The sequence below is a fragment of the Urtica dioica genome, chromosome 8, assembly GCF_054948205.1.
Source record: "Urtica dioica subsp. dioica isolate 48M chromosome 8, U.dioica_male_clone48M_v1_H2, whole genome shotgun sequence".
Lineage (NCBI taxonomy): Eukaryota > Viridiplantae > Streptophyta > Magnoliopsida > Rosales > Urticaceae > Urtica > Urtica dioica.
The window spans coordinates 33,061,609-33,131,803 of NC_142763.1; the positions used below are offsets into that span (position 1 = coordinate 33,061,609).

Below are 70,195 nucleotides of genomic sequence, written 5' to 3' on the forward strand. Positions count from 1 at the left end.
GGAGGAAGACGATGAGGAGGAGACCGAAGAGGTGCAACCACATCATCCTCCAATCCAAATACCACAACCAAGACAACAAGAGCAAAGGCCCCGAAAGAAAAGAAAGGCTCGATCCCACGTGTGGTAATTTTTCGAGCAAATGGGCGAAGGCTCTACCCGTCGAGGAAAATGTCTAGCATGTGGAAATGTCATCAAAGCTCAAAATGACATGCAAGGAACTTCTTGTCTAAAACACCACTACAAGAAGTGTTCCTTGATTGGTTCTTCAAGTAATGTAAGTACTCACGATCCCTTAGAACATAGGACACATTTAGTTGAGTACATCATTTCCACGAACCAATCGTTTAGTCAAGTTGAGGATGAAGGTTTTATTAAATATGTTAGTTATTTGGTACCTGGTATTCAAATTATTTCTAGATCAACATTGAGGCGTGACGTACTCAAATATTTTTTGGAAGAAAAGGAAAAAATGAAAGCCATTTTATCTTCTGGAACGTTTAGTGTAGCCTTGACCTCTGATATATGGACGGGTAAATCTAGGATGGATTTTATGAGTGTGGTGGTTCATAACATAGACGAACAATGGAACCTTAACAAAATGATTATAGCCTTTAGGAGAATAGAAGGAAAGCACACCGCGAATAACATATTAGAGATTATATTAGGTGTTATTCAAGAGTGGGAACTTAGTGCTAGAATTATTTCCGTGACCCTAGATAATGCCACTAGCAATGATTCCATGATTAGAGGATTACAAACCAAAATACTTTGTGAGGAAAACCTTATGCACCAAAGATGTGCCACACACATCATTAACCTTATAGTTCAAAGTGGGGCACGAGCTTTTCATTCTGGGATTAAGAGAATTAGACATGCTATAAGTTGGATCAATAGTTCAACCCCTAGGGTAGATGAACTTAAGAGGAGATTTTTACTTCATGGACTACGTGAAAGAACCTTTCATGTAGACAATAAAATTTGTTGGAACTCCACATACTTGATGTTAACAAATTTCTTATCCGAGAGTTATTATGAGGTTATTGTAGCTTTTTACAATTCAAGTTTGAGTGAAGGTGAATGTGCACTAAGCGAGGAAGATATTAACATGGCTAAAGTTTTAGTTACTTTTTTCAAACTTTTTTATGACCAAACTTGTTGTTTATCTGCTGTTTATAAACCTACTTCTCATTTAGCAATTCATAGTCTTTGTGCAATTGCTCAACATTTTAAAACCAATATGGACTATGTAATTTTTCAAGATTGTATTTCCTCTATGAGAGACAAATTTTTAAAATATTAGGGTAAAGGCAAAATTCCTTACTTGTATGGGTATGCTTGTATTTTAGACCCTCGTATTCAACTGGATGGTTTTAAAATGTTTTTAAATTTTTTACAAGATATGTTCATCGGGGAAGATTATATTACACATGATCACAATAGGATCGTGGCGGGTTTTTATGATCTTTTCAGGGTCTATCAAGAACGAGTTGTACCGCCCTCCGAACCTAGCCCACCACGAAATGCAAGGCAAGAAGAAGAGTATATGTTCTTGTCTGTTCACCGACACTTTCGTGGAGTTGATGGATCTCCACAATCGTCTCCAAGAGGGAGAGGAGGGAGATGATCTCCACAACCGTCTCGACCGATATACGATGAAATATCAAGATACACTACTCATCTTCACGTTGAGTACTCGAACACTAAACTTGACCTCTTGGATTGGTGGAGGCAACACGAAGGAATGCTTCCCATTTTAGCAAGTATGGCTCGTGATATTCTGACGATTCCTGTTCCAACCGTTTCCTCTGAATCCGCATTTAGTTCTTCGGGGCGTATTATTGATGATAGGCGTTGTAGTTTATCACCCGAGATGGTCGAGGCTTTAACGGTGGGCAAATATTGGATTATACATAGCCGACGAGCACAAGAGACATTTCGCGAAATTGAAATCATTGATGGTTTTGATACTCGATTCTCAAACATAAACCTTACCAACCCTTAGTATTTTATTTGTAATTTCCTTTTAATTTTGCTTTGCATTTTGTTTGTTTGTTTTTTTTTTTTTTTTTTGCTTTGTAATATCTTGTGTAACCACGGTTTTCCTCCGCCATAAGCGAGTGTTATTAATAAAAATACCACGTTTCCCTTAAAAAAATATTTACATACAAATAAATAGAACAACACATTTAGTCATGAAATAATTACACACACATAAAAAATATCTTTGCTTTTTAGTCCCTTCAATTAAAAACACTACAAATAAAATACCATTAAATTTAAATCAAAAATATATTTTAGGAGAAGGGAATTCTCTTTTAAGAGAATATAATTTCTCTTCCCTTTTAGTAGAGAATTCCCTAAAATAAGGGAAGAGAATTTCTCTTTCCTTATTTTAGGGAATTCTCTAACAAATGAGAAGAGAAGTTGTGTTCCTTCCTTTTGGCACCGTTTAATTGGTTATTTTTTTTTAAATTTTCAAAACGTGGGCTAAAACCCAAACTTTGAGTTTAAGGTAACCTAATTAGTTACAAAATTCTAGATTTTTAGGTACATCAAAAATATAATAAAGTAGTGTTTATAGATTAAAAAAATAAACTAAATTTTTTGATGAAATCATACCAATATTTGTTAAGAGAATTAAAAAATAATTGTGATTAAAAATATAAAAAGAAAAAAAAGGAACGAGAAAATGTAAAAAAAAAAAAAAAAAAAAAGCTACTAATAAAACTTCAAATCTCTTGCTTTTAGCGTTTAAGTGTAAAATAAAAAAAATAAAAAAAAAAACTTTTCAACTTTTACAATATGTTTTATAAAACAGTTCAAAACAATTAAAATTATTAAAAAAAAAGCTTAAAGAACCATCTAAAAGAAATCGCAAACGCACCCATTATTAGTTAAAACCAAGGTTTAAAATATCGATACCGATACTCATACCGAAGTTCTGATTTTACGGATATATCGAGTATCGACGGATATATCGACGGATATTCTATAACAATTTCAATACCGACTACCGATGATATCGGTGATATATCGATGATATATCGATTACCGACGGATATATCGACATAAATCCTATAACAAGTAGATATTTTTAAATAACCAAATATATATATATATATATATTTATATATATATATATTTATATATATATATATATATATATATATATATCATGGAATCCAAATTATGAAAATACAAAATCAAATACTACAAAGTTCATGACAATTCCAATTTATCTATCCTAATTTCAATATCACATATTCCCGTCCACAATCATAAATTCCAATTCACACGTTGGAATATCATAATTTCTACACTAACCTTTATAAAGATTCTGAAAATTTTCAACTCGCCGGAAAATTCTCCGGCCGCCGTCAAAATGGGTGGCGGGTCGTCGGAAAATTGAAAAACTCGTCGGAAATTTAAAAAAAGTTGGGGATCTAAAAAATAATCAAGTACTAATCTCAAATATGCAAAAAAATTTCAACAAAACTAGAGTTAAATCGATATAAAAATGAAAAAAAAAATTCAACAATATCCGAACTTTATACTCATACCAGAGATATATCGGCTGATATCGGCGATATGGCATAACAATCCTTCATCGTCCGGTGATTTTTCACGGATATATAGGGATATACCGATATATCACCGATATTTTATGGATATTTTATAAAACGATAACGATTATTGATGATTTTTTACCGAGACTTCAAAAAAACCTATATATCGGCGATATATCCCTATATATCGCCGATATTTAAAACCTTGGTTAAAACTTGCTTAAATGTGAAAATAAAAAGGTCTCTTTTAAATTTTGGCGGGGAGATGAGAGCCAGAGATTTTCTATCCAAATAACAACAAATAAACACGACCCTCCCGTTCATCATTAATTTTGATTTTAATTTGATTTGATTTTGTTCGAAATCTTATTTCTGACAATGGCAGTTCTTTCTCACCAATTCAATTTCCGACCACCAACTCCAATTCATTCTACGTTGTCAAAGACTCTCAAGAGAACCAAAAAGCCTTTGCAATTTTGTTGCAGAGCCTCTGGCAATGACGATGAAGTAATTTTTGTTTTTGTTATTTTGTTTTCTTTATTCAAACTTCTCATCGATCGATCAATAAAAGGTCAGGGCTTAATATGAATTTTATGTTTTATTTTTCGTGACAGAATTACCTGATTGATGCTCCGGTTTCAGTTGGCGATGGATTTTCTTTCGGCGGAGGTAAACCTGATCACCTGAGTTATTATGAGTTATATTTTTCGTTTTTGAAAAACTTGACGTGAGATTTGTTAGGGTTTGGATGTGACAGGAAAGTATTCCGATGAACCAAGCCCTTCTGATGAATGGTTTAAACAAGGGAAGATAGTGAGTCAAATACAATTGAGATTTTCCAATTTATATATTGCAATATCTAGGGGAAAAAAATCAATTTTTTTAATTTTTAATTTTTAATTTTTTTAACATCAGGTGAAAGCTCATTCAGTTCTCGGGTCCGGAGAGAAGGCAAAAGACCCAATCTTCGGGCTCGCAATGGGTTCTACTTCTCAGGTCGCGCCTGATGTTTTCAGGTAAATTTAAAATTTAAAGTAAAAACTGTATACTCTTATACTGTTGTGTTTGGAAATGAGTGAGATAAAGTTATTGCAGTGGTTTAGAGATCACAGGGATTGAATTATTTGCAGGGCGTGATTGAAATATGCTCTCTGTATGTATGATTTTGTGCAATAGATGGTTTTGCGTTGAATCTGGAAGCGCTGATAAACCTTCGGTTGTGTTGGTTCATGGTTTCCCTTCACAGGTCAGTTATCGTCGTCTATATTTTCTTATTGCACAATGCAAAAATGAGAACTCTCAACAATTTACATTCCTATAATCCATATAGTTCCTCACCATGATTATGACCTGAACTTAACTATATATTAATATATGAATACGATTTGATGTTATACACAGGCATACTCTTACCGCAAAGTTCTTCCTGTACTTTCTAAAGATTTCCATTCAATTGCTTTTGATTGGTTTGGTAAGATCGTTGCTTCTCTTTATCCAAGAATAAAAGAAAAAAAAATATATCAATACTAGTGAAACGAAGAAAAAAAAATATCAATACTAGTGAAACGACCGATGTTTTCCACGCTGCATCATGGATTTTATATGCACATATTTGACTCTTTTAAGATTCTTTTATTGCTTAAACGTATACAGATTCAGGCTCTGTTGAGAGCTTGGGACTTGGTATTTATACATTTTTTTTTCACCATCCTTGCATTTCTGTTACAGGTTTTGGATTTTCAGATAAGCCTCAACCAGGATACGGCTTTAACTACACTCTGGATGGTAATTTCTTAACTTTTACGGATAATAGTTGATAATTCTTAGAAATGATATATTTTAATATTTCTTTTCCCAACAAAGAATTCGAAAGGAAAAAAAAAATCAATTACTGACATTCTCTCATTGTAACACAAACAGATGTAATAGTCTCTTTTTACTTTTATTGCGAACGCAATATCCCATACTGCAGAATATGTATCGTCCTTCGAGTCTTTGATCAATGAAGTTGCTGGTGATAAGGTGACCCTTGTCGTGCAGGTACATTTCTATTTTCTCTCTCTAATAATATACTTGGCAACGTGATTAAATATCACTTAGCAAAAGTATTGACTTGTGAAGAAAACATCGCTATCTTTCATGTTGTTTTCAGGGATACTTCGCCCCCGTGGTTGTCAAATATGCTAGCCTTAACCAGGAAAAGATCAATGGCATAGTACTCATCAATCCTCCGGTACAGCGTCTCAACAATTCGGCCTTAATTGTTTTCGATACATTTTAATCTTAGATGGTATTTGTCTTGTGTTTATTAAGATAACAGAGAAGCATTCCAACCTCCCATCAACATTGTCAATCTTCAGCAACTTTTTGTTAGGCGAAATATTTTCTCAGGTATTGAGTTTCTTTGCTTGTTATTTGTACGTCAACAAGATGAGTCTTCTCCAAGCAAAAAGAAACAAGATGAGTCTTCTTATTCTTTTCCTGAGAAGTTGGTTTATTCAACTAGGATCCTATACGGGCTAGTGACAAAGTCATGACAAGCTGTGGTCCTTATAAAATCAACGAGGATGATCTAATGGTGTATAGAAGACCTTACCTCACATCTGGTTCCTCGGGATTTGCATTAAACGCAATTAGTCGGCGTATGAAGAAGGATCTCAAGGTAAAATGGCTTTGTTAAGTGTTACTTTTAGTCTCGGAACTATAGTGTTTTTCCGTCTTCCCAGTAGAAATATTAGAAATAAATTTGTTTATGAATTTTACATTACAGGTTTGAACCTAAGGGGGATAAACCTCCAATAAGAAAGTGTTCCGTGTCAAAGTGTGAGACAGAGAACAATGAGGGATATATTTAATCATGCCATACTTTGTTTTATAATTCATTTATTTTATTCTGATCTCTCGTCGTAATTGTCTACATGGAAGAAATACGTGGAAGAAATGAGGACAACACTACTTGATCAGAGTTGGAATGTTCCGACGACCATATGCTGGGGTGAGAGAGATCGATGGTTGACCTTCGATGGAGTTGAAGCCTTTTGCAAAGACTCGAAGAAAAAGCTTATCACAATTCCTAACGTACAGTTTTTGCTTTGTGTACATACAATGTGTATAAACATCTCAGGAGTCGGAACTAATTGATGATAATGAGCGAGAGGAAGCACGTGAGTTGACTTGGTTGAAACTCAAGCGGACTAATTTTACCGGTTGTTTTGCAGGCCGGGCATCATGTACAAGAAGATTGTGGTGAGCAACTTGGGAAAATCATTTCCGGGATTATAAGCAAAAAGCGCTCAACCCTATGATTAAAAAACTGATTTCCCTGATGGTGAGTAAATTTACTTTCTTTCTCTGATATATATATTTTTTTAAGAAGAAAAACGGATATATAACTACTACTATTCCTTGTAGCAGCTCTTTAACCCCTTATTTGACAATAAACAGATATTATAGAATCTCAGTAAGCCGTATGAAAGCCAAAAATAAAAAAAATAAAAAAAAAAAGACAATTTTATAATAGAGGCTGGAAATAAACAGAAGCAATTTTGTTACGAAGAACAAAATTTCCTATTAAAGTAGTTACAAGAATATGCAGCTTGTATAATTATATCAGAGCACCTCGGTAGGAGTAGAAGCTAAAATGTGTTCCATTCGACAAGTCGAGAGCCCATTGGGGTAAAAGAATCAATTTTCTTTTTCACATCCATTAGCTTCTTAAACCAGGAGAAGCGAAAGCTCTGCTATCGATCCACTGTCAAGTGTTGGTTTCTGGTTTCTTCAACTGCCTTTTTCTCCACCCGTTGTTCTCTGAATCACTCAAGAAGAACAGCTTTCTCACCCGTCCAAACTATAATGATGTATCGAACAATAAGCCAGAATAATCATTAGCCAACTTAAGTTTACTTGAAAGAAGACCAGATCATAGACAAAGCTTGTGTGCATATTTTCTTTTTGGAAGAAACTTTTCTGTGTCCAAAACTCGTGTGTTTACTGAAACCTCAGATCCATAACTCCGATTTTTTTTGTTTTTGTTTCGATCACCCTGTGAAATAGTAATTCGAGATATCCATTTCTTTTGAATGTTCAGGTCAACTACCTTTAAAGAAAGAACTAATCAGAAAGAAGAGTTAAACCATAGGAACCTTAGCTGTTTACAGTAACGGAGCTGGAAAATAACGTTTCCTAAACTGTTCGTATTTTTAGCATATTTACCTTAACACTATCCGAAGTCTTTTATCACTCAAAGGCTGATTGAGAAATAGAAGAGTCATCATTTTCCCACCTGTTGCATTTGCCGTAAATTCTTATTATAGGTAATATAAATAACTGATAATGCCCGCAAATTGTTGCTAATGCAGGGTCGGGTCAACCAGCTCTCATGACGGTACTGTCTTTCGTTTTTCTTTCTTCCATTTTATGATCACGTGAAAAAGAAACACGTGCAAGTTTGCATACCTTATGCACAGAGGTTGGTCTCATGCTGTTTTCGCTGCACTGGTCTACCAATCATTCCTTGTGTATATTTATGTTTCAAGCAGTAGAACATTGCAAAGCAACTTTCTTTTTCTTTTTTTTTTTCTATTTTTTTTTAATTAATGACACCATGCTTATTTACAAAATACTTGGGAAATTTTTGTTTATGGATTAGTTGGGGGTTCCGAGGTATATATCTCCTCCCTGTTGTTTTGTTATTTGAACAAAGAAATTGATACCGAGAAGGAAATAAATAAAACCACTTAGTAATAAAATGCGAAACGTGTGGTAGCTAGTTTGGTCTAGTGGTAATCCCACACATACCTCGACGGAGAGGTCACGGGTTCAAACCCCATGGGATGCAGAAATGCATGCCCCTTAGGATTTATTCTTAACTATGTAATCTTGACCAATAGTGTCACTTATTATGTAATCTTGACCAATATGGTCACATGCGCTTTGCACTGCTAATATATCTTGTAATCCTGGCCGATAGTGCCCCTGCTAAAAAAATAATAATAAAATGCGAAACGTAAAAAAAAAATGACAAATCACACTTTAATTTATATAATATAGAAGGGATAACATGGTTCTGAGTCCGACTAATACATACACTTTGAGAAATTTAAAAATTATGTCGCGATCAAGCCGCTTTTTGAATACTAAACAAACTTTTAAGCACAAAAGTCGGAGATGCTCGGTGTTCCATGAATTCTTTTCAATTTTCCTGTTCAACGATTGTAGTCGGTACACCCTGTTTTTGAAGTCTTCCTAGATGGCGTAGGGTATTTCCCACTTATTTTTTATTATTTTATTTTAAGGTCCATCACTATAAAAATTTGGAATGGAAGACGGAGAAATCGAGTGATGGCTGTGATATTTGAAATTGTTCTTCTTTATAATTTAAAGATATATATAATTCAAAGAACATAGCATAAGATGATATACAATGTATTTCAACAATCTTGTTCATGAATTTCATCTACGATAACTCATAACCCCAACATTATTAGGTAATTTCATCAAATGTCTAATTAGAAGTTCTTAATGAAGAACTTTGATCATTGGCTCATCAAATAAAGATGATTAGCCGTAAGCGATAGCGTCTTATCTTAGGATTTGGGTAAGTTTGAGTGTATTCATACATAGCAACTTTAAAATTTTAAGTTGTGCACTAATCATATTCAACATCTTCATATAATATCTAAGAAGAACTATAAAATCTCCAACTCTCTATGTTTCATATAGGAGTTCTCCTAATAATCATCTATTGGAATCAATTGTGCATTTGTTCCTAAGATTGTGAATATTACTTTTTAAGCAACTATTAGAAGAGATGTTATGCAAATCTGAATTTGACTCGTCACATGCTGTGCGCTGTTTCAGTACAAGACTATTAAATAAATCATAACATATACTTAATGAGAATGAATGTTTCATTTTATTGATTTAATTCAACTTTACATCAAGTTGTCTGTGAATCGACTTACTACATTGAAGTAAATTCATCAATTACATCTACATGTGGCCATTAAACCCAATACCGAGATGAGGACGCCCGATCAAGAGAAAAAGAACGTGAAAAGAAGAACACGCCCAAGCAAAAGAAATGAGCTTTGTGATCTAGACTAGGAATAGCCCTCCCGAGCTAATAAAAGGCATATTTGTAATATTGTGGAATAGGAGCATGTTCCCACTAAGTTTTAAAACCTATGATTGGCTATGTGAAATTAAGAATCCGATCAATATCACACAACGCATCACAATTTATTATTCTATTTTCTTAATTATAAATAGGTAATTAGAGAATGCGAGTCGAGTACATGTTTTTGTTACAAACAATATCCTCTTTTTTAAAACATTGCTAGAGCATTTCATTAGAATTTGGGTAACACCCACTGATAAAACATCTCAAAATAAGGCGACTTACATACTTAGATCGGATCGAATCTAACACTAAATACATGTGATCCCGCATCATGTGCACACTTCCAACGAAAAGATGAACAATAGACACTACAATTCAAGCACTTATCTAGCTCTTTCAACATACTCGCATTGATTGATGGAGAAATCCAAACAACCACTGTTCGATGATTATGAAAAAAATTGTACATCCGGCTTTCAAGCTGCATAGCCTAACAATACTCTCAAATCGGGATAGTGGATGACAACTATTTTGTATTTAATCCAAAACAAAACAAACAATCTACAACTACGAAATAAAATGATGCTTAACATAAAAAAATTCGAAAAATCATAACATAATAGGACTTTAGACACCAGTAAGACTACATTGTACCAAGAGAGAGAAAGGCAAATGCTAAATGTCAAAGATTCACAGACCAATTACGGTGAGAGACGCCATGATCGATGACCCACGGCGGATGTTGCACCGTCATCGACGACCTACATAAAAAATCGTGGATGGTGACAAAAGCCATAGACTCACGACCGACCACCATTGAACGATGTCTTTCTACACCGAAAAACCACCAACGTAGGGAGGCGTAGAGACCCATGACTGATCACCACCAATGACGTTGCCATACCTCCCACTCTGTAGACTCTCTGTTGCACCGCCATTTTCCTTCCCCCGCTCACGCAGATCCGAGCATACCCGCACTCGTCCTCGAGACGAAGGCACGGAGAGGAAGAGACTTGGGGGCTGATGTTTTTTTTTTTTCTTTTTCAGAAAGCCCTAAATTTTTAGTTGAGGTCTGGGCTTTTCGGTAGACCAACTAGTTTAAAACCTCGGTTAGGTAGTATATACAAATAAATGAACTGACAGACAGTTCTTTAATTAATAGTACGGAGATTCGTTTTGATAAAGTGAGTCTACATAAAATCACTTCTCGACTGAGGCAAAGAGTTAAGTAACATGAAAGAAGCTCCTCTTGCAGTTTCAAGTTTTTTTTTTTTTTTTTTTTGAGCTAATTTCAAGTTCAACTTTAAGTGGTATTTTTATTACGATTCGTAGTACAAAGACTTGTAGTACAAAGACCAGTGGTAAACTATAACAGAACTAATGACAATTGAAAAAGTTAAAAATTTACACCAGGCCCTGACCCTCATTTACTGACAATATCCTTTGGCTCTAGTAAATACAGAACTTAAATTAGCAGGCAAAAAATGATAACTTAACTACGAAGAAACAATGTGCTCTACACCCGCCTGTGAACGACTTTACTCGAATCATTTTGATGTCTTTGATGGCATCGTAGACGAAGGTGGTTTCAAATCTGGGTACTGTAAAAGAAAAATGAAGATGTTGATATCAGAAAGAAAAAAAAAATCCCAATATATCTATATTCAAATGCATGAGTGATAAAAGTTTTGTGTACATTTGGGTACGGAGACGATGATATTGCACTAGCTTTTTGATCTACCTTTGACTCCATCTCCGTCGTATCAGCTTTGTCTCCATTGTTGATCTCTTGACTCTCTCCAATGCCTGAGTTTTCATAACTGGCTTGAGTTACTCCTCCATTGTCCTTCCCAAGTTTTTGGGACTTTTTAGCTTTCTTCCTCGGGCGAATATGCAAAGAAGGCGGCAAAAGTTTTTCCTGTATTTGCTGAAAAAAAAATACGTATGAATTTTAATGATAAAAATACCACCAGCATCATTTGATGTTGCTATGATCACTTATTATCTGCTACCAAAGAGCTTTGGCCTTTTTTTCTCTCTTTTTCTTCTTCTGTCTAGACAGTTCTTCATTTAGCTTTTCATGCTACACGTAACGGTCTATGTATCTATATGTGTGTGTGAAAAGGGAGTGATTTGTAGACGTACCAACCAGCCCTTATTGCCAGCAACACCGCCTTTGATTGCATAAGCTTCTTTGAAGCCTTTCTTGAACAATAACTCGGCCGCACTCATTGAATTACCGTCAATACTAAACTTGCACAACACAATCCACTCATATGATTTCAGACTTAAAACAATATCAGTATAGAATGCCTACATCGATTCAAACACAAATAAACAATATCGAGTATTGCTTGCAGGGAATTGTATTAATATATTATATCGTGTCTATTGCTCATGGGTCCCTTCTTATGAACCCGCCTAGCAATTACTGGTGTTTCCAATTCCACAAATTTATATGGAATTTTTGTGTAACAATATTTGATTTGACACAATAAATTATTTTCTATTAGATTCCTGCAAATATTGCCTTACCATCCATATTTTGTTAAACTCATTAATGCAAGGCAATCATAGCAACGTTTCGAGATAGTTATTAATAAAACATTATAATGTCTGGTTGTCAATTAGAAACTATTAATAAAATTCACGAGTTCATGAGAGAATTGCATTACTATGAACAATTGGCGAAAACATTTAAGAGTCTATATGTACAACTAGTTAAGGTTCGTTTCCTGTAAGCGTCTAGTTAGAATTAGGAACACTAAGCAAGGGCAAGACTGTAATTTTACCTGTCCAGAATACATATAACAGTGTTTTCCGGGTCAGTGAAGTTTTCCAGGACTTTCCTCACGAACCCATCTGCGTCATCTTCAGAGTATTGGACCTGAACCACGCTCTTGCCCAGAAGCTTCAGATTCGGGGACTTGAGATACTTCACAGACTTGGCGTCCCTGATATCCAAGAGCTGAGCATTTGGGTCGTCTCTGAGCTTTTTGAAGACATCGATCGAGTATATGTACTTGCATTTGCTTAGATAGTACTGGGCTATAGGTATGACAATTAGCCAAACGAAAGTACACCCAGCCACGAAAAATGGGTATCTCCCGAAAAAATTGTCGATCGAGACCAGTATGGCTTCCAAGTTTATTTTGTCTGAAGCGACTTGCTCGGCCGATGAGGACGCGGCGTCAAAGGCAAAGCAGGGAAGAGTGTTGAAAGCTGTTGAAGCGGCTATGGCGGTGAGGGTTATCGTTCTGGCTGAGGTTGGGGAGAGAGAGAGTGGCTCTGACTCTGAGTGGGATTTTGTTGGTGGGAGATGGGAATTCGATGAGGAAATGAGTTGGGTCACGTGAGTTCTGAGAGGTAAATATGTGAGAACGGGATTTGGGTGAACAGAGATTGGATTGGAGCTTGGATTGAATGGTTTCTGGGTCATGTACTGGTGTTTGATGGGTGGAGAGCCAAAGTACACTGTGGAGAAAGACTCCATGATTAGCAAATAGGCGAGCTTGGGAAGAGAGAGAGGATAAAGCCATTAACGGACAAAAATACGCCAATGGGCTGGGCTGGATTTGTTAGGAAATGGACAAAACTAACATGGATTAATATGGATAAGTTTGGGAAGTTTCGAGGACCTCTTTAGAATTTTTTTAGTTTTTAGCGTTTTGGTGAATTATTTGTAGTTATATTTTAGAGGAAAACTAATTGTGTCATATCGGGTGATGTAACTAAATAACCAAATTAAAATTATAAATTTGTAAAATAGTCAAAGTTTGTCTTAATTTAATGAAATAGCCAAAATGTGCGGCAATATGGTTTCAAAATTTTTTTGACCCCAAGATTAATTTTTTTGAAAGTGATAAATTGCTTATAATAATCGTCAAAAATTTTAATCTTGACGTCAAAAAAATTTTGAAAACGTAAATTTGGTTACTTTGCTGAAAAGTTGAAACTTTGATTATTTTGCTAATCAATAAGTTTCAAATGACTATTTTGTACAATTTTTCCAAAAAAAAAAAATAGATTTTTTGAATTCTTGAAGTTTTGCATTTAATTTTCGAAGTTTTACACTAGATATTCGAGAAATATAATTATCTTTTCGACTTTTTTGAAGTTTATAAAAAAAATGCCCAAAATATTAATGATGCCAAGACTTTTTTTTCTTCACCTAGTGATATCATCATCATTCCCTCCAGGTTGAGAAGGATTTGTCCTCGAATCAAATTGTCTTTTTTTTTATTACCTCACTTTCTTGACACATCTTTTGTTGGTCTTTGAAAACTTCTTTATGAGAAAGTGATGACAAAGTGACATCACGGTTGTTGTAGCGAAAAGTGTACTTGTTGGTGAAATCGTTGTGGGATATCTTCCGGTCGAATTTCCATGGCCGTCCAAGTAGTAAATGACAAGCCTCCATCGGAACCACGTCGCAAAGAACTTCGTGTCATACATTCCGATTTTAAAACGACAACTTGTTGAACAACTTTCACACCTCCATTATCGTTGAGCCAATGGAGCTTGTATGGTCGTGGGTGGTTGGTCGTCGGAAAATTGAGCTTGTCGACCAAGGTAGTACTAGCCACGTTGGTACAACTACCACTATCAATGATCAAACTACATATCTTGTCCTTGATGAAGCACCATTTTTAAAGATTGTTTTTCGTTGAGCGTCGTCATCCTCTTTAGCGAGTACACTTAAGGACCGACGATTCACAAGTGTGAGACTTTTGAGGATGTCATCGGTTGGGTCTTCTTCATTTTCTTCTTGTTCTTCCGCCTACTCTTCATCGGTAGCGTACTCTCAATTTTCTGCCAAGATCATGGAGCACTTATTTGGACATTGGCTTGCGATGTGCCCTCGACCTTGGCATTTGAAGTACCTTATATCACTATTTCTTGACGAATCGATGCCATTCTTGGTTTGAACATCATGAGTGAGGCGTGGATGGCGATGAAACACTATTTTGGAGGACTTTAATCCTTTATCTTCTTGTTGTTGGTAGGGCGTCTTCCAAGGGGTCTTTTCGGCGGTCTTGAAGGATCGGTTGCTTCCTCTTCTTAATTGTTTCTCGATGGTAATTGCCATGTGGGACATTTTTTCAAGCTCTATATAGTGGTGGAACTCTACTTTGTTGGCGATTTTTATATTAAACCCGACTAGAAATCGAGTCATTGTTTGCTCTCGGTCCTCCTCAATGTCGGCGCGTCTCATCAACATTTTCATCTCTTGGTAGTATTCTTCCATACTCTGGCTTTCTTGGTTGAGTCGTTGAATTTTGGTACAAATTCCTCGATGGTAATGTCTTGACGGAAATCATTTTCTCATGATTTACTGCATTTGCTCCGATGTGTCGATGCCGGGCTCTAAATTCTTCCTTCTATTTAAGACTATTTAATCCCACTAAACCAAAAAATATTCATAAAACTCAAGGGACATGAGTTCGACTTTGCTTACCTAGGAATAACGTCGGTCGTCAAAAAACATATTGACTTTTCTCTCCCAATCAAGGTAAGCTTCGGGATCATTCTTCCCATAGAAAGGAGGGACCTTCACTCAGACGTGGGCTAGTTCGTCTCAATTTTGATTTCGATATCGACCGTAGCTTCTTTTTGACCCCCGTTCATCATCTTGGTTGTAATTTGGGTGTGGCAATTGTCATCCTAATGTGCTCGATGTTGATAGTCTTGTCGATGGTGTCTGTATTTTCCTTGGTCGTCGTTCCCGAACTTGTCGGAATATTGGCGGAGCGCATATGTTAGTTGTCTTCACGCGGCCGGTGGGATAGGAGTTCGCGGTGGTGGAAGTATGGTGATGGGGGAGGTCGTAGAATGGCTTCTTCGAAGATGGTGAATCTCATATTCATATATTGAATCAAGTTTTGGAGCAAGTCAGAATTTCTCAACCCTTCGTTGCTATTTTCTTCTTGAGACATTTTTTTTTTCTTAAAGTATTCCGGAGAAAGACAAAAACAAAAAATTTCTAGAGGAATAGTATTCTAGAGGAAAAGTAGTCTAGAGAAAAAAGTTTTCCAGAGAGATTTCTTTTTCCTCTTTTTTTGTTTTTTTTTTCTTCTCTTTTATTTTTTCTTGAATTTCTTGATACAAAAGAAGAAGAACAAAAAAAAATACAATCTAGAATAAACGAAATAGAACAAAAAAATAAACTTTGATAAAAATAAGCTCAGATACCACTTGATGTGAACTCGTCGGAGGAATTCGTAGGAGTTCTAATTTAAGCGGACCGTCTATCGGAAGGTTCGATATAGAAAAAAATTTCATGCTCGAAATATTTGAATTAGGATGGATCGAATGATGTCACGATGGGTGCGAAATTCTCTTCGATAAATTGGACGAACGCAACAAGAACTCGAGCAAAAATTCTTGATAAGTTTTAAAATTAAGAGAATCCTCTCTAAACACACGCTTTTTAATTTTTATATCTTTTTTTCCACCCCCAAACGAGAGCTTACAAACCTCTATGTATAGAAGAAGTTACATTTTTCTCTAATGACATCTAAAAAAAAAAAAAAAAACTGAAGTACTACCCAAATTTAAATAACACCTCTAATTAAATAACCATAACCCACAATGAAACAAAACACCTAATTAAATGGAAAGCAAATGGGTAGGGATTACAACTTTAATGTGCGTAAAAAAATTGAATAATAATAAGAATCAAATGTCCAAAATATTAATTATGCTAAGATTTTTCTTCTTCACCTAGTAATGTCCTCATCAGTATGTTTTTTGAAGTTTGCGACATGCAATGGCAACAACGACTCCAAAACAGCTGTTGCCCTTGTTGTCCTAAATATAAACTATTTTTATAAGTGAACTGTTTGGAGACTTCACATTAGGTTGGAGTAATAATGAGCTATTAAAAAAAACATGTTTGTGAATACATATATAGTTGAATAGGTAATAATTAATAAATCAATCCAAAATTATGATAAAAATATCATAATTATACTCATTTTTTTAAAATTTATTTTAAGATGGAACTTCATAAAGTAAAGTGCAAGCGGATATCCGATCAAATCTTTGAAATTCGACCCAAAATGAGTGACAGCAAGACTTACCATCTTGAGAGGTAAAAGCCCGACCTTTTTTTTTTCAAGCCCAAAAGAAGCTTGGGTCCGGGCTCGATCCTAAACCTTTTATTCGAGGGCCGGACCGGGCCGGGCATAAGGAATAAGACTTTAGACTCAATTTAGGACCAAGCCCTTGACCCTTGGAGTCGAGAGCCGGGCCCATGTTCGAAGTTGAAAATGACCTAATTAGACCTCAAAAAACTTTGCAATATAATATTAAAAATAACAACAAATCGCGCCTGCCGCAAGAGCGGCATCCCGGTGGATGTAGGATTTTGACGCAGATCTCCTCAATCAGGCTCTGGCCATTGGAAGGAAAAATGTAATATTTGTATTACTTTTCCAATAATCTCTAATAATTAAATTAAATTTGACACTAGAAAAAAAAAAATTAGTGGTGTTTAGAGACAATGTTTCAAAATATTAGAGTATCGACTATAAGATTAGAGAAATAGAAATGTTATTTGTGGATGAGAAAACTTTGCATTTGCTTGATAAATTTACATCATATCCCTATTTATAGTGTTAAATAGAAATCCCTATTTGATAATTATTAGTTTTTTTTACAGGTTCATGGGTGGTTTTGTCTGTGGGTGCTGATGTCACTTCTTGTCATCGCATCCAGTGACAAGAATGTGGCGACGTCAACATCGACGATCTATCCAAAAGGCAGCCTAGCCACGAACAAAGAAATCATGGTGGCAATTATTATTGGCGGTATTTTAATTGCTATATTAGGTGTATTAGGTATAATATGGTTTTATTATCATTCAAATTTTATTTATGTGTGAAAAGTATTTTTCATACATAAAAAACATAAATTTTAAACAAAAATATTATATTTATTTAATTTTAAAAAGAGTTGGGCTCAAACCGGACCTAATAATAGCCTGGTCCTGGCCAAACTTGAGGGCCTATACCTTAGGTCCAGCCCAAACCTTTCAACAAAACCAGTTTGGCCTGACCCTTTTCCGAAAAGGGCTAGACCTGCCCAAAACCTCTAAAAAAGAGGGCTGAACTTGTTAGACCTGCCCAATTTATTTTTTCAATATCTAGCCATTCTCATTTTATTAAAAAAAAAAATTATTTGATGAATTCACTAATCTAGTCTTTGTGATTTAATTTTTTCAGTAGTTTTTTTTTTTTTTTTTTTTTTTTTTTACTGTTTGGACGCAGATTTTGTTAATAGGTTTAAAAGTGTTTACTTTCCTATTTTGAAAAGCAAAATCTTGACAATATTTTTTTCTTTACCATTATTTATGGTGGCATAATTATTTTGGAAGCAGTTTTTTTTTTTTTTTTTTTTTTTTTTTTTCAATTACTACAAAGCATACTATCAACTACAACTACTATAAGAGAGATCACATACAAATTATGTTTGTATATGAAAACTGAAATACTTTGTTTAACTTTGACTTCCACTCTCTATCTACCTATCTTTGGAATGACTTGATGTGTGGCATGTACAAGTCTCACATTTCTAATGTTTAAGTAGTTTTAGACAAGGTTTAAAATGTCGTTTTCGATACAGTTTCGAGCCTCCTGATTTATAAAAATTCGACGGAAAATCTAACGGAAAAAAATGTGGAAAATGGAAAATGAAATGCCGTTTTCAAATGCCGTTTTGGATGAAAAACTGATACGCCGATGGAAAACCGAACAAAAATAATGTTGCAGAACGTACACAACTGTATCACTTATAAGTGGACATCCTGGTACACATGTTGTAACGTGCTCGGCACCGAATCAATCTACGTGTACACCGAATGTACTATCTTGCGGATTAACTTATGGGTGTGGCATTCCTATTAGACTAGGATAATGGTAGGAAAGAAAAATATAAGAAATGTCACTATGTGTGTTTGATATAGTGAATGACATAATGTCGAACTTAGACATCAAGTGATCGGCCCATTGTCGCTCAGATTTCTCATTATTGCAGCTACAAAAAACAAAACATCAAAAACTTGCGTAACCGCCGTAAGATGCTCGGGTAGTACTATCACGATCTCCGGATTATATTGAAACTTTGGATTTAGGTAGTAAGGTACGATTAAAACATTCAAAGATACCGATTAGAAATTATACAAAGACATTTGCAACGAATAAGTGAAAGGACTTTTACCTGCTTGGTGTAACAGATGGGAAAATTATCTCGTCCATCTTTCAATTGCAATATCCACTGCCCACTGTTTGTTTGGAATGTTTTCCAACTTCATTTTCATCAACTCAAAGACGAAATAAAAGCAAGCTCATAGTCGGAACTACTTCAATATCAACCAGACGCGAAACATAGTACATAGACTCGAACACCTTGCACACACCATCAATATGTAGTCAGAAGTTGTTCAACACTTTTGATTCCATAAATTGCCCAGCTGCAATTGGACGAGAGGAAGACCGGTCCCACCAATGTGAACATCTTCTTCAACCCAGATCGATTGCTCCGCAGACTTGTTAAAGCTAAGTAGTTTGTGGCGAATCTAGCAGGACCTGGACGAATTAGCTCCCCTTGACCTTTTTCTCTCATCTTCGATAGGACTATACTGTGGTTGTAGATGAACTTCATGACTTCTCTACAATTCTTAACCACTTCGGCAACAATTGTTCTTTTGGCCACCTCCTCGAGCATCAAGTCAATACAATGCGCGACACATAGAGTCCAATAAAGATGGTATCGCCTCACAAGTTTCAATCCAGCTTTCTTGTATGCCAAATCTACGTTTGAAATAGGGTGCGATAAATTGTTACGAAACATTGGTTTCCACTCAACAGGCTTGTTACGCAAAACATCCTCAGAAAAGCTTATGGCTTTCTTTTGCACTTTAAGATTGTTCGCCAAGTAACTTGAAACCAGTGATTCCTACAAAAACAAACAGATAATGCTCTTAATCTGATCTCTCTTACAGTTTTTGTTTCCTTGAATCACAACATCTTTATTTCCTTAGGTTCTTATATCACAACACATATAGACAATCATTTTTTCTCAATTATTTAAGATGAAAAACTTCATTTGATATTGATCAAAGAGCAGGAAAATAAACTGACAGTCAAAGCAGTAATATAAGAAGAAAACGAAGCAATTTTAAAGTGATTGTGTCAAGAACCAAATAGAAGAAACGAGATAAAGGAAAATGAAACTACCTACTAACCACGGCCATCACAAGAGAGGTTCCGGAACTTCTTTCAACAAACGTCTAAACCTAAGAGGTTTCTCCTCTGAACTCTCTCTCGCCATTCCTATGGTCGACGTTTTCTTGATCACCAGAATAAACCTTCACGCTTTGTTCGTACAAGAACTCGGGACTTTTTCCTGAAAAACCGCGAGCAGTGGCTGGACTGGCGAGTCGAAGCTCGGTGAGTACGGCACGTCGGTGAAACTTGAAGGCGAGGTCAGAGAGACGCGACGGCGCGGCGGAATTGCGGAGGAGAAGCGAGGGCTTCTGAGAAGGGAGAATTTGGAGAGTCACGGTCGACATTGACACAGTTTTCGACCGAGGATGTGCGTCGAAGGAGAGATCGACCGAGGACGAGTCGGAGAAGTGGGGGAGCGAGTCGAGGAGATCGGCGAGATGGTCGGTCTGAGAGCAGGCTATCTAAATCGAATTCAAAAGTGCGTTATAGAAAAGAATTGCCAAAGAAGGGTAATTTAGTCCTAAAAATTATCAATCCGTTGTTTGTGTAAGGATTTAAAATGGGAAAATAACTCATATACATTATATATTGTAGTGAAATGTCGAGTTTAACTTTTGATTTTAAAAAATATCGAGTTCATATCATCTGTTTAACTAAAATGATGAAATTATACCATGAAATGGATAACAGTGTCACAAATCTCTCTTTCATTGATATTAACTCTTATATAATAAAAAACCGAATTAAATTCAAACCAATACCCTTACTTTCAAATTCTCAATTTTGAAATAAAAATAACCTTAAATTGAAATTAAATAATAAAATTCATATCTCCCAAGAGATGACTTCATTCCATGTTCGAATTGCAACTCTGAGTCCTAAATTCTCTGTTCGAATATGTAATTTTGATAACTATCAATTGTCGATTTTTAACCATTTGCATTTTTATGTGTTCTTCACTATTAAGAGACTTGTTTATTTTTAGTTTTAAATAAATTACATATATATAGCGTGAATAAATAAAGATAATTGGTGTTTACGTATAAATATTATTGATAACGTCAATGAAAAGTCAATAAAAATTCAATGAAAATAAAATTTATGGCACTCTTGCCTATTTCGGGGTATAATTTCGTCATTTTAATTAAACATCTGGTATGAACTCGATATTTTTAAAAACCAAAAGTTAAACTCGATATTTCAGTAAAACATAAGATATATATATATATATATATATATATATATATATATATATATATATATATGTGTGTCATTTTTCCATTTAAATTCACGCTAATTTCGTGATGTTGTGTCTGAAAACCGCTACATGTTTAACCTATTAAAAATCAATGAGAACACACAAATCAGGTCATGTCATCTTTACATTTATAAACACAATTCTAAACATAAACTAACAACTTGAAATAAAAAAAACTCATATTGATATGTTTGCATTTATATTTTCTCAAGTCGGTGCAGGTTGAAGCCGCAGTTTGATCAATCGAATGAACACAAACAAATACAGCTTGAAACAACACCGTATATTTTTGGATGGTTTAATAACTTTTGTATTCTAAGGCTAGCACTTCGGTTACGGGCATATTTGTGCTGGCTATTGGGTAGGTACATGTAATTAGAGTACAGGATCAGCAAAGTCAAAGCTAAACCATGAGGAACTTCAAAAAAAATACTAAACTAAGGAGCAAAGGATCAGAATTTGGTCATACTACAGATTGAGGCATGTTTTGCGCTTTCACACCAATATCTTGCGCGCCAAGTTCCTTGTCAAAGCAAGCAACGAAATCCTCCATGGACGTCTTGTAACCTTCCATCCCCGGCACACGCGTCGCCAGTTCCAACCCGAGACTCATCCATTTCTTGGCCACGTCGATTCGGCCGAGCCTCACCGGCGACGCGGCTCTGTTCCAAGCCGTCGTGGCCAGCCATTTTCCCTCCTCCGCCGGAAACTCTCCCTCCTTCAGACCCACCATTATCCGATAAGCCCGCCTGTAAATACCGTACACCCCGTCGTCGTCGTCGTCGGAGTCGCCTCTGCGGACGTTTGCCACGGCGGCGAGTTTTCGAATGACGAGAGCCACGGTTTGGTAGTCGGGCGATTCGGAGGCGAGGAGAGCCGAGAGACACTCGCTGAGCGCGAACGCCGCGGCCTCGTGGTTGGAGCGCCGGCCCTTTGAGGCGTCGAGGCCGATTTGAAGGAGGCAAGTGGAGCTACAAGCCTTTGAGCAAGCGAAGCTCTTCAAGAGGCGTAGCTGCGCGGCCGAGTCGTTCAGTCTGCCTTGTACATCGAACGCGCAGATTGTGTAGACGAAGTACAGATCGGCCTCGAAGCTGTTGGCTTGATCATCGGCGTCCATCTGATTCCCAGCTAAGATTGACTTTAGTAGCTGCAAACAAACGCACATACAATATCAACGTTGAAAATGATATTCATTCTTCTTCTTATCTGTAATTTGCTATAGGATAAATTGTTCGCTGAAGTACTGTGCTTGTTTTATTTTGCCACATTGTTTTTGAAAAATCATCTAAAGTGAATATCATATAGAGCTTAAGGTTTCAAGATGGAATTCAAAACCGAGTTTATGATCTCGTGATTTGAATGAAAATATCCCTCACCGAATATATTTAAATGTTTTGGAATATAGATAATTTTAGTCCATTTAATTTTTTTTCTTTTTAAATGAACATAAAGGCTCAACTGATGCGATTAGTAACTTATAACGACCATTTTGGATGACTTTACGCTTAGTCATTACCTTCCCAGCTCTATCGAGAAGCTCGGCAGTTTGCTTCACTTCCGTGTCCGACAGCGCAGTCGTAGCCTTGTTCTCGGACGCTATTGCAGCCGATGCAGCAAGTATCAACGATTTGCATACCATGACACTGTTCTCTTCTTCTTGGCCATCAACTGGAAGGGAATAAAATTCCGATGCCAATCTCAAGAACTCGGAGCATAATTGAAAGTTTGTCTCTTTCCCGTTTTTTATCCCGAAGTTCCACGCACTCGAAGCGAACCAATTCCACTCCCGTTTTCCGATCTCTCCTTTTCCGAAGAAGCAATCAGGTCCAAGCTCGGATACACGGGTTTGAGCCAGTTTTACAAACTTGAGGACTTCGTGCTCATTCCCCGGCTCTTGGCTTAGGATTGTTACTAGTGTGCGGAGAACTACGACTTCCGTTGTTGGCATGGATTTTCCATTGGCATAGAGCTTTAGAAGGCTCGACAGAGCAGCAACGGCCACGGGAAGGACGTGGCAAGCGATGGCTTCGTGGGCCGAGAGGGAGAGAAAGTCGGGACTGAAATCAAGGCAGGTTGTCATTGCCTGAATTTGATTTACCGCACCGTTCTGGTCGTTCTTCTGCAGATAGATTTTGAACTGCGTACGGTTGAAGAGATGTTAAAACAAATCGATTAGTTGCAGTAACTGCAACAAAGCTCAGAAGAAAATGCAACATAGAAGAGATTGAGACTGAGAAACACCTTTAAGAAAGCAGACGCTATGGCGGGTTCAAGCTGCAAAAAGATGCAAAAGGAATCACAAGTTATATTTTCCCTAAAATTTCGATGATATGCAAACAAGACATAAGGAAAAAAAAGGCAGATTGAAGTTCAACTTCAAAGTACCTTCTCAGCCTCGTTGATGTATTCAAGAGCTTGGTCGAGCCTAGAGAGACCGAGGTGACAGAGACACAAAACTCTAAAGCCCTTGGCTCGAAGTGTTCTGTTCTCTACATCATATGGAATGTACAGCATTGCTTTCTCAAACATTTCTGCACTTGTTTCGTAGTCTTTGGACCGAAAATGATCTGCAGCGCTGTAATACAAAAAAAAAATGATGGACAATCGCATCAGCCATCTGCTCCGAAAGCGTATATCTTATCTGCAACTATACCCCTCTTATCGCTCCGAGATTCGAAGCAAAAGCTTAGATGGTGATTTTTTTCTATTCCCAGAATTAAAACCGAAATTCCCACCAATCTAGCAAATTAATCGACCAAAACTAGGCAAAAAAAAAAAAAAAAAAAAAAAACACACTACTTCATGTATCACCTAGAAACAAGTGTAACATAGAAATCACGCCAATTATCAACAAGGACTATAAAAAGAGAAATAAAAGCAATTTTTTTTTTCTTTTTTCATTCTTAACACAGGCAAACAAAAAGAGCTCCGTCAGATGAAAATCCCAGACTTACCAATTCCACAGCACAGCATGCATTGCCTTTCTCTGCTTCGAGGCGGCCTCGTCGGAGAAGAGCGCCGCGACCCTCTGATCCGACACGAGCTCCGCCACGACCTTCACCCTCACCTCCGACCCCTCACCGACGGCGCTCCCGAGGACTCTGTGGGCCACCCTGACGGCCGCGCCAGCACTGACGTGGCACCGCCCCAACAGCCCCAGGAAGACCTCCTTGGCGGTCTCCGCTCCAGCCGTTCCCGCCGCCTGAAAGTAGTCCTCCACGGCCGACACCCAAACGCCCTCCGGGACCCCCTTATTTACGACCATGCCCCTCAGCTCCTTCTCGGCCTCGGCGTACCTCCGAAGCCCCAGCCACGCCTTCATCGCCAGCACCGGAAGGCTCGGGTGCCGGTCCTCACTCTCGCCTTCTCTCAGCACCTTCACGCACTTGATCACGCCCTCGAACTCTCCCATCTGGAGATGGACGGCCGAGATGAACCGCAGAGTCTTCGACTTGAGCTCCCTAAGCTCCACCATGTCCTCCCGCGTCCTCGCTGCACGGGATCCTTTCTCGTACAGATCCAGCGCCTCGTTCATGAGCTTCAGAGCCTCGCCGAGGCCGGGGCTCTCGCTCTTCTTCGACAGCAATCGCTTGCCAAACGCCAGGAACTGATTGGCGACCGCTTTGTAGTGCTCTGCGGAGCCAAACAGAAGGCTCTTCGCGCGGCTCAGCAGCGCCACGGCCAAGCTCTGGTCCGACGCCGATTCCCAGGCGGTCCGAGCCCTCGCGAGGCTCAGATCCAGAAGGAGCTTCTTCTCTCCGGCGTCGGTGACCGAGCCAGCGTTGATCTTCGAAACCAAATCCGCCGCCCTCTCGAAGCACGTTGAAGCTAGCTCGAAGCGGCGGAGATCGTGCCAGATCACGCCAGTCTTGTGGTAGAACTGCGCGGACTTGAGCTCCGGCGACGGAACTCCGTCGACTACCCCGGCGACGTGGAGGATATCCGCCGCCACGTGGCGGAGCCTAGCGTGGTCTTCGTCGGAGACTGAGTCCTCGGAATTCGAAGATGAAGAAGTTGGAGAGCGGGAACGGATCGAAGCGGAGTTGGAGAGGTCGACGCAGGCGTTCCAAAGGCGGTAGCTGAGCTTCCATAGGAGGAGTTTGACGGAGTCGGCGAGGGGAGAGAGCTGGGCGAGCTTGTTTAGAAATTTCCGGAGATCCTCTGAAATCGTCGTCGGCAAGGGTTTCCCCGGCGGTGGATTCTCGGCTTGCTTGATCGATGACTCGATTTTGGAGAGAAGAAGGTCGTGTTGGTTCTGTGGCAGCTGTGATTCGTGGTGGCTCTGCCGTAGATCTTGGCTTGATATTTCGTCGATTCTCATGGCGGTTTTTTTGGGGAGAGAGAGAGAGAGGGAGTGTGAAATTGGAGGTTAGAGAAGTTGGATTTAGTGGTTTATTTCTTGGAGGGAAAGAGAGCTGAAGATAACCATTTCAGACATTTTAGCGAGGAAGCGAGATTGCTGGTGTTTATACGACGTCGTTTGGCTACTTTTTTTTTTTTTTTTTTTTTTTTTTTTTTTTTTTACTTGGGCTTGTTTGAGTTGGCCTTAACAGGGGTACGCTTGGAAAGAAGAGAAATATCAATTCGAATATTCTAGAGGGTCTGTATGTACATAGTATACTGTATATTAGAGAAAATGTCACGTGCGATGCACCTTTTACATTTTCTTTTGGGTATTATAGCTAAATAGCCTCCTATAAATATACAGTTTTGGATATGGCCAACATTCTGTTAATTTTGGGTAAATGGCCAGCCCAATTTATTTACACGTACAAAAATACCAAAATGTCCTCATAACCGTTCCCGCCCATACAGCCTCAAAATAAATTAATTAAATCAAAATTTCGGCTAATAACTACAGCGGTTATCAAGGCCATAATTACGCTCTTCCTTAATTAATACCAAAGATACACAAATATTCTCTCTCATTCAACCACAAATTCAAACGAAATCCCAAAAAAAAAAAAAAAGAGCAGAACCAGAGACTCTACTCCAGACCTATGGCCGGGCCGTCAAGGCGTCGTCGATCACCGTCACAGTCCCGAACCCCAAGCCCAGACCGTCGGAGCCACGGTGGGACCGGAAGAACGACGTCGTCCTGAGCCGCCGCGGTGTCCCTCTCTCCTTCGCCTCCAACGACGGCGATGATGACATCGACGACGATAACTCAGAGGCCTTTGGGGACGAAGACGACCCTTCCGGAAGGTTCCACGAGCGCGGGGCGAGCCTCGGCGATGATTTCAGCGTCGAGCTCGTCGAGCCGGCGGCGGTGGAGAAGCTTCGAGAGATCACGGAGAGGATGAACCGGTCGAATTACGAGAAAGAGTGCGTCCACGCGTACGGATCGGTGCGGCGGGAATCGATCGACGATTGCCTCGCGTTCCTCGGCGTCGAGCGGCTCGGGATCGAGGAGGTTCAGATGATCGCGGCCGCCATTTTTGGACTCCAAACAAACTGTCACTAACCTCACCGGTGTGGTGTGGTGAAGAATATTTTCATTTTCATTTTTAATTTTTTTTTTCTTTAGATGTAAATTGATGTTAATGGACAATAAATATAAAATTTATTTACAGGTTATTTGTATTGTAAATAATCTGACAAATCAATTAACGTGAAAATTTCCATTTACACGTCCAGAATTTCAGGAATCATTACCATTAATGCCGATATACACAAACCAAAACACACGTCCAACATAACTAAAATGCAATAACTACAGTCCAAAAAAAGTTTATTCCGAAAATAAAAACCATTTCAGTACATTTCAAATTTCAAATTAAAACTGCCTCAATTTAAAAATGGATGCGCAATTAATAAGGGCAATTCAGTAACAAAAAAGCAGTTAATTTCCTGCCACGTAGGCGCAATGGCCATTTACAAAAAATTAACCAAACGTTGGCTAAAACACAATTGCCACAGCTTTTAAGGCTTATCTGGCCAATTTTTTGTTTTCTTTTTTGTGTTGGTATAAAATTCTGTTCCAGTATCTAAAAGGTTATACCTTATACCTGATTTTAAATTAGAAAAACTATTTTATTTTTATCAAAGATGATATTAAAACTATATTTTATAGTATTTAAATTCTACATTTTTGTAAGTAAGCCTAACTATTTTTGTATTAATTTATTTTAACGATGACCTACTGAATTTTTATTCCTTGATTAATGATAGAAAAATATATCACATTCTATTTTCCGGATCAACTTAATTGTTTAAAAGAAAATGACTTAGCAGAAATATTTAAGAATTATAAATACATCTATATATTGCTTTACAAAAATATAGTTATATGTGTTGCTTAACCTTGAGGATTTTATCAATTTGTGCGTTGTCTTGTCTTTTAGCATATGCATGTAACACTAACATGCTTGTTTTTACAATTTGTATTATCACCAACATATTTTAGCGGCAACTTTATCTGTACTACTGCTTCGCTATAAACCTCACTAAAAATCAAGCCATTACAACCAACAACCTATTTTAATGGAAATTTTTTTGTAATTAATTATGTCAATAGATTCTCAGGAATTAAACACAAAAATAGAGCATGAGATACAAACTAGCGTAAAACTCGACGAGAGCGGCCCGATCTTGGCCAACTCGACTGAGAAGGTTGAGCTTGTATATGTTCAATTAGAAGGTCTGGATCAATTTGAAGGTTGAGCTTGTATTTATTCGTACGCGCAAGAACTCGATGAGATTCGGAAAAAGTCTAGATCAAATTGGTGAAGATAAAGATTTGTTTGGAAATATTAGAGTAAAAAAAAGAAGAGAGAATAGAGAATGCTATCGAGCGAATATAATGATGGGATTACATATATAATAAAGGAGGGAAGATATACAGTACTACATTAGCTTTCTAATATTATTGTAGAGCGATTTAAGCCACAATGGAATCTGAGGACCCAAATTCCAATCACTCAAGTCAAGATTGGAAAGATTAAAGGGATGAATCCAATTTGGAGTTACGCTCAGAGTCAATGAATCTCCCCTCGCATCAAAGTCTCGCAAATTTGTGAGATTACAAAAAGGGAAAATAACACATTTATACCCTGTGTTTTAGTGAAATGTCGAGTTTAACCTTCGGTTTTCAAAAATGTCGAGTTCATACCCTCTGTTTAACTAAAATGACGAAATTATACCCCATGTTTAACTAAAATGACGAAATTATACCCTGAAATAGACAACAGTGTCACGAATATTCTTTTTATTGACTTTTCATTGACGTTGACTATAATATGTATATATAAACACCAATTATCTTTATTCATTCGCGCTATATATGCAATTTATTTAAAAACTAAAAAATAAACAACAGTCTCTTAATTGTGAAGAACACAGAAAGAGGCAAATGGGTAAACATCGATAGTTGATAGTCATCAAAATCGCATATTCGAACAGAGAATTCAGAATTTAGAGTTACAATTCGAACACGGAATGAAGTCATTTCTTAGGAGGTATGAGTTTTATTATTTAATTTCAATTTAAGGCTATTTTTATTTCAAAATTGAGAATTTGGAAGTTAGGGCACTGATTTAGATTTGATTTGGTTTTTCTTATATAAGAGTTAATATCAATGAAAGGGAGATTTGTGACGCTGTTATTCATTTCAGGGTATAATTACGTCATTTTAGTTAAACATAGGGTATGAACTCGACATTTTTGAAAACCGAGGGTTAAACTCGACATTTCACTAAAACACAGGGTATAAATGTGATATTTTCCCTTACAAAAATGACCTTCGAAAACTACACCTTGTAGATGGTTTGAAAAAATTTCTAAGGAGTTCAATTTTGAGAGAGACCCGAGTTACAATAAAATGGGACCAGAAAGACTATTATTTTGTAGAGAAAAATATGAGGCAGTTAAGAAGGTGAGGCAATGCGAAAGGCCGATAAACTTTGATAAGCATCTGAAAGTTTTTTTTTTTTTTTTTTTTCTGTACTCATTACTTGACAGATCAAGACACCCCATATTGCAAAGATTACCCAGAGATGAGGGTATTTTGACTTTTAGAGAATTGTATGATAAAACAAGAGTAAGTAGAGAGGTCAACTTGCCAACGACAATTGGAATACCTTGCAACCTGGTGCGACGAAGTGTCAAAAGCTTTAACACTGGGAAATGTACTGGCACAGCTAAGTGTGGTATGACCAATATTGTCGTTATAAGATTGATCAAGAGATTGAAGATGAGTCATTGTTTTTTGAACATCGCATGATATCGGGCCTTCAAGGTTGTCGAGATCCAACTCAAGTACCTTAATGGATGTGAGTTTGAGATGATGCGATGGTCAATGAATATCATGACTGAGAGTGAAGTCATTGTATTTATTGACAAAATCTAATCATTGGATGCTTCACTGAGGTTAACTTGTCCCATCTCTGAAAGCTCTAGCGAAGAAAGACGAGAACCAAGGAAACTCGGAATCTGGAAATAATTATACAAGCTCAAGTTCAAGTGAGTAAGATGTCTAAGATTGAGCAAGGAAGGAGTGATATGTTGTCTAATAACCATGCCTGATCGAGCTGGAGGTGCGTGCCATGGCCTTGCTTCGAGCTGAACCCTCTCTGAGTTGAAGCAGACAGAGGACTCACTGATCAACATAATTAATGGAGAGACCAAAAGCACTAGGACGTAAAGAAGAGAGGCACATATTTACACATGGTGATTTTATTTTATTTGGGGTACAATTCTATTGCTGTTGCTGGTGCTATCAAATGATGTGCTATGATTTTCTAACTTCATTCTTATACCCATTCATTCAAGTGTCATAATACAATGAAGACTGATTTTGGTGCCGAGTATAAATTTCACGGTCCACTGGACGATGACATGTCACCTTATTTGGGACAGTCAGGGTAACCGTACTTTCCATTCCACTCGATCACTCAAGTCGTCTTTTGTATGTAATATCAACTCTATATGTATCACTCGGTGTTTTGAGCATGCGATCTCCAATTTTGAAGTCGACATATATTTATATTAGGGGTGAAACTGGATCGGTTCGGTTCGGTTTTTGATAATTTTAGTATCCGAATCCGAATTTTCGGTTTTTAAAAACTCGGTCCAGTATCCGGTCCAATTTAGTCTAAAACCGAAATTCGGTTATCCGGTTTCTTAAATCCAGTATCCAGTCCAGTATCCAATTTTTAAAATTCGGTTATCCAGTTTGTAAAATTTCAGATCCAGTTTAATATCCAGTTTTATAAAATGGATATCCAGTTTCTAAAATCCAAATCCGGTTTGTAAAAATTCAAAAAACGAGTACAAACGACTCTTATAAAGCTCCAAAATGACAATACATAATCTAAAACTGAGTAAAAAAATAAAATTCAAAAGGACACTCGTCTCCAACTACCTGTACATGTAAATATCATAATATAAAATTAAAATTACTACCCTAATGATCATAATAAACCATACAACAATTGAATTTGTGTGTTACCTTTATAGATCACATAATCAAGTTATAGTAGCAGTATGAGTTGATATATGAGAAGTTTGTTCTTCTATGACAACTTGACCATCATGTGTTAATAATAGTAACATAAATTTGTTTTAATATATATATTTATTTTTAATAAAAAAAAATCGGTTAAATATCCGATATCCAGATTTTCTCAAAATCAAATCCGATATCCGGTCCAGTTTTGTAAACCGGATCGGTTATCCGAATCCGAATTTTGATTAGCTGACGTGGCTCCGAATTTCGGTTTCGGTTCGGTTTGGATATCGGTTTTATCCAATTTTCGGTTCGGTTTTGTACAGCCCTAATTTATATGATTCCCAGTTTCATGACAAGTTGTTATCACTCCATTAAGAACAAGGCATATGAAGATGAACAGAGCTTTAGTCTTTTAGTCTGTAGTGAATAAAAATAACTTATTTGAAACACAACAATTTTTATGTTTTGACTAGTTTGCCAAGAGTATGCATATAAAAAATAAAAACTCTTTAATATTATATGTTACGTTCGAGGCTTTGGATGGCGTGGCGGCTCTTTTCTACAGCAGCGAGGAAGATGATAACTCTTTCGTCCTAGATTCCGAGTCTCGAAAGTCTGATGGGATAGAGCAAGGCGTCGTAGATCGGGTGGTATATGCTCTCGTTAAGCGAATAGACAAGGTTGAGAAGGTCTTTTCTGCTCAGAGAAAGGTTGAGAAGATCGATTTGGATAAAAGAGATCTTCGAAAAATGGCCTATTTAATCAGAGTTCGGAAACCAAAGTTCATGAGGATTCGTTCTGGATTTTTATGAAGTATTCTCATGGTTTGAGAGGAGTTTTGGAGGATGTCTATGGTTTTCGTGGATCTCGTTTTGGGGTTTTTGTTTCTTATCGGAGCAGTCAGCGGGTTTAGAGTTTTTGCGTCTCTAGGAAGTTCTTCTCAGATAGGCTCATAGGTGTTTCAGTGTTTAAGTCGAGAAATGTCTCTTTGTGTCTATTTACTTTTTTGGGGTTTTTATCGGGTTTTTCCCGAACAACCACTCTTGTAATTGGCATTTGCAAGATCTTAATATAAAGGTGTTCTCGTTTAAAAAAAATATGATTGTGAAATTAATTTTCTACAGTATTGGGTAAATCACAAGAAGCTGTTGTTTTACACATATACAAACACTTAACATTGAGTGATATCTACAAGATAAGAAAAGTAAAACAAAAATCACTTGTAATATAATGCCAATACATATACTAAAATGAATGGAATTATTAATCCCCGAGTGTGTGTGTGTGATTAATGGAATGCGGTTGAGGTGAGCAAAAGGCTCGGGTGTGGCTTTGGGAGCGGGCTTAGCGACTTCAGGCACGCCAAACACGTTCCAGAACTGCAGCGTTTCATTCGCTGCCGAAGCCACCGTGCACCAATCTTGGCTCTGAAACCAATTAACCAAACACACACTCCACTTAGAAATTCTCTCTTTCTTCTTTACAGACAAGCATGGAACTCTGCCATCTTGACCATGGAGAGGTACTTCCAGAGAGTGAGCTGAGAAGCTCTCTCTCGTTCCTATTCCACAACAGAGCGCAGACCTGAGACCCGATAACTAGTTGAGACGAGCCCCGGTGTGTGTGAGTGTTCCACATCTTGATACACCGGTCTCCCCCGCCCCCAAGCCAGAGCCTTTATCACAGAAGTGTGTTCCGACAGCCTGTGAAGCCACTGAGCCGACGTGGACTGGTCCCAGATGTGGAGGAGATTGTCGTTGCCGCCGTTCGCCAGCTGTCCCCCCCGAGGCTGACCACTTGTCTAACTTACAAAATTAGAACCGGTTCAGTCTGGTCTAAACCGCAGTCTAAAATTTTCGAACTAGACCAGATAGTTTTAGACTTGTCTAAAAAATCGGATTGGGCCGGATTAAGCAAAATTTGTTTTAAACAGAAACGGCGGTTTAAAAGCCCGGTGATCCGGTTCGGTTATGATTTTTTTAAGGATAATAAATCTTCATACAAAATAAGATAACGACATAAAGATAGATTAAACAACAGTCCGATTTCCTTTAAAAGAGATTAGCTAACACAAGAATCCAATGAGAGTACATATTATATAATTCCGTTTTTCCTATATATATATAGCATTAAAATAATGAGAAATTTCTTCTGATGTAAGTATATATATAGCGTTAAAATAATGAGAAATTTCTTCTGATGTAAGTATATATATAGCGTTAAAATCATGAGAAATTTCTTCTGATGTGTAAGTATCTTGTGCACGAAAACCGGGTCCTGAGCGTTGTGCTGTGGCGGCGGGACCAGGAACTGAGGCTGTCCCATTGCCACCTAGACGGAGGCCAAGGGGCATTTATGTCCTTTGAGATGGAAGTCGCGACGTGATACTAAAATGTTGCACTTTAAAAAAAAAACAAAAAACAAAAAAGTTTTATTAACGATGGCAAAGCAGGGAGAAAAAAAGTTGCTAAAGAGAAATTTCATACAGTGCGCATAATAATTAACAAAATAGCATGTTTACAGCCGCTAATTTAAAAATATTTAAAATTGGATTTTTATCACAAAAGTGGACAAATATACCCTTTAGACCAAATAATCATTAGTTTTCTTTTTCTTTTTCTTTTCTCTCATTTTCAATCCCCCTCCTTCTCACTCATCTAATTTCATGAAGATTTTTTACTGATTTGACGTGGAGTTTGATGTTCTCGCGTGTATTTGATCTCGTCCCCCGTAAAATGACAAAAAAAAAAAAAGTTATGAATTTCTTGTTTATTTCGTATTCCATTGCTTATAGATGATTTGGACTGAATTTGGTGGAGTGGGGTTTTGAATTTTAGGAAAATTACGATAAATACGATAATGTACGATAAAATTCATACAATTTACGATAATGTATGTTTGTGTACAATGGTATACGATAGCGTACGATGATATTCAAAGGCTAAGATTTTTTTAATTTTTTTTTAAAGATGATGGTGTACGATGCTATACGATGGTGTACAATGATATATGATAGTGTATGATAATATTTGAAGGCTGAAAAAAAAATATAATTGCAATAGTGTACAATGGTGTACGGTGGTATATGATGGTGTACGATGAAATATGAAGGATAAATAGGTTAAAAAGTGTATTTTTTCTGTTCTTTTTTTTTTTTTGTCAAAGTCCAATTATAAATATTTTGCAACTATGACGTCTAGCTTTGATATTTTTCTACTTTTGATGCCCAAAAAATGGAATTTCTAATTACAAAACACTATTCTTGTAATTTTCACTTGTTGGAATGAGTTTGAAAAAAATTTATCGGCTTTTCCCCTTCCTCGGGGCCATTGAAACAAGAATGGAAAATAAAATACTAAACCTTGTCGTGAAAAGGCATCAAAATTACACAGAAAATTTCAGATTAAAAATACAAAAAATTAGAAAAATAGCCAATTTAAACGTTTGATATTGCTAAATAACCAAGGTTTGTTAAATATTAGGTAAATAGCCATAAATGATGACGTGGCTTAATATGACAGTGACTATTTACTTGATATTTACGTTTGTAAATATAGAAAATTGGCTATTTACCTAATATTTACAAAACCTTGGTTATTTAACAATTTTCAACGTTTAAGTTGGCTATTTTGCTAAATTACCCTTAAAAATATACAAAAAAATGTGAGAATCTCATTACTCGAGAATTTTCAAGTGATGTCATCAATCCCATAACTAGTTCGTTTTGATTCTTTATTTATTCAACTATAAAGAGTTTGTTTTGATTTCGCAACAGGCATACATACATACCCTTTTCGTGGTTGATCTTGCATCCTTTAAAAAAAAATAGTGGTTGACCTTGGGTTATTAAGTTATATAGCCACACGTTATAGTGAATTGAGATATAGTTCACCTTTCATTAATTTCTTGTAAATAGCCAAGTAAACTTATTAACAGATTAATAAAATACTTATTTAATCCAACCAAACATGTAAAAAAAAGTAATTAATAGGCTACCACGTATGCAAGTTGGCTATTTACAAAGTATTTACCAAATGTTGGCTAATTTACAATTTCTATAGTTTAGGTGGCTTACGTAGCCAATTTTTTGTATATATATTGTAATAGACGAGCACGTATGAACAAACATGGCAAGGCCTTTTTAAAAATGGTTTTAGGAAGACAGTCATATTCTATCACAAAATCCTACAATACCATCAAGATAATAAGACTGAAAAAAAAAACGGAAGAAAAATATACAAAAGGGAAAAACATAAGTGCATATATATTAGAGGATCAACATACATTCTCGTACAACAACTAAGAAATTAACACCAGTTTTGTTTTGATTTTTTTTTTTTCCGTGGTCGGGTCATTTTCTTAAGTACTAAATTCACCATCCATGTATCCATTCATTCATTCCTTACATCAAATAACTGCAGGGTTAAAACTAAACGTTAAAAATGAGAGCGATTCATCGTCGTAGTTACCTTTTCGGACCCTAGTGAAGATAAGCAGTCTGGTACTGGTACCCATTCGGGAAGTAATTTCCGGGCGGCGGGCCCGGCGAGAGCCCGTAAGCGGCAGGCGAGCCCATGATCGCCGGGCAGTGGCCCTCTGTGGGCCCCGCGTAGATGTAGGGCCGCTCGTACACGTACTGTGGATACCTGTTATCGGCAACTCGGGGATAAAAGGCCTTGTCTGTGGCGGTGGCGGCGGCGGCGGGGATGATGCGGGGCCCGGGCCCACCAGCCCGGGGACGCTTGGACTGAGGCTTCGTGGTCTCGGTCACCCTTTTCTTCTCCGCTTTCACCTTCTCCATCTGGACGATGCGCTTCTGGAGCGGGTCCACCGAGAACCGTCCCTCAAGCTTGTGCTCCTCGATGCACTTCACCACGGCCTTGAGAGCGGTCAGCTCTCGTTCGTTCACCTCGTTCTGAAACAATAACATGGGTTGGGTTTCTTTTTCTTTTCTTTTTTATCAGCAGTCTACTTTCGATTCAGCCACCGTTTTGACTATGTACCTGAACTGTAGGAGACTGATTTCCGGGTTTGGACGGTGAAGAGGTCTTTCTAGCTTCCTTCAGGTAGGATTTCAGCAGAGCGATGGGTGAGAATTGCTCGGTGAGGTCAAAGGCAAAAGCCAAGTTGACTGCGTCAATTTGCCTTCCACTGTTGATAAGGACTTCTATAACACCTGTGGAATCCAAAAATAACAACAAAAAACACTTTTTTAAATTGGAATCAGGAAATCTCTTCCAGGTTTGTTTGTTCCTTTTTTTTTCTTTTTTTTTTTTTGAGGCAAACCAGAGACAATAATATTAGGGACCAAGCCATCTACCAATGAGGAGGAGGCTTTCGAGACATTACCGGGAAAAAGGCAGGCTATTATTATTTAAAAAAAAAACGTGTCCAAAAGGCAGGCTATTATTAAAGCACTAAAATTGTGAGGATGTTTTGATGATTTGGTGCTTATATGGACCAGTGAACTAGAACAGCTAGGTTTAAGATTCCCATAGCTGAAACAAGGAAAGGGTTCTCGTTGAACACAAACCTGGCATTTTCTCAGTCAACCCAAGGGAACGGCACAGATCAGCTGTCTGGCGACGACGAGAGACCATTGGGATGAGCCTGGACAGTTCTTCCTCATCAAAATCAGAGGCGATGCTAAAAGTGGCCAGAAGTTGCAGAAACGCATGAGCCTCCAAAGAATTCCCGTTGCTATCATCAAGATCAAGAGCATCCAACTTTGGTTTCCATTCTTCAGCAATTTCCTTCGCCTGCTCTTTTACATCTTCCGTGATGATCTCCAAAGCAGACGCCACATCCATGTTTTCCAAAAGCGTGCTCAGACATTCCATCAACATAATACATGTTCGGCGGATTCCAATAAGGTATGAATCCTTCTTCCCATCCACATTGGATGCTTCGACGCGGTAGAAATCGTCCAATGAGTCTAACACGAAGAACGCAGGACTTTCAGCAGCTTTCAGTGCAAATGGAATTTCATTCCTTATGGCAGCAAGATTCTTCCTGTTGTCTGAAATAAACTTGTGAAGCCCTTCTGTGTCCATATCCTCACAGAGCTTCACTAACTGGGGACAAGAAGATGTCACCTCTTCTTCATTATCAATTTCAGGACTGCTTATCTCTTCTGAGCTATAGTCAGAAGTGATTACACTTTGAAGCGTCTCTTCAGAAGTTGAATCCGTGCCATGGCTGTCAACACTAACAGCCACCGGCTCCTGAGGTTTAACCTTTCTGTACTTCTCTCGAGCGCTGGTAATGGTGAATACAGCAGCGTCTCTCTTCTCTTGAAGCCTCTCTAGTGAAGCCTCTTCTTTGGCCACTACAGCTGCCTGCTTTTTTTCCAGCATTACCAGAGTTTCCACTGTTTTGCTTTCAAACTCCTTTTCTTGGTCTTCCAGTTCATGAAAACGCCTCTTCAAGGACTTCTCGAGCCCATGAAAGTGGGCTTCGAGTTCTTTCCATTTCAAGTTCAGGGTAACTGCTCGGTGACTTTCAAGTTCAGCAAATGCTCTCTGAAGCTGTTGTATCTTAGAGGTCGTAGAGTCTATCAGTGTAGCAACTGACTGCGTATCTTCCATGATGGAATCTGCTGGTAACAAAAGAGACGAGAAGAACGAGGGACGTTAAAATCAAGTACAGTTTAATTACATCACCAGAACAGACCAACAAGAATAAGAACAAGCTTAATCAGCTGAAAATCTACCAAGAAAAATGATAATACAGCAAGATTAACCAGATATAAACTAACTAAAGACCTCTTCGGTACTTTTTAAGCCTGTCACAACTTTCAACCATTTAGACAACCATGTTACTACTGATCGCAACTTATCAATATGCTGCACCCACTAACAGGATCAAGAAGGGTCTGGATCACATATACATAGAGATGCATAATTCAATTAACTAACAGTAAATCAAAACCCACATTATGTTGCATCCAATGCCTACGGAAGTGACAAAATGCTTGTAATTTTTCTCCTTCGTTTTCAACAATAATGGATGGACTTTAGTTACCGATTTCGTTTACTTTATGTCAAAAAATGCCTCTCTCATAAAATTTGTTATTACACATACAGTATTTCAGTTCTTTCTTACATATTCAACATGCACTAAACATTTAAAAGTATCAAATAAAGCATTTGGCACAGCTCTCAGGGCATTGGTTCGGTGACAGGTAAAAAAGCCTATGAATCTGAATGAAGTAGAAATCACTGGTCTGAATAGTAGGAGTTGCAACACAATAAAATAAAAAATCATAATTGTGTCCTAAAAAATTGGTGTTGGATCAAGTGGGGTTAAAAACCAGAAAGTAACAATTGGTATCACCATAAAGGGTTGATAAAAAAACATCTTCAGAATCACCCAAGATAGGTAAGACATTTTGAGTATAACATCTTCAGAACCACCCAAGATAAGTCAGACATCTTCAGAACTACAAATAGTAGGCTAGATAACATCTTAGCGTCTCATAAGTATACTAGTAAGTTAAACTTCTACACAGTTGAGCATACGATACAAATTATACCCATGTCAGTACTAGTCTTGTGAACTTCCATTCTAACTAGTGACTCTAGAACCAGAAACTTGAAGATTTTCACCAGTTTCTAGAGTCCTATACCACTTCTTATAATCACATCCGAGACACTTTTTATAAAATTTTCTTAATATAAAACACAATCACGCTTTAAAACTGGAAATCAGTAAACTTGACCCTAAAAATTTAAAATCTTACATAGTTATAGCATAAATACAAGTATAATCAACTTAAATTTGAAAAAAAGCAAGACCAACTAACTCACCGGGATATTGCAAGCTAGAGTTTACACAAAGAAAATTCCCTACCAAGAGATCGTCGGAATTAAAACGCAATCAAAACCCTAACCAACAAAAACGAAGTCACAAAAATTCCAAAGTAGAAAGAACACCATCGAAAGCGGGTAAATAAAACAACCACATTTCTTCAAATAACTCCACAAAAACTCAAATTCGAACCTCTGAAAGCAATAATCCAAGGAAATTTCCACAAAAATCAAACCAACTTTCCTCGGAAACAAATAGCCCCGATCTGGACGAAAAAGCAACGAAAATGAAACGCGGAAAAAAGCAAGGGAATCAGAAAGAGTAAAGCGAGAGAATTACCAGAGGGAATTGAAGGAGGATGGAGAGGAAGAACCCTAGCGATCAATCCATGCGAGAGGCTGCGAACTCTGCAAATCCCTACACAGACACTATCACACACACAACACGAAAACGACAAAGAGCGAAAGAGGAAAGTTATAGACAAGTGTGAGAGGATGTTTTATCGCAGCCTTCTTTTTCTTTTCTTTTCCTGTTTTATTTTTAAATATCTCTCTGTTTAGCTTTTTCACTTTTTTCCTGGGCACTCTCTTTATTTTTTTATTTTTTCGCTACTTGCCAGCTAAGTTGTCGGATTGAATTTATTCTTATTAATCTTTTTTCTTATTTTTGGGGTTGAAATACTACGGCACTGATGGGTTATTCTAGGATTATTATAGTGGATAATTTCCAAATATATAAGCCTTGAGAGCTGAATTTTACAATTCTTGTAATGGTCTCCAAACAATCAAAAGGCCCGTAAATAATAAACAGGCCCAGCTCATTCTCGTAATGGCAAGAGAATGTCTTCATAGGGTTGCTTATACTCTAGACTTTAATCCTTACGGTTGACTAAAAGAATAGAGAAAAAATTTCGGATAGATAGAAGAAAAACAATTACTGTTATACTTAACAAAGTCTAATTGATAATACACCACTTCCAAAGTGAAAATTATGGAAGAGAACGATAATAACAAAAACTCTAAGCAACAATAAAAAAAAATTGAACAACCAAATGTAACTAGGAAACTAAGTTATCTTCGAGCGACTTGTCCCACTTCACATAGATAAAATTCTGAATTGTTATCAATATTACAATTAATATTGATAGAAATTAAAGACAAAAGCAAGCAAAATAAAATTTAGAACATGAACCGGAAATGAAAAAGAAAAGGAAGAGGTCGGCAAGGAAAGTGTCGAGGCCCGTTGGACGGTTTCCTTGAAGCTTTTTATCGCCCTCTCACGGGTGCTGGATTTCGTGAGCGAAAGCTTCTCAAAATACAACTAACAAGACGAGCAATGCACCACAAGACTCGACTTCGGCGAACTAGAACTCTAGCGTTAGAAACTACCACCGGACTACAAGTAAACAAATAAAGGAATCCAATTTCTGAGAAAGAGTTGGTGTTTGTTGTGTTCTGAATGATAGCTGGAGGCCTCTATTATTTATAGGGCAAGGTCTCAGAGAGGTTACAACATTGAGCCTCACAAAACCGTCCAGCCATTATGGCAATTACTCATTAACTCATACTAATGACAAACGTTTTTGCTCAGCCTTCCGTTTGAAATCTTTCAGATATCAAAACCACCCAACTCAATGCATGCAAAATCGTCTAGCATTGTGCATGGTACAACATTAATTCTCATCATAACAAACAAGTTATTTGTGGAATTAAAAAAATTTATGAAGTGACAATTGGAATAAAAAGATAAGGATTGGCCCAAGGCCCAAGTCCGAGACATTCCCAAAACCCGAGCCCGGCTCGGTACAGCCGCAGCGGCGGCGCTCGCGCGTGTGTGATGGGCTAGCATTCCTTTGTCCAATTACTATATTGAACACTCATAAACTCTAATGGTATATAAACCATACCAATATGTTCATTCCCAAGAAATGCGGGACTCTTGCATTTCACTTCACTTACATATCCATAATGTGTTTTTTAAGTATACTTTGAGCATCAGTTTCTCATTCATTATAGTAATGAGTTTGGCAAATAAATAATCAATCTTATACCCGTCGCAACGAGGAAGAAGAATACGCAAGAATTAACCAATTCCGATAAATGGACCCCACTCAAATATTAGCCACAAATCTCTCATACACTTGTTAATAAATACTATTTATTTAATAATTCATCCAACATGAACTACATCACCAAAAGATTGAAAAGTTAGTGGAATCGAACTATCAGCATCAACAAAACATGTAAGGGCACCCAAACAAAGTAGTCTTACGACTCAATCCGTATTGGACCTCGATCATGTCGTCCTCAGATTAAATGCTTCAGAAGCAGTTGAACTCGATCATACCCATCATGATGATGTAGTGATCTCATTGATGACCGCTAATTTTCCAATCAAAATAATTTTCATCGATAATGGGAGTTCTATGTTTGTGCCTTTCATCTCCAGCTTACTGGATGGTGTTGTGGATAGTTTTTTTCAGTCATTGTCAACTTATCATTGAAAGGACTCTCTTATCCTTCGTTCTATATTTTTTTTTCTAAATTGACAACTCGTTCTCTTGATGCTCGCAGCAATTCACTTGTCTCCATTAGAACTCATTATAAGTGTCGTTAGTTCTATCGTTTGTTGTCTTTTGTTTTAGATAGTTTGTTTTAGTCATATACATATTTCTTGTAATTCAACTATAATATGTTGTTTCTTGTACAATTACTTTTAGATTGGAATAAACATTTTCACTCTCAATCATTCAAGATGAGAGTTAGTTTTTCCCAAATTCTCAAATCTAACTTCTATCTATCCTAACCTAGAAATGTAATATGCATCATAGCAAAATTCCGCATTCGATTTTCTAGGTTAGAGAAATCCACTTCATCATCCCCGATTCCTCGACGATCGGAATAGATCTCCGACGAAAAGCTCGGTGGAATTTCACGAAGGTCAATTTCCTTTTTACCTCCGAATATTTCGAATATTGAGCGTCTTTTCTTCTCGATTTCAAGTTCTTCTCTCAATCGCTTCATTGATGGAGACGCATCGGAAATTCGGAGCAATTTTTTATCAAGATTCATCACCGGCGATTTCAAGCCGTGTCATTCATCAAGAATCTTCTTCCAACGAGTCCCGCCGTGTCGACATTCAAGAGGCTTCTCCGGCGAGACTTGCCGTGTCAAAGCTTCAAGTTCTTCTTCCGGCGATTTCCCGCCGTGTCAAGGCTTCAAGATCTCTGATTTCTGATCTCCGATTCCTTCCCCATAACGATTTCAAGCTTCCTTCTTGTTGCTATGATGTCGGACAATGAAGCTTCATCAACGGAGATGGTTCATATGGTTACATTTCCCCCCCAAATCCAAGATTCGTTTCTTCTTCATTGTCCGTTTCAAGACGCTTCAAGAAACCTCGACGGAAAGTGGATCGGCAACGTTGCTATGCCTAATACCGATTCAAGGTATATGTTCCTCTCTTTTCTCGATTGGACATTCCAATTCTTTTTCCGTGCGTCTATGGCAGAATCCGGAGATCCATCGACGGAGAGCTCAATTTTATGATCCGGTGAAGATTTAAGACGACGTTCATTTCTCTTGATCCAATGAAGGAACGAGACGGCGTTCGATCTTGAAGTTAAAGATGGATTATTTTATTAGATACCTAACCAAATCAGTGTTCTTTCTTCCTCTACATGCCCATACAACAATGGCGTCCTCAGACCCGGAGGAAGAAAGGTCGCTCCAAGACGAGCTCTCAGTACCGATCCTACTCGCCGACCGAGTCATCAAGTTTGCGCAGGAAGCCGAGTCATCAAGTTCGCGCACATCGAAGTCGGAGTGCTCCGAGCTTGCTCGTAGCGTCGATTGCCTCTCGTAGATGCTCTACTCCAAGCGAATATGTTCCGCCTCCTCCGCCGGATCGACCCTCCTTAAATTTGCCGCCATTAAGCAGGTCGTTCAGATCAAGTCTCTCTCCACCGACCTCATCGCCATTCCGCCTCAGCTCTCCACCACATTTCCTTTTCCCACTCCGTCGTCGGATGTTTCGTCTCCAGATGTGCTTCTCAAATTCGGAATCACCGATGATCTCGTTGACCACCGATGATCTCGTTGACTTCGTCAGAGGACTCACCTCCACTACGTTCAAGAGTTGTCATGTTCAAGATTAATTGGAAAATTCAACCACGACGTCGAATGTGAGGAAAGATCTGACAGAATGGCAGACAGCTATGTTTGAGTGTGATGAAGAAAAAAGGTTGAAAGCTATGTTCTGCAATGGGCGTTCAGGAGTCTATTTAGAATATGCACTCAAGGTGTTCGATAAAATGCCTCCGAGAAATTTTTTTTTCTCAAAACGAGATCGGTTCTTCACTCGTTGTATGTTTCATATTTTTTTTTTCAGTTCAAGATGACCTTTTTTGCCCAAGTTCATCTTGCGGGAGTGTACTAGAACTCATTATAAGTGTCGTTAGTTCTATTTTTTTTTTGTCTTTTGTTTTAGATAGTTTTATTTTAGTCATTTACATATTTCTTGTAATTCAACTATAAATATGTTGTTTCTTGTACAATTACTTTTAGATTTGAATAAACATTTTCACTCTCAATCATTTAAGATGAGAGTTAGTTTTTCCCCAACTCTCAAATCCAATTTCTATCTAGAAACGTAATAGTCTCCACGTCTCTTTCCACATTCTTATTTTCTTTGTTGCGTCGTTGCTCTTCTTGTCATTCTCTGCGAATTTTGTGTATCATCACTCAATCGAGCATCCTATTCTTTAGCTCTATCATTTCTCTTCACATATTCCTCGCCTCTTTGATTGTAGTTCTCCTATGACTTACTTCCGCTTGCCTAATCTAAAGGTTCTGTGCACTTGCCATTCGTGTAACATTCAGGCTAGTTTGCTTTCCTTAGCATTTGTGTTTTGCTTAAAATGAGTGTGTTTTAAACAATGCTGTTTTCAATACATGACACTGATCTGTTTGAGAAATTTTTGTTAGGAAGACAACAAACAAACAATATGGAACTATTTATTTTCTCAAATGTATCTCAAATTTTTAAACATATACAGAGAGAAATGTGGGTTACAAATTCGGTAGAAATTGTATAACGAATCAATGATCTCCATTTCTATATATCTTAACAGGGTGAGAACTTTGTCCCACTAATCTAATTACACGTTTATCCTTCTAACTTTGTTATATACTGTAAGAGGTTGATCTTATTCTACAACTCTCGGAGCCAATACTGACCATTGGATCAAGCCTAAATGAAGAAGCTTCTAATCTCAGTCGTCAGATGAAGTTTAAAGTTTCTTGTGGTTTAATTATCCTTTTGTGTGATGATGAAGGAACTCCCTATTGCTAAGTTTGAGCATTGCTGGAGCTCAGTTGTGGTGAGACTTGGCCTTTACGATTTTTGAATTTTCTCATACCCAAGTCAAGCACTCTAAACCGGGACGAAGAAATAATAAATAAAAGGGAAAGTACATTTTCTGCTGACCAAGTATAGTCTATAAAGTCTTTGCTAAGCTTTGACAATAAACAATGGCCGACCTTCTTTGACCCGTTTAAAAACGTAGAAGACTCTCTCAATAGTCGTTGCTTTTTCATATTTTATTTCTTTCGGTACATAATCAGACGCATTTGAGCTTCAATTTTTTTTTTTTTTTTTTTCAGAATCAAAATGCTCCCTTTAGGTAACCGATTTTATTTTTTATTTTTTTTATTTTATTAATTTTTATTTTTTGGTGCGGTTATGGCTTCGAGACTTGTAAGTGGACTTGCTATTCTGTGACACCCATGGAGTAAATAAAATCTCTCTCAGAGCAACAAAAACACCCGACTTTCGATTCTCAGGTAGTTTTTTCTTCTTCTTCTTCTTCTTTCAATTACAAGCCAAGCTTTGTGCGAGTCAACTCAATTTTAGGTCAACCGAAGTTCAAGACTTTATGCGCGTTTGTTGTTTGCGTTTGTATCGACTACACGATACTGAACCACCCATGATTATGTGACCTTATTAGCGACATCTTGATTCGATGCGGAGTTGCGGAATTCTGGGCCTCGTGCCATGGAGTATCTTCATCTTCTTCTTCATCTTCTCAGGCCTCAGCCGTGGGCTCGAGAGCGACGTGAATTGCCTGAAGAACATAAAGGCGTCGCTGGAAGACCCTTTCGGGTACCTGAAATCCTCGTGGAGGTTCGACAACAACACCGAGGGTTTCATCTGCAAATTCACCGGCGTCGAGTGCTGGCACCCGGACGAGAGCAAGGTCCTGAACCTCCGGCTCTCCGACATGGGCCTGAGAGGCCCGTTCCCGAGGGCCGTGAAAGGCTGCGAGAGCCTCACGGGCTTGGACCTCTCCTACAACAACCTCTCGGGCCCCATCCCCGAGGACATCTCGAGCCTCGTCGGGTTCGCCACGTGGCTGGACCTCTCGTCCAACGACCTCTCGGGCCCCATCCCGAGCCAGCTCGCCAACTGCTCCTACCTCAACGTCCTGAGGCTGGACCGGAACCGCCTCTCGGGCCCGATACCGCCCGAGCTGGCGTTCCTGGGCCGGCTCAAGACGTTCAGCGTGACCCGCAACGGGCTCTCGGGCCCGGTCCCGAACTTCAACAAGAGCGCGGTCGTGGTTACGGCCGAGAGCTACGCCGACAACCCGGGGCTGTGCGGGGGCCCGCTGGCAGCGTGCCGGGGCGCGCCGAGGAAGTCTCGGGCGGTGGTGATCGTGGCCTCGGCCGCGGGCGGGGTCACGTTCGCCGCGCTCGCCACCGGGTTGATCTTGGCCTTCGTCTTCAAGAGCGTGGTTGCGAGGAAGAAGAGAGAGGAAGACCCCTACGGGAACAAGTGGGCCCGCAGCCTCAAAGGCACCAAAGCCATCAAGGTGAAGCTTTTTTTCTTTATTTTTTTTTATTATCGGGTATAGGAAATATTGTTTCTTGCACTTGTTTTTTAATAGCAGATGATTGCAGAGCTAACCGAAAGTAGTTAATCTGCATCTTGTTATGGAATTTTAAGAGCGTGTTTCTAAAGGCACGACCGTTGGTTCTTGATAAGCCGAACGGATCGCGTAATGCTTTCGAAATTGTGCTTTTAGATTCTGCAATTAGGAAAATGGACGTTTGTATTGATAGAAACGGAATACAAAAGCCTTTCGAGATGACCAGTGCTCTCCAAGGGAAAATCCCACACCTCACTAATTCACCGAATACCCTCCTAATCCCTCATTCTTTCCTTTTATGGCTATTGTCGAAGGAAAGTAACCCATGGCCTAACAATTTAACCCTACAGTAAATGCCTAAGGTCTAAGGATAATAAGGTCGTATCTTATATGCAATCGAGAAAAGATTGTGTTTTAAGGCACTTCTGAGAAGCAGCCGTGACTTGTATTTTAGAAACAAAAAATAAGATGAAATTTTTATTCTGATGAAAAACACGTTCCAACTACCCAACTGTGTATTTTCTATTCCCTGAAAAATCATGCCAGTATCAAGCTCGATTATAAGCAGTAATTTACAGTAATCTGCTTTAAAAGCGGATGTTTGTGTTGCTGTTCTAACAAAAAAATTATACAAACGTGGTCCAGGTTTCTATGTTTGAAAAATCGATAAATAAAATGAGGCTGAGCGATCTGATGAAGGCGACGAACAGCTTCAGCAAAGACGAGGTGATCGGAACGGGCAGAACCGGGACGCTCTTCAGAGCGACCCTCGACGACGGGAGCTTCCTGATGGTGAAGAGGCTGCAACAATCGCAGCACTCCGAGAAGGAGTTCTTGTCGGAGATGGCCACTCTCGGGACGGTCCGGCACCGCAACTTGGTCCCTCTCATGGGCTTCTGCGTGGCCAAGCGCGAGCGCCTTCTCGTCTACAGCCACATGCCCGAGGGAAACCTGAATTCCCGGCTCCACGCCGACCCCGAGTCGGGCTTGGAGTGGGAGGCCCGGCTGAGGGTCGGGGTCGGGGCCGCCCGGGGGTTCGCGTGGCTCCACCACTCGTGCAACCCGCGGATCATCCACCGGAACGTCAGCTCGAGCTGCGTCCTCCTCGACTCGGGCTTCGAGCCGCGGATCTCGGACTTCGGGCTCGCGAGGCTCATGAACCCGGTCGACACCCACTTGAGCACCTTCGTGAACGGGGAGTTCGGGGACTTGGGCTACGTGGCGCCCGAGTACGCGCGGACCCTCGTCGCGACCCCGAAGGGCGACGTGTACAGCTTCGGCGTGGTCCTCCTCGAGCTGGCCACGGGAGAGCGGCCGACCCGAGTCGCCCGGGCCGGGGACGGCTTCAAGGGGAGCCTCGTCGAGTGGATCGCCGAGCTCGGAGACAAGTCCGAGCTCCGGAGCGCCATCGACCCGTCCTTGCTCGGCAAGGGCGTGGACGGAGAGGTTTTCCAGTTCCTCAAGGTCGCTTGTAGATGCGTGGGTCCCGCTCCGAAGGAGAGGCCCACCATGTTCGAGGTGTACCAGCTTCTGAGGGCAGTCGGCGAGAGGTACGATTTCACGGCCGACGACGATCTGGTTTTGCCGCAGATGGGCGAGATTGACGCTCTAGAAGAACTCATCGTTGGCAGGGAAAAATAATCATATGTAGAAAAGAAAACTGATTTCTAAGTGAATGAAACAGGTTTGTAAGTAATTAATTTAGATATTTATCAATTCTAAGAAGATTTGATGTTTCTTTATGGGTCTCAATTTCTTATTTGTTTGTCGTCATTACTCGTTAAATATAGTTTCTTTGTGATCACCGAACAGACATTCCTTGCTGTCATGCAACAAAAATCCCGCAACTCACCATCAATATATACTATAGTGGCTGTTGGGGGGATACCATTCATCTATTTTTATCCATGTTTCGTCATACGTTAGAAATTCTGAAGAGAGAAGGATGAATATCTCGTCTACGTTTGTTGTTTTGTGGAAATGTATCAAATGGGCGATCTAGACTGTTGAAAGTTCAGCTCCAGGGTTACCTTGCGCGACACATCATCAAGAGGTGCAGCGTCTACAGCGTCCAGGTGCATCTCCAGGCTGAAGACCAAGTTCAAGTGACGTGCTGACGTGGTCCTTTGAGTGGCCAGGATGGAAAGATCATCAACGGCTGAGGTTCACTCTAGTAGATCTAGGCGGTTATTTCTGTTATGATGTATCTACCCGGGTTTGTGTACTCGTGGTTTGTTATAAATAGAGATAGCTTGAGAGTGAACATTTAATTGATTGAAAATTCATTGTAAGAAAAAGGCATTTGAGTGACTCTCTGAAAAAGCCAAATTCTTGAGTGATTGTGAGTTTTCTTCGACAGAGCTCTTGGTGAAGAGTTGTAATTGGATTGGTTGTATTCGCTTGAAGATTAGTGCAAATCGAACGTCCTTGATCTGAAGGAGTTCGCGGGGATGTAGGCTTGTTAACGCCGAACCTCGATAACAATCCGGTGTTCTTCGTTCTTTTCTTTTTCGTTTTTCTTTTTCTGGTTTTTGTTTGTGTTGTGTGGTTGCGTGTGATTCAAGGTATCTGTTTTTGAGGTTGAGTTGTGGTGAATCCTTGTAACATAGACATCTTAAATTGCTACTTCAACGTTTCAAGAAGGTTATTCAGCTACAATATCCTTGATGATATTATGTATCCCACACAAAATTGATTTCATATGCCTCTTATATAAGAAAATTACCACTATTAAAAAATATATTGAAGTGTCAAAAAAATTAGGGACACTTATACTTGCACTTTAAAAAAAATAGCTATTTTATTAATTTTAAGTTATTAACAACTATTTGTAAACTCACTTGTTTCATTTGACTCTTTAAGAAGTAACACTCATTTCAATTCAACGGTTCAAGACTCCGACAAAAGAAGAGAAATTGACACATCTACTATCAGTTGATAATCCATTTCTACTAGTAAATCTTGGAGAGAATATTTTTTTATCCAATTTTATCTTCTTTTTTTTTTCTAATTTTTTTTTCTTTAAGTCTCGCATATGTCAAGAAATTTGATTTTTTTTAATATAAAAATCTGAGTTGTTTGACGATTTGTTGATATATATATATATATATATATATATATATCAACAAATCAGACGATTTGTTGACATAATTGTCAACAATTCCTGAAATATGAAACAAAATATTCACTTAAGCTAAAGAAAAAAATGACACAATTTGTTTACATATATATGGCAACAAATGACAACACTGAAAAGTTGGCAACAAATGACAACACTAAAAGATTTGTTGACATAAATGTCAACAAATGATATGATTTGTTGACATAGACGTCAACAAATGACACGATTTGTAGATATAGACGTCAACAAATGACATGATATGAGAATAATTACAACGACTAATTGAGAATTCGAACTCGAAATCGTTTTTAAAAAAGAGTGTAAAACAAAAAAGCCAGGTTTTCGACTAATTAACCATTCACAAAAAAACTCAAAGCTCAAAGCAACGCAAGGCATAAAGCCTTAAATAAATAAGTAAAAAAGAAATTGCCACAAGTACTACCATTTTATAACATTTATTTCATTTTGCACAAAAACTATAATTTGGACAAAATACTAGTAAAAAGAAGAGAAATATTTTTAAGCCTTATTTACCCTCTTCTATTTTGTTCTTTACTTTTTTTTTCTCTTGAGTCTAGCAAAAAAATTGTTTTTATTTTTTTTTTAAATAAAGCCATTTCATTTTCTTCTGACTTCTGAGGTTTGAGATTTTGATGTTAGGATCAATGGTGATTGAGGGAGAGATAGCATATATTAGAAAATAACAGGCTAAGGGCAAAAGAGTATTTGAATACATGACTAGTAGATTTGTCCAAATTATAATTTTGGTGAAAAATAGAAAAAAAAATGTTATCAAATCGTAGTACATATGACAATTTCTCTAAGTAAAAATACAGACACTATAATCTTCGAAATTGCCTTAACTACCACCATTTGATAAGTTTTTTCAAATTTTCAACCAAAAGTTTAATTTTGCCAAAAATACTAGTAAACCACTTGTACAAATACAATTTTACACTCAACATGATGCCAACAATTGACATCTCTATTTCAATAATTGATATCTCTGAGTTTTGAGTTCTCTGTTTGTTGACATAAATGTCAACAATCGACATCTATTATTGACATCAATATCAACAATTGACATCAATTGTTGATGGTAAAATTGTATTTGTACAAGTAATTTAGTAGTATTTTTGGCCAAATTAAGCTTTTGGTGGAAAATTGAAAAAAACTTATCCAACGGTGATAGTTGAGGCAATTACCATAATAGAGGACATAGTCATACATATATAATATCAGTTAAGCGTAGTTCATAAAGGGTTATCAAATGGGAGTAAACGTGTCAATTTCTCATTGAATTCCATAATTTAAAAAAGAATTAAACTGGGTTGGGCTAGTTCTAAATATCAGAAACCATAATGGGTTATAGAGTAAAAAATAATGGGATTATTCTTAAAGTATGATCTTCCCATTAATTTTCGACCAAAATCCATTAAGTCAAAATTAATCCAAATCTATGACCCCATAAATTGGGCAATTACATTTTTAACCATTTTTTCTCTCTTTACCCAAATCAACGAAAAAAAAACCCAAATCAATAGAGGAATACCACCTCCAGGAAGAGCGTCGTTCTGTGACTCATCGGTGTCGGATCCAAGCATCTCAATCCACGACCCAATCGTCCTCTCCGCCGCTCTGAAGATCCTCCGACGCTAGAGAATTTCGAAACCACCTTCATTACTCGCCGGAGACTTCCCTCTCGGCCGTGCTGCATCGCCGGAATTCAGACGACGCAGAGAGTTCCGGCGGAAGACCTCAACGCCGAGGCCAATGTCAATAAATCTTCAAAGGAATTTTCCAGAATCATTGAAGATTTATTGATATTAATGTCAATAAAAATGCATATTTATTGACATCAATGTCAATAAATCTTCAACGAAAACCCATATATTTATCAAGAAACTGTTTCTGAAAATTTCTGGGTTTTCGTTGAAGATTTATTGACATTGATGTCAATAAAAATGCATATTTATTGACAACAATGTCAATAAATCTTCAACGAAAACCCAGATATTTATCAAGAAACTGTTTCTGAAAATTTTTGGGTTTTCGTTGAAGATTTATTGACATTGATGTCAATAAATATGCATTTTTATTGACATTAATGTCAATAAATCTTCAATAATTCTGGAAAATTCCTTTGAAGATTTATTGACATTGGCCTCGGCGTTGAGGTCTTCTGCCGGAACTCTCAGCGTCGTCTGAACTCCGGCGATGCAGCGTGGCCGAGAGGGAAGTCTCCGGCGAGTAATGAAGGTGGTTTTCAAAATTCTCGAGCGTCGGGGGATCTTCAGAGCGGTGGAGAGGATGATTGGATCGTGGATTGAGATGCTTGGATCCGACGCCGATGAGTCACAGAACGACGCTCTTCCTGGAGGTGGTATTCCTATGTTGATTTGGTTTTTTTTTTTTTTTTTTTTTTTGGTAAAGAGAGAAAGATGTATAAAAATATAATTACCCAATTTATGGGGTCACAGATTTAGATTAATTTGGACTTGATGGAGATCCAAAATTAATGGGGAGATCATACTTTAGGAATAATCTAAAAAATAATTCAATTGAGGCTATAGTAAAACGACAAAAATGTCCTCCCGACTTTTCACTGTTTGAAAAAAAAGACAAAAACGTTTTGACATTATCAGATACGAGTGGGGATGGTGTGGTTTTCCGTAATAGTTTCATGGCTTTAGTGGGGCTGAAACCTAAATGTGATTTTGACATTATCAGATATGTTTGATTTTGTTAGTAGATTCTAAATGTGATTTTCCGATTTCCTTACCATTAAGGATTGTTCATTCATATAAATATTCTTCAATTTTAAAAATATGAAAAAAGATCTAAGAATTTTGTGGAAAAATTAAGAATATAGTTGTTTTTTTTTTTTTTTTTTTTTTTTTTTTTTTTTTTTGTTAAGACAAGTCTTGTGGCGTTCATTTCAACTTATCAATCAAAAACTCGTGTTTCTCGTAGCTTTGAATATCAAATGTTTGTTTACGAAAGAATCAACAATATTGGTTTAGCACCCCCATCATAATGTTGGTGTAGTTCGCGTGATAGTTGTTTCTAATTACTAACCGATTATTCATTTTTAAACAAATGTGATCTAAGTTAAGATAAATAAATGAGCCCAAAATCAATCATCTCGTACAAGGAGATAGGCATGCTAACAACATCACATTAATATTAGAAGAGTGTACAACTTAATTTGTTACGAGACGAACAACAACAAAGTAAAAAAAAAAAAATTGTGACGTATGTTTCCTGTCGTGCTTGAAGATGCAAATTGTAGTAATATTATCTTAAGCTCTGGTTCAAACTTGAAATAAAGTCGTCGATGTTTCTGTCGGAGCTACTACCTTCACTCACTGCCCCTTTAACCAATTCCCTCCACTTCATAGCATTTTCTCTAATCTCTTCCCTTCTCTCGCCATCCATTATTTCCTTCACGCACTTCTCCAACGCCTCTCGTCTCACAATCCCACTCCCATCTCTCTCCCCCCTTACTCCAACTTTCCAAACATCCGCAATATGTTTGGCGTTAGTGAATTGGTCAGTCCATTGAGGCAAACCCACCATTGGAACCCCTAAGCTCAGAGCTTCCAAAGTGGAGTTCCAGCCGCAATGTGTCACGAAACTGTTGGGGTTTTTTACATCGTCACTCGTCCAGTCGAGCTCGTCACTTCGTCAGTCGAGCTCTTCTCTTCGTCAGTCGACCTGGAATGAGTTCGCACTTCGTCCAAACGTCTTTGGATTCAGTTCGTTAGTTCGCCCAAGCGTGTTGGGTTAACTCTGTCAAAACCTCTCTCTCTCTCGAAATAGAAAAACGAAAATAAAAGAAGGAACACAAGATTTATAGTGGTTCATTTCAAAGAGAAAGCTACGTCCACTTTGCCGCTGCAATACTATAAACCCAATTGGGAAAGTTTACAAGTACAAGTGTTTCTATTTTGGGTACAAAGGAATACAACAAATAGTATCCTTTATATACACTAAGGAAATGTACAAAGTTACTATCCCTAACAGATGTGGGACTTTTTCCAATTCCTTAGATTAGGCTCCATCACTTGACATCCACCATCAACAATCTCTCACTTGGAGACTAATCTCATCACGCATCTCCATCTTGCAGCGGCGACTCAACTCATCAGACGAGGAGTCCAACTGAGGTCGAGCACAACCTCAGTTTGTCATACGGCACAGACTTCGTAAACATGTCGGCGGGATTCTGACTCCCTGAGATCTTCTCAAGCACCAGTACACCATCTTCTAATGCCGACCTGATGAAGTGATATCTCAGCTGTATATGCTTAGTCCTCGCATGATACACTGGATTCTTTGTCAACTGAATGGCGCTCTGGCTGTCACTGTACAGCACACTCCCTTCATGGTCTTGACCCAGCTCGCCCAGAAAAGTCTGTAGCCATATCATCTCCTTCGTGGCCTCGGTAATGGCCACATACTCCGCCTCACAGCTCGACAAGGCAACAATCTTCTGCAACCTCGACACCCAACTGATAGCCGTCCCTCCGAATGTGTAGACATAGCCGAACGTGCTCTTTCTGCTGTCGACGTCGCCCTCATTGTCAGCATCGACATAACCTTGGAGTCCAAGTTCGGACTTCCTGAATACCAGCGCCGAGGTCGAGCTGCCTCTCAGATATCGGAGGATCCACTTCACAGCCTCCCAGTGCTCTCTCCCCGGGTTACTCATAAATCTGCTCACAACTCCCACTGCATGAGCAATCTCCGGCCTCGTGCACACCATTGCGTACATCAAGCTTCCGATGGCCGAAGCATAAGGGATCTTGTCCATGTACGCCAGCTCGTCCTCTGTCACTGGCGACTGTTGCTTGGACAATTTGAAGTGGCTGGCCAGCGGCGAGCTGACCGACCTCGCATCCTCCATGTTGAAGCGTTGGAGCACCTTCTTCACGTACTCCTCCTGTGAGAGCTCGATGCTCTCTCTCATCCTCTTGATCCTCATCCCGAGAATCTGCTTCGCGGCTCCTAGATCCTTCATCGCGAACTCTTCGGACAATCTCTTCTTCAGCTCGTCGATCTCGTGTAGGTTAGCACCTGCGATCAGCATGTCGTCGACGTAGAGCAGAAGAATCACATAGGAGTCTTCAAGTCTCTTGAAGTAACAACAGTGGTCGGCCTCACACCTGCCGAACTCAGCTCGCTTCATGAAGTTGTCGAACTTCTTGTACCACTGCCGTGGGGCTTGCTTCAGCCCGTAGAGACTCTTCTGGAGCTTGCACACGAGCTCCTCTCTTCCTTTCACCTCGAAGCCTTCGGCCTGCCTCATGTAGATCTCTTCGTCGAGATCACCGTGAAGGAACGCCGTCTTCACATCCATCTGCTGTAGATGCAGATTTTCCTTGGCAACCAATCCCAGCACGGTTCTGATCGTCACGAGCTTGACGACCGGAGAGAAGATTTCTGTGAAATCGATTCCCTCCTTCTGCTGAAAACCTTTCACCACCAGCCTCGCCTTGAACCGTTGGCTTCCATTGCTCTCCTCCTTTATCCGGTACGCCCACTTGTTGTGCAGTGCTTTCTTCCCAGCTGGTAACTTCACCAGCTCCCAAGTGTTATTTGTGATCAGTGAATCCATCTCGTCCTTCATGGCGAGCTCCCACTTGGTCGAGGTGTCGACCTCCATAGCCTCTTCATAGCACTCCGGCTCTCCTCTGTCGGTAAGGAGGATGTAGTTGAGAGACGGGGAAAACTTGTGTACCGGTTTTCTGACTCTTGTCGATCTCCGCAGCTCGGTGATCGGAGTCCGTTGTTTCACCTCGAGCTCGGTGTTATCATCAACTTCTTCTTCAGTCTCGTGACCGTCATCAGCTCGGCCTGATCTCACCTCGGTCATCGAATTGTCTTCTTCGATCTCGTGACCGTCATCAGCTCGGTCTGATCTCACCTCGGTCATCGAAGTGTCTTCTTCTTCTTCCAGCTCGGTCGTCGAGAAGTCTTTCAGGTCGATCATTGACTTCTCGCCCTCAGGAGCTATCTTGGTCGAGCTCCCCTTCAGCTCGTCCCCGTATGTCGTCTGCTCGTTGAAGACAACATTCCTGCTCCGGACTATCTTTCTCGCATGGGCATCCCAGAAACGATAGTCGAGCTCAGTGTCACCATAACCAATGAAATAACACTTTTTAGATTTTGGGTCGAGCTAACTTCGAACGGATTCATCAATATGAACATATGATAAACAACCAAACACTTTCAGATAAGAAAGGTTTACCTTCTTCCCATTCCACGCCTCTTCTGGAATTCTGAAATTCAAAGGAACGCTCGGTCCTCGGTTTATCAAGAAGGTTGTCGTGTTGATTGCATCGGCCCAAAATGTCTTGGGCAGGCCGGAGTGAATTCGCATACTCCGAGCTCGTTCATTCAGCGTGCGATTCATTCGCTCCGCTACTCCGTTCTGTTGGGGAGTCCCCGGGATCGTTCTCATCATCTTGATCCCGTTCTCAGCACAATAACGCTTGAAGTCGGAGTCGACGTACTCCCCTCCGTTGTCGGACTTCAAGCACTTCACTTTCGAGCTCGTCTCCAGCTCGACCATCGCCTTCCACATTTTGAAGGTAGCGAACACGTCAGATTTATTCTTCAGGAAATAAACCCATACCTTCCTCGTGGAATCGTCTATGAACGTCACGCAGTAGCGAGATCCTCCAAGTGAAGGAACTGGAGCTGGTCCCCATACGTCGGTATGTACCAGCTCGAGTTTCTCCGCCTTCAGCTCTCTGCTCGCATTCGTGAAGCTAACTTGCTTCTGCTTCCCGAGAATGCAGCTCTCGCATTGGTGATGTTCCACCGTCTTCAGCTCCGGGATCATGCCGTCTTTCACCATCATCTTCATTCCCTTCTCGCTCATGTGCCCGAGCCTGCGGTGCCACAGCTCGGTCTTCGCGGTGTTGTCGACCACGGCCACCATGTCTCTGCAGCTCGACGTCATGTAGAGCGTGCCTGTCTTCTGTCCGCGAGCTACCACCATAGCTCCCTTCGAGACCTTCCACGATTTATTTCCGAACGTCGTGGTGTAACCTTCATCGTCGAGCTGACCCATCGAGATTAGGTTCCTCATCAACTTCAGCACGTGTCTGACCTTGTTGATCTTCCAGACTTGCCCGTTTCCCATCTTCAGCCTGACGTCGCCGACACCAACAATGTCTAGAGGCTCGCCATCAGCCACGTAGACCTTCCCGTGATTTCCTGCGACATAATTCTCCAGAATGTCGCTGTCAAGGGTGGTGTGAAAAGACGCTCCTGAGTCGAGCACCCAAGAGTCAGTCGAGCTGTCAACCGTTAGCAGTAACGCATCTGCTAACTCTTCAGTGACGTCGTGGGCACCTCCTTTCTCCTTGGCGGGCTTCTTGCAGTACTTCCTGATGTGGCCGGACTCGCCACAATTCCAGCACGCAAAGGTTCGTCCTGACTTGGATTGACCTTGCCCACTCCGTGACTTCGACCTGTCCTTCCCTCGGTTCTGACTCCGGTTGTGGTTTCTTCCCCTGTTCTCCACATTCAAGGCCGAACTCGTCGAGGCCTCGCCAAAATCAATTCGTCGCACCTCTTCGGCAAGGATGCGATCTCGTACGTCGTTAAACTTTAACTTCGCACTTCCAACCGAGTTGCTGACCGCGGCCCTCATCGGCTCCCAGCTATTCGGCAAGGACACGAACAGAATCAGAGCTCGCACTTCGTCGTCGAACTCGATCTCAACTGATGACAGTTGGTTGACGATCGTGTTGAACTCGTTCACGTGAGTGGCTACCCCGGCTCCTTCATCCATCTTCAAGTGGAAAAGCCTCTTCATCAAAAACACCTTGTTGTTCGCCGAGGGTTTCTCGTACATGTCCGTCAGGACCTTCATCATTCCCGACGTGGTCTTCTCCTTCGCCTCGTTGTGAGCCACGTTCTTCGACAGCGTCAGTCGAATAACTCCCAGAACCTGCCTGTCGAGGAGTTTCCATTCTGCCTCGTCCATCTTTTTTGGTTTCTCGCTCAGCGGTTGATGAAGCTTTCTTCCGTACAAATAATCCTCGATCTGCATTCTCCAGAATGCATAGTCCGACCCGTCGAACTTCCCGATCCCTTGCACCGTGCCTTCTTCGCCTCCCATCGTTTTCTACTTCGCTTCTTCTCCACAAGTCGCACTCCGTTTCAACAAGAAACTGCAAACCTAGAAGCTCTGATACCAGTTGTTGGGGTTTTTGACCTCGTCACTCGTCCAGTCGAGCTCTTCTCTTCGTCAGTCGAGCTCGTCTCTTCGTCAGTCGACCTGGAATGAGTTCGCACTTCGTCTAAACGTCTTTGGATTCAGTTCGTCAGTTCGCCCAAGCGTGTTGGGTTAACTCTGTCAAAACCTCTCTCTCTCTCTCTCGAAACAGAAAAACAAAAATAAAAGAAGGAACACAAGATTTATAGTGGTTCACTTTCAAAGAGAAAGCTACGTCCACTTTGCCGCTGCAATACTATAAACCCAATTGGGAAAGTTTACAAGTACAAGTGTTTTTATTTTGGGTACAAAGGAATACAACAAATAGTATCCTTTATATACACTAAGGAAATGTACAAAGTTACTATCCCTAACAGATGTGAGACTTTTTCCAATTCCTTAGATTAGGCTCCATCACTTGACATCCACCATCAACATAAACACCCGACCTTGTCACTCCCCAGAACCTCTAGTTGATTGCACCATGAGACAACCAAACCCTTATTCTCCGAGTTAGACTCTTTTGTGAACCCTTTCGTAAGCTTGTCCTTCTCCGACAACCGAACAACCCAGAAGAAGGGAGGATTGAGCTTCCTTAGCCCGCAAGCAACTTCATCCATCTGCTCGGCTTCAACGCCTACTAAGCTCCCAAACGACACATAAACAACGGATCGGTTTGGCTGTGCGTTTAGCCATTCCATGGAGGCCTCAGATTCAGGATTTGAGAGAGTTGTTTCGTATTGTTTGTCACCTTCTATGCGATTGTCTAAGAGCATTGATGGGATTGTGGGTCCGACCGTTTTTAATGGCAAGACAGTCATCATCCAATTCACAGCCTAACACAAAAGTAATTGATGAGAATACTAATGATAAACGTGTATCTATTGATTCTATTCTACCTAACAATTGTATATATGATAAATTTGACTTTCAGTTTCATTTACAACATACAAGACTAATATTTTGATTTCGTTTACATTTAATTGTTCGACATTTCATCGCAAAATTTCCTGCAGGCACATGTTTATCAATTTAAGCTCCAAATTGTTACACCAGAGCCCATTATTGGTAAATAACTTTTTGCCTTCTTCATTTAAATATTTTCTCAAACATAAATATACCCTTATTAATAAGTTAAAAAAAAAATAAAACAAAATTAATAATTTAAATTAAACACTTAATATTAATTGATAATGTTAAAAAAAATGGGAAAATGACACATATACGCTCTTTGTTTTAATGAAATATTTAGTTTCATTTTTTGTTTTAAAAATGTCGAGTTTGTACATTCTATTTTATTAAAATTATAAAATTGTATCTTAAAATAGATTACAGTGCCACTATGCTTCTTTATTATTGACTTTCGTTGATGTTAACTCTAATATTTATACGCAAACTCCATTTTACCCTTATTTATTAGCACTCTATATGTAATTTATTTAAAAAAAATAATAAACAACAATCTATGAATTGTCGAGAACACAGACAGAGAAAATGGGTAAAAATCAACGGTCGATAGTCATTAAAATCACCGATTCGAGTGTGAAATCCATGACTCATAGTTTGTAATTCGAACACGGAAATAAGTCATTTATTGAGAGGTGTGAGTTTTATTAGTATATTTCGATTTATGACTATTTTATTATTTAAAAATTGGGAATTTGGACATTAGGGTACTGATTTAGGGTTTGATTCGGTTTCTTATATCAGTGTCAATATCAATGAAAAATCAATAAAAAAAAAATTCGTGACATTGTTATTTATTTTATGGTATAGTTTTTTCATTTTAATTGCATGATATTTTTGAAAATATAAAGATAAAACTCGACATTACACTCAAATATATATATGTTATTTTAACAAAAATAAGTATTTTTTTTTTTTCATTTTGTAATAAGTAACCAACTCTAGAGAGATTATATGAAATGGTGATGATATGTTTAACGAATAGGGATGTCCGATGACCAATACAAATTAATCGTGGTAGTACCTGGTGTTCGATTTCAAGAACGGTGTTGCAGAGCATCGAATCAGCTTCTTCCAAGTTGGCAAACTGATCCACAACCAGTCTGAGGAAACCCGGGTACGTTCCTTTCGCGTCGGACACGAACGACGGAAGATCCTCCACTCCGAGCGGAACCAGCTCCGGCAGAATCACCGGACTCGTAACCGGAATCCCCAGCAACCCCTTGCTGACGTGGTAATACACCGCGTTGACCGCGACCGACTGCGTGAAGAACGCCGCCGCCGAGATCCCGAACTTCCTCGCCACGTGGAGGCCCCAGGGAAGGAAGGCGTCGTAGACCACGCAGTCAACTGGGCCGCCACGACTCGACCCCGAAAGGTCTCCCACTAGACGGCCTAGGGATTCTGGGCCCACCGTCCAGAAACGGTCCAGGTAGGCCTCGACGCTCTCGGCTGAGTCGATCCCGCCCTCGTCGTGGCCGTCGGAGATGGACTGGACGGAGACCGAATCGTCGGAGATTACTCGGTGGGTTTTGCGGAAGAACTCGGTGACGACGAGAGTGACTGTGAGGCCTTCGTGGTGTAACCGCTTTGAGAATTGGCGGAGAGGGTTTACGTGTCCCACGGTAGGGTATGCCAACACCATGCAGTGACTTGCTTTCTTTTCCATTGTTGGTTTCTCTACAAGCTTCGTCTCTGATAAGAAATGAGAATGAGTGTCAGCAACAATATGAGGAAGGCAAGTCTGTTTTAATTTGTGGAGGTCATTATTTTAAGAATTAAGGCCATAAATATCCTTATAAAATATTGATCTTTTTCCTTTTGATATCATGATTTGTATCAAATACTCTTTAGGTTTATATTAATATGACTCCAAAATATCAGTTAAATTACTCCTTTTGTTTTTTATTGAGACCAAAATATCAGTTAAATAATCAGGTTTTTTTAGCACGTGGGAACAAAATAATTCAAGTTACGTAATTATCACTAAGTGTGAATAAAACAAGGATAAAGCTAGAATAACAATGCTTATTATATATACATTTGTCAATGTGATCCAGCCAATGCAAGATAAATTAATGAGTCCAAAATCAATCATCTCTTGCAAGAAAATAGGCATGTTAAAAGTATCACATTAAAATATTAAAAAGGTGAACAACAATACGAACAACGATCGATATAGAATGAACAAACAATATTATAGCGTCTGTTTCCTTTCTTGCGTGATCGATGCAGATTCTAGTAGTGTTATCATAAGCCATGGTTCAAACTCAAAATAAAATCATCTATATTCTTGTCGGAGCTACCACCTTCACTCACTGCCCTCTTAACCAATTCCCTCCATTTCATAGCATTCTCTCTAATCCCATCCTTTCTCTTGTCATCCATTACTTCCTTCACACACTTCTCCAACGCCTCTCGTCTCACAATCCCACTCCCATCTCTCTCACCTCTCACTCCAACTTTCCAAACATCCGCAATATGTTTGGCGTTAGTGAATTGGTCAGTCCATTGAGGCAAACCCACCATTGGAACCCCTAAACTCAGAGCTTCCAAAGTCGAGTTCCAGCCACAATGTGTCACGAAACACCCGACCTTGTCGCTCGCCAGAACCTCTAGCTGATTGCACCATGAGACGACCAAACCCTTATTCTCCGAATTAGACTCTTCCATGAACCCTTTTGGAAGCTTGTCCTTCTCCGATGACCGGACCACCCACAAGAAGGGTCGATCGAGCTTCCTTAGCCCGCAAACAACTTCCTCCATCTGCTCAGCTTCAACGGCTACTAAGGTCCCGAACGACACATAGACGACGGATCGGTTTGGGTGTGAGCTTAGCCATTCCATGGAGGCCTCGGCTTCAGGGTTTGAGAGGGTTGATCCGTATTGTTTGTCACCTTCTATGCGCTTGTCTAAGAGCATCGATGGGATCGTTGGTCCGACCGTTCTTAATGGCAACACCTTCAGCATCCAATTCGCAGCCTAACACACACAATCCATAAGAATTGTTACTGAGAAACGTGTATCTATTCTATCTTACAATTGTATATAATATGTTAAATGATGACTTTCATTCGCAATCACTACCTTTTACTAGCTAGTTTAATTCATTTTCAACAGTCCAGGCTATAATGTCAATTTCTCTATTTTACTAGCTAGTTTCATTTACACTATACGAGACTAATATATGTATATATATATATATATATATATATATATATATATATATATTCTTGTACATTCAATTGCATGACTTCTCAGTTTAATTTTCTATCGCAAAATTTTCTACTGTCAAATATTTATTAGTTAAAACTCCTTATATTTCACACCAAAAAACATTATTGATAAACAACTTTTTTCCCTGTTCATTTATATATATTTTTTTATATATAAAATTACCCTTATTTATTAGGTTTTTAAATTTTTTTTATTTTGCTTATATTTGAGAATTTTCACTGATCACAAATTCACAATGAAATAAACTAATAAGTAAATTGTTTATAGTATTTTAAACCAATGAAAAAAATAGGGCAATGTAGTTTAATAGCCAACAAAAATATTTATGTTTTGAAAATAGTCAACGTTTGCAAACTTTTAGAAAAATAGACAAACAACCTATGTGCCATAAGTGATAGCTAATAAAAATTACTTTTATGACCTTAGCTTTTTAAATTCGTAATTTTCTCTCTCCTGATTTTGAATTCGTCACTTCTTCTCTCTTACTTTCTTTCCTGCATTTTTTTTCTTCATAAAAACTTCAAAAATCCATATCTATCTCATATGAGCTCGAAATTGAGGGATTTCAAATCTTACGGATTCGTGGCGCCGAGATCTTCAAAAATAGATCAATTGTGTTTTATGAAAAATCATGTTTAATGCGTCATATTTACGTGTGTTTGTAATGACATTTCCAGAAATATTCAATAAATTTTCATTTATTTCCAGATGATTTCCGAAAATTTTCAGTTATTTTCAAGGCAGTAACGTGATTTTTCTACATCTATAGCATTAAAAATTATTTTTCATCAAAGACAATGAGTCTATTTTTGAAGATCTCGACACCACAAATCCGTAGAATTTTGAATCACTCAATTTCGAGTTCATATGAGATAGATATGGATTTTTTAAGTTTGGATGAAAAAATGTTTAAAAAATAGGAGAGAGAAAGCGACGAATTCAAAACTAAAAGAGAGAGAAAGTAACGAATCTAGAAAAAAAAAACAAACAAAAAACAAAACAAAACAACAACCGCTAAATTAAGTTAAGGACACTTTTGGAATTTTAACTCATTATCTCAATTACCACCTCATACATTTGACTATTTTCTCATAACTTTCTAACCTTGGATAAATTTCAAACGTTAAGATTAAGATGCTGTAGTTAGTTACAAATTTTTTTAAAAAAAATATACTTCTAATTAATTGACAATGTTTAAAAAAATTAATAATTAGTAAGATTATTTTAGTATTTAAAAAAAATACTAAGATAAAAAATTGAAATGACGTTTGTGGACTGAGATGATTGTACTATAAAATGTATAAATACTTTTTTTATCATGTAATAAATAACTGATTCAAAAGAGATTTATGGACGATATATATAGTTGATATAATTAATTTCATGTATAGTAATATTCAAGAAGTGGTAGATGTACCTGGTGTTCGATTTCAAGAATGGTGTTGCAGAGCATCCAATCAACTTCTTCCACGTTGGCAAACTGATCCACAACCAGTCTGAGTACAGCCGGGTACGTCCTTTCCACGTCGGACACGAACGACGGAAGATCCTCCACTCCGAGCGGAACCAGCCCCGGCAGAGTCACCGGACTCGTAACCGGAATCCCCAGCAACCCCTTGCTGACGTGGTAGTAAACCGCGTTGACCGCGCACGACTGCGTGAAGAACGCCGCCGCAGAGATCCCGAACCTCGTCGCCACGTGGAGGCCCCAGGGAAGGAGGGCGTCGTAGACCACGCAGTCAACTGGGCCGCCACGACTCGAACCCGAAAGGTCTCCCACGAGCCGGGCTAGGGATTCTGGGCCAACCGTCCAGAAACGGTCCAGGTAGGCGTCGACGCTCTCGGCTGAGTCGATCCCGCCCTCGTCGTGGCCGTCGGAGATGGCCTCGACGGAGATCGAGTCGTCGGAGACTACTCGGTAGGTTTTGCGGAAGAACTCGGTGACGACGAGAGTGATTGTGAGGCCTTTGTGGTGTAACCGCTTTGAGAATTGGCGGAGAGGGTTTACGTGTCCCACGCTAGGGTATGTCAACACCAAGCAGTGACTTGCTTTCTTCTCCATTGGTCGGTTCTCTCTGGTTTCTTTCTTTTCTTTGATAGGAATATGAAAATGAGTGTTACCGAAGGCAAATTTGTTTAAATCTCTGGAGGACATTATTTTAACTTTTAGTCTGCAAGTCCGAGACTAGCAATAGAATACAAAAGGAAAAACAAAATATAATGACATTTACTGTATTGAAAAAAATATTCGATTTAATTTATATAAATTGTGAATATTTTTCCTTGGGCACATTGAAAAGTAAAAGCTGAGAAATAAGTGGGTTGTTGTATTTAATTTTTTTCGTTCATTTGTTCATTGGGCGTTGAGAAATTGTCTGATACAGCGATACATCAGATCATACAGCTATTTTCCGGCTAAAGAACTAGCCAAAATGACACCTCTGCTTTAAAATTATAGCCAAACTATTAACATATTTAGGAAAATAGCCAATTTATCATGACAACATTCCAATATTCCAATTATATCATTAGGTTAATATTATTAACTATCATAGTAAATAATATCATCTATAACAAAAAAATTAGTAAATCTAATTAACAATAACAAAAACTATATTAAATCTTATTTGTCGTAACAAGAATAATAGTAAATCTTATTTACCGTAACAAGAACAATAGTAAATATTATTTACCGTAACACACTAGGACAAAAGACGTTATCCGGTGCGACGGATGTCGCACCCAATGCCTCAAATGTCGCACCTAATGGTTTATTAGGTGCGACAATAGGTGCGACACTGTCGCACCTGATAACCCGTCGCAGAAGGTATTGGGTGCGACATGTCGCACCTAATAGGTACCCCATTAGGTGCGACATTTTCAGGTGCGACTAATCGCACCTAATGCCCAAGTTATTTTCCTGCCAAATTTTGTAGAATTGGCGGGTAATGGCATATCGGGTGCGACATGTCGCACCTGAAAGTTTTCGCGCCATGGTATTCGGTGCGACAATGTCGCACCCAATACGTTTGTTTAATTAAAAAAAAATACAAAATTAAAAAAAGTAAATTAACAAAATAATATTAATTAAACAAAATTCTAAATGAATTAGAAATAATATTCTAAAAATAGAATTCTTAATTAAAAATACAAATTCTTTACAAAAAACGAAAAAAAATTAATTCCTATTTTTTTTTCTTATAAAACTTATCGATAGTAGAATTTCCTCTGCCGAATAAGTTGCCAGAACACGTTACTAATTAATTTAATATATTAACTTAATTAATCTAATCTATCATATTACACATTATTAAAAAAAATTGACTATTACTATATGCTACTATTTTCATCAAAGTTCTATTATCATTTAATCTAACATGTTACTATTTTCATATATATTACTAATTAATCTATACGAAATAATCTAAAAATATTAAATAATCTATAAATATTAATAATTACAAATACCTAACGTTTTTCCGAGGCGACGACGAGGCACTGAGACGACGGGGCTACGAGTGACCAAGCTGCGGCGATGGCTGGGCCGAGGGTGGGCCGGGAGCTGGTCTATAGCCCTTCAAGAAGTTCTCTGCAAAAAAAAAAAAAGAAGAAAAGGAAAAAAAAAAGATTAGTTGTGTGACCGATTGACAAGGCATTGAAATATCTAACGTGTTTTACGTACGTCCGATAATTCCGATCTCTTCTTCACCTGGTTGCACTGCCAAACAGAATCCCACTTGTACTCCCTGCACCGAAGAGAGAGTGAGACAGAGAGAGAGAGAGAGAGAGAGTGAGACAGAGAGAGAGAGAGACAGAGAGAGAGAGAGAGAGTGTGAGGCTTACCTGGAGGACGGCGCCGGGAATAGAGGCGGGGCTGGTCCGCCGGAGACGAGCGTCGGGCTGGAGGCGGGGCTGGTGGCGCCGGGGACGAGCGTCGGGCGCTGGAGGCGGGGCTGGTGGCGCCGGGGACGAGCGTCGGTCGGGCTGGAGGCGGGGCTGGTGGCGCCGGGGACGAGCGTCGGTCGGGCTGGAGGCGGGGCTGGTGGCGCCGGGGACGAGCGTCGGAGAGAGAGAGAGAGAAGAGAGAGTTAGAGAGAGAGAGAGAGAGAGAGAGTGTGAGGCTTACCTGGAGGACGGCGCCGGGAATGGAGGCGGGGCTGGTCCGCCGGAGACGAGCGTCGGGCTGGAGGCGGGGCTGGTGGCGCCGGGGACGAGCGTCGGGCGCTGGAGGCGGGGCTGGTGGCGCCGGGGACGAGCGTCGGTCGGGCTGGAGGCGGGGCTGGTGGCGCCGGGGACGAGCGTCGGAGAGAGAGAGAGAGAAGAGAGAGTTAGAGAGTGAGAGAGTGAGGTTGGGCGAAGAAGAAGACGCTCGGGTATATAAATACCCTAAAACTATTAGGTGCGACATTGTCGCACCTAATAGTCATAAAAGTCGCACCTAATATGACTATTAGGTGCGACACCGTCGCACCCAATGTGAAATTCCAGAACCCAAAACATTCGGGGGGAACTTCTGACCGTTTTAAATTTTTTAACCCATTAGGTGCGACACCTGTCGCACCCAATGATATTAGGTGCGACATATGTCGCACCTAATAGTATCCGGTGCGACAATTTCATATCAGGTGCGACAAAGTCGCACCGGATAGCCATAAACATCAGCGAAATTTTTAGGCGCATGGAAGACTATTAGGTGCGACATGTCGCACCTAATATGTTCTTAGGTGCGACATTTAGGTGCGACATGTCGCACCTAATACCCTTCCGCACCCAATATGTTAATTTGTAGTAGTGACAAGAAAACAATAAATTTTATTTACCGTAATAAGAACAACAGTAAATATTATTTACCGTAACAAGAACAAAAGTAAATTTTATTTACCGTAATATTTTGTAGTTAATCTAACAGGAAAAGTATCAGAGATGAGGACTAGTTAATCTAACAGTAAATACGATTTACTAATTATTTCCGTGAACAATCGAGGATTAACAATCCGACAGTAAATCATATTAACCATTGAGTAAATCATTCGTTTCTATGGTAAATAATCTAACAGTAAATACGATTTACTAATTATTTCCGTGAACAATCGAAGATAGTAAATCCGACAGTAAATCATATTAACCATTGAATAAATCACTCGTTTCTATGGTAAATATAACCGTAAATCCGATTTTATTTAGAACGAAATAGCTACGATATACACAACATTACAATTCTATTTTTCACAAAAATTTCTAAATATTTTCTCATATCAAAATAAAGATCTATACATTTAAAACAACTAAAAAATCCTCCAAATATAGACAGACAAAAAAAAGGTGACATTTTGCACAAATTGTCACCTAGAAACAATTTGTGTGTGCCCTTTTATAAATAAAAAAAAGAAACAATTTGTGTGTGTGTGAATCACAGAGAAGAAGAGATTATCGAATTTCTTGTTTGGTGATATAGGAACCCGTACTGTTTATGAAACCGACGTCGTCTTACCTGAAAAACGGAGGCGCGATCGAGGTTCCGCATCCGCTGGAGTCGCTACATCACGACGTTGAGCTCGCCGTCGTGATCGGCCGGAAAGCTCGCGACGTCACCGAGTCCACCGCCATGGATTACGTCGGAGGTAACGCCAACCTTGCTTTCGCGATCGGAATCTAGGTCGTTGAAGAATTTTTTTTATCCTTTGACTTTATTCAAATTGGCTAGATCTAATCTTCTATTTGTTGATACGCTTTGAGTTGTTGAAATGCGAAATCGATCAAAACCTTTCTCGTGTGAATAGGCTATGCTCTTGCCCTGGATATGACTGCTAGGGAAATTCAAGCCACGACAAAGGTAATACTGGCTTTCTCTGTGTGTGTGTGTCTTCTCCGTCGACTGTCTTCAGGCCCTGAAGCTCCATCATGAACTGCGACACCATCACCGCCGACGCTCCTCAGCTCCGGTCTCAGGCGGGCTTAAGCTCTGGCGCAAGCAACGAAGGCTCTCACTCTCCAGATCTGCGCGACGGAGGCTGGTTCGACGGCCGGGTCTGCTCCGCCCCGGTGATGCCTTGCGACGAGGAAGGTTGTCTCTCCCGCGCCTCTCCGGGCGACGGCGCCCGACGACTCAGACCTACAATCACCGCCCCCGATTCGCGCGACTGGTCTCCGTCCCCCGGCGTTCTTTCGTCGGCGCTCGCCGAGCTTCCTCTCCGGGCCTTTCCAGATCTGTGCGACGAGAGCCGGCGCTCCCCAGATCCGGTGAGTTTTCGTCCTTCGCCGGAGCTCTTCGGCGGCGATTTCATCGTCACTGTCGTCGGGTCTCTCATGATCTCCAGCGAGATCGGGCAGAGAAAAAATAGAGGTTGTTTACGTTGTTTACGGTGAAGTTAGAGAAAAGGGTATTTTTGGTACTAACGTGTAATATTGGCTATTTAGCTAAATAAACTAATAGATTGGCTACTATTTTAATATCCCCTCTAACTATAGGCTAGTTATTAACAAATCTATATAAAATATGAAAATAGGATCTCACCTTGGGTCTAAATTAAGGATTAAATATTGATATCGGTATCGATGTTGATACCGAGGTTTTGATTTTTTATATATATATCGATCACCGACGGATATATCGAGTGGTATTCTATAAAGTTTTCAATATCAACTACCGATAGTACTGATGATATATCGACTACCGAGATATATCGATGAAAATCCTAAAACAAAATATTATTTAAAAAAATCCAAATATATATATATATATATATATATATATATATATATATATATATATATATATATATATGTCTCCAATTCCAAAAGATAAAATAATTTTTATTTATTTAGTAGTATAATAAAATAGTTCTCAAATACTATATATTCAAGACAACAAATAAACTCAAAATACACACTACAAATAATAAAATAATATGCAAATACAACCATTTTTAATAGGGCATTGTAGCGAAATAGCCAAAATGAAACTATGAAATTCGTTTTTAACCTATGTTTCACAACTTTTAGGGAAATAGCCAACATGATTATGTGGCAATTATTAAGGTCTTATTTACCCTTATTTATTAATAAATTCGTCATTTTCTCTTTCCTATTTTTTTCCTACACTCTTTTTACATAAAAACTTCAAAAAACCATATCTATCTCATATGAACTCGAAATTGAATGATTCCAAATCCTACGGATTCGTGACGCCGAGATCTTAAAAAATAGATCCATTGTGTTTGATGAAAAATAACGTTTAATACCTAAAAAGTAGAAAAATCTACCTTAAATATGGAAATAACGAAATTTTTTTGAAATTATAAAAAAAAATGGAAATGTAAATAAGATGCATTAAATATAATTTTTCATCAAACACATTGAGTCTATTTTTGAAGATCTCGACGCCACGAATTTGTAGGATTTGAAATCACTCAATTTCGAGTTCGTATGAGAAAGATACGAATTTTTGAAGTTTTGATGAAGAAAAAAAATTATTTGAAAAAAAAGAGGAGAGATAAAGTGACGAATTTATTAATAAATAATGGCAAATCAGGCATTAATTATTGTCACATAAGCCATTTGGCTATATCCTTAAAAATTGTCAAACATAGGCTAGATCCAAAATCACATGTGTAAAGTGGCCTAGTTACTTACAAATCTCTTTTTAATATTGACTCAAATATTATTGATTTTCTCTTTACATACAATGAATTAATGATCTAGTTTATAATATATTTTAAAAAATTATACAAATGTAAAATTATAATAATTATATGTATATGTACATATATCTATATATATATATATTGAAAAACTTGATTTTTTTTTCTTTTACATATAAAAATTAAAATTAAAATTATGACAATTATATGTATATATATACATATATAGGAATATATATATATATATATATATATATATTTAAAAGCTTCATACTTTATTATATATATATAAATAGGTATTGCCATACATATATATATATATATATATGTATTATTAAATATAAATAAGGAATTATTGATAATAGTAATACTAAGTAATCGAAATAAAGAATAAGAAATTAAAAAATTAAAGAAAAAATTAAAAAAGTAAATAATATATTTTTTATTTAATTTTTTTTTAATTCGGACGATTTTTTCTCGATATTTGTTGTTATTTTACATTTTTTAACTACCAAAATATATCGATATGTTGTCGATAAAAGTTATAGATGATATTTTATCGAAGCTCTTCAAATTGCGATATTTTGAACCTTGGTCTAAATCAGGGTTTAAAATATCGGCGATATATCACGATATATCGCCGATATACCCATACTGAGGAAGGCTCGATAAAAAAAAAAGTAATGTATCATTTCGTTTTATAAAATCTCATCAAAATATCGAGATATTTTAAAAAATATGCATCCTCCAAAATCTATAAAGCATATTTTCTCTAATTGATCACAATACCAGACTTGAAAGGTGCAATCTCAAGGTCAAGAAAATACTTTAATTCACCTATATCCTTCAACCCGAAAGAGGCAGTGAAAAAATCTTTTGACATCATAAATAATATGTGCATTTGGACCCGCCACTATGATATCATCAACATAAAGCAAAATAACAACAAAACTAGGTCTAGTCCCATGCGTGTACATAAAATAATCATACTTTGATTGACTAAAACATGCTTGCACAACTGACTCAGTGAACTTTAGATTCCTCTGCCTTGAAGCTTGTTTAAGTACATAAATGGACTTATGCAATTTGCATATCCCAAAGGTATTTCCATATACACTTCTACATATAAATCACCATTCAAAAATGCATTACTTATGTCTAACTGTGAAAGAAACCAATTCTGAGTAGCAGCTAGGCTAAGTAATTTTTTTTTACTAAAACTAACGTAGCAATAGAAGAAAATGTGTCTAAGAAATCAACTCCCTCATTTTGAGTGTATCCCTTCACCACTAGACGAGCTTTTCTTTTGGCTAAAGTTCCATCTGAGTGCAGCTTATTTGTATAAATGTATCTACACTATATAGCAGTTTTGTTCTCATGGAGTGGCGCAATTGACCACGTACTTTTGTTGTGAATGGCCTCAATCTCCACAACCATTGCATCTCTCCATTCTTGGCTCTTGACTGCTACATGATAGAACTGTGGAGCAGTGTGCACTACAATAGAAAAAACAAAGTCTCTGAAAGGGATAGACAAATTATCATAATTAAGAACTTTATCAAGAGTGTGCTTAGAAGTACAACATGCACTTGATTTAATGAGGTTGCAATGGTATTCAGTCAGATACTTAGGAGGACCA

General features: G+C 38.7%; 6 protein-coding genes and 1 pseudogene across 12 annotated transcripts; 2 read left to right on the forward strand and 5 right to left on the reverse strand.

The window, feature by feature from the left end:
• The first annotated feature begins 3,885 nt into the window (after positions 1-3,885).
• On the forward strand, positions 3,886-8,215 carry LOC149389333 (alpha/beta-Hydrolases superfamily protein). The gene is made up of 14 exons (XM_089623704.1): positions 3,886-4,073; positions 4,181-4,235; positions 4,324-4,379; positions 4,482-4,582; positions 4,743-4,812; positions 4,968-5,037; positions 5,295-5,351; positions 5,539-5,606; positions 5,719-5,799; positions 5,880-5,957; positions 6,073-6,228; positions 6,492-6,644; positions 6,785-6,894; positions 7,925-8,215. The coding sequence occupies exons 1-13, from the start codon at positions 3,945-3,947 to the stop codon at positions 6,869-6,871; spliced, it is 1,161 nt and encodes a 386-aa protein (XP_089479830.1). The 5' UTR covers positions 3,886-3,944; the 3' UTR covers positions 6,872-6,894; positions 7,925-8,215.
• Positions 8,216-10,983: 2,768 nt separating this feature from the next.
• Positions 10,984-13,212, reverse strand: LOC149389334 (Rhodanese/Cell cycle control phosphatase superfamily protein). 2 transcript variants are annotated; one of them, XM_089624654.1, is made up of 4 exons: positions 12,480-13,212; positions 11,833-11,935; positions 11,429-11,614; positions 10,984-11,288 (listed from the first exon to the last, which is right to left on the reverse strand). In XM_089624654.1, the coding sequence occupies exons 1-4, from the start codon at positions 13,178-13,180 to the stop codon at positions 11,235-11,237; spliced, it is 1,044 nt and encodes a 347-aa protein (XP_089480780.1). In that variant the 5' UTR covers positions 13,181-13,212; the 3' UTR covers positions 10,984-11,234. The 2 variants fall into 2 exon arrangements, with proteins under 2 accessions (XP_089480780.1, XP_089480779.1); XM_089624653.1 differs by having other exon boundaries at positions 11,384-11,614; positions 12,480-13,211.
• Positions 13,213-21,369: 8,157 nt separating this feature from the next.
• Positions 21,370-25,517, reverse strand: ATSPO22 (Tetratricopeptide repeat (TPR)-like superfamily protein). The gene is made up of 5 exons (XM_089623640.1): positions 24,129-25,517; positions 23,560-23,749; positions 23,416-23,448; positions 22,691-23,311; positions 21,370-22,321 (listed from the first exon to the last, which is right to left on the reverse strand). Exons 1-5 carry the CDS (start codon positions 25,493-25,495, stop codon positions 21,638-21,640), a joined length of 2,895 nt encoding a protein of 964 aa, XP_089479766.1. The 5' UTR covers positions 25,496-25,517; the 3' UTR covers positions 21,370-21,637.
• Positions 25,518-34,858: 9,341 nt separating this feature from the next.
• On the reverse strand, positions 34,859-38,986 carry LOC149389336 (FRIGIDA-like protein). 3 transcript variants are annotated; one of them, XM_089622833.1, is made up of 4 exons: positions 38,771-38,986; positions 36,156-37,217; positions 35,626-35,798; positions 34,859-35,537 (listed from the first exon to the last, which is right to left on the reverse strand). In XM_089622833.1, the coding sequence occupies exons 2-4, from the start codon at positions 37,207-37,209 to the stop codon at positions 35,103-35,105; spliced, it is 1,662 nt and encodes a 553-aa protein (XP_089478959.1). In that variant the 5' UTR covers positions 37,210-37,217; positions 38,771-38,986; the 3' UTR covers positions 34,859-35,102. The 3 variants fall into 3 exon arrangements, with proteins under 3 accessions (XP_089478959.1, XP_089478960.1, XP_089478961.1); XM_089622834.1 differs by having other exon boundaries at positions 36,156-37,220; positions 38,771-38,963; XM_089622835.1 differs by lacking the exon at positions 38,771-38,986 and adding an exon at positions 38,431-38,508.
• A 5,142-nt stretch (positions 38,987-44,128) lies between these two features.
• Positions 44,129-47,163, forward strand: BIR1 (BAK1-interacting receptor-like kinase 1). 3 transcript variants are annotated; one of them, XM_089623559.1, is made up of 3 exons: positions 44,129-44,274; positions 44,439-45,302; positions 46,005-47,163. In XM_089623559.1, exons 2-3 carry the CDS (start codon positions 44,454-44,456, stop codon positions 46,998-47,000), a joined length of 1,845 nt encoding a protein of 614 aa, XP_089479685.1. In that variant the 5' UTR covers positions 44,129-44,274; positions 44,439-44,453; the 3' UTR covers positions 47,001-47,163. The 3 variants fall into 3 exon arrangements, with proteins under 3 accessions (XP_089479685.1, XP_089479687.1, XP_089479686.1); XM_089623561.1 differs by having other exon boundaries at positions 44,521-45,302; XM_089623560.1 differs by lacking the exon at positions 44,129-44,274 and having other exon boundaries at positions 44,285-45,302.
• Positions 47,164-51,640: 4,477 nt separating this feature from the next.
• On the reverse strand, positions 51,641-59,411 carry LOC149389338 (UDP-glycosyltransferase 74F2-like; annotated as a pseudogene). The gene is made up of 3 exons (XR_016300726.1): positions 58,704-59,411; positions 57,143-57,549; positions 51,641-52,117 (listed from the first exon to the last, which is right to left on the reverse strand). The product of XR_016300726.1 is annotated as a UDP-glycosyltransferase 74F2-like (transcript).
• Positions 59,412-59,712: 301 nt separating this feature from the next.
• Positions 59,713-63,110, reverse strand: LOC149389339 (UDP-glycosyltransferase 74E2-like). Its single transcript, XM_089624658.1, has 2 exons — positions 62,334-63,110; positions 59,713-60,661 (listed from the first exon to the last, which is right to left on the reverse strand). Exons 1-2 carry the CDS (start codon positions 63,069-63,071, stop codon positions 59,930-59,932), a joined length of 1,470 nt encoding a protein of 489 aa, XP_089480784.1. The 5' UTR covers positions 63,072-63,110; the 3' UTR covers positions 59,713-59,929.
• Between the last annotated feature and the right edge of the window lie 7,085 nt (positions 63,111-70,195).

Coding starts and splice junctions, on each gene's coding strand:
- LOC149389333 (XM_089623704.1), top strand. CDS start 3,945: ATGGCAGTTCTTTCTCACCAATTCAATTTCCGACCACCAACTCCAATT. Junction 4,380..4,481: donor GGTTTAAACAAGGGAAGATA/GTGAGTCAAATA, acceptor TTTTAACATCAG/GTGAAAGCTCATTCAGTTCT. Junction 5,958..6,072: donor TAGGCGAAATATTTTCTCAG/GTATTGAGTTTC, acceptor TTATTCAACTAG/GATCCTATACGGGCTAGTGA.
- LOC149389334 (XM_089624653.1), bottom strand. CDS start 13,180: ATGGAGTCTTTCTCCACAGTGTACTTTGGCTCTCCACCCATCAAACAC. Junction 11,615..11,832: donor CTGGCAATAAGGGCTGGTTG/GTACGTCTACAA, acceptor TTTTTTTTTCAG/CAAATACAGGAAAAACTTTT. Junction 11,289..11,383: donor CATCGTCTCCGTACCCAAAT/GTACACAAAACT, acceptor TTTCTTTTACAG/TACCCAGATTTGAAACCACC.
- ATSPO22 (XM_089623640.1), bottom strand. CDS start 25,495: ATGAGAATCGACGAAATATCAAGCCAAGATCTACGGCAGAGCCACCAC. Junction 23,449..23,559: donor ACATCAACGAGGCTGAGAAG/GTACTTTGAAGT, acceptor ATCTTTTTGCAG/CTTGAACCCGCCATAGCGTC. Junction 22,322..22,690: donor TTCTCGATAGAGCTGGGAAG/GTAATGACTAAG, acceptor GTTTGTTTGCAG/CTACTAAAGTCAATCTTAGC.
- LOC149389336 (XM_089622833.1), bottom strand. CDS start 37,209: ATGGAAGATACGCAGTCAGTTGCTACACTGATAGACTCTACGACCTCT. Junction 35,799..36,155: donor GTTGACTGAGAAAATGCCAG/GTTTGTGTTCAA, acceptor TGGATTCCACAG/GTGTTATAGAAGTCCTTATC. Junction 35,538..35,625: donor ATCAGTCTCCTACAGTTCAG/GTACATAGTCAA, acceptor TTATTGTTTCAG/AACGAGGTGAACGAACGAGA.
- BIR1 (XM_089623559.1), top strand. CDS start 44,454: ATGCGGAGTTGCGGAATTCTGGGCCTCGTGCCATGGAGTATCTTCATC. Junction 45,303..46,004: donor AAGGCACCAAAGCCATCAAG/GTGAAGCTTTTT, acceptor AACGTGGTCCAG/GTTTCTATGTTTGAAAAATC.
- LOC149389339 (XM_089624658.1), bottom strand. CDS start 63,071: ATGTCCTCCAGAGATTTAAACAAATTTGCCTTCGGTAACACTCATTTT. Junction 60,662..62,333: donor TTCTTGAAATCGAACACCAG/GTACATCTACCA, acceptor TGTGTGTGTTAG/GCTGCGAATTGGATGCTGAA.